The sequence below is a fragment of the Chenopodium quinoa genome, unplaced genomic scaffold (assembly GCF_001683475.1).
Source record: "Chenopodium quinoa cultivar QQ74 unplaced genomic scaffold, ASM168347v1, whole genome shotgun sequence".
Lineage (NCBI taxonomy): Eukaryota > Viridiplantae > Streptophyta > Magnoliopsida > Caryophyllales > Amaranthaceae > Chenopodium > Chenopodium quinoa.
This window is the reverse complement of record NW_018743510.1, coordinates 4,489,758-4,561,846: the sequence shown is the minus strand read 5'-3', so window position 1 is coordinate 4,561,846 and position 72,089 is coordinate 4,489,758. Positions and strand designations below refer to the sequence as shown.

General features: G+C 38.9%; 1 protein-coding gene across 1 annotated transcript; it reads left to right on the top strand.

The window, feature by feature from the left end:
- The first annotated feature begins 32,633 nt into the window (after window positions 1-32,633).
- Window positions 32,634-44,708, top strand: LOC110739772 (U1 small nuclear ribonucleoprotein C-like). Its single transcript, XM_021920246.1, has 7 exons — window positions 32,634-33,589; window positions 33,898-33,981; window positions 34,088-34,130; window positions 34,640-34,681; window positions 34,832-35,081; window positions 43,648-43,986; window positions 44,318-44,708. The coding sequence occupies exons 2-6, from the start codon at window positions 33,974-33,976 to the stop codon at window positions 43,980-43,982; spliced, it is 678 nt and encodes a 225-aa protein (XP_021775938.1). The 5' UTR covers window positions 32,634-33,589; window positions 33,898-33,973; the 3' UTR covers window positions 43,983-43,986; window positions 44,318-44,708.
- The last annotated feature ends 27,381 nt before the right edge of the window (window positions 44,709-72,089 follow it).

The window sequence follows — 72,089 nt, the reverse complement described above, 5'->3', positions numbered from 1 at the left end:
TCTTCAGTAAGGTCAAGTGATCGGAATGCCTAGGTGGAGGCCGCTTCCGATCAGTGACAGTGATGTCACAGCTTAATCTTGACTAAACCCTTCGGGTCGAACCCAATCGAACAACGGATCCGAGACGACGAATCAATCCGAAGGATTCGATGAGTCGTTGGAGTTTTACGAACAAAGACGTCGGATATCGAGCCTAGGGCGTCGAGACCGAGCGTCGCAAGTCGAGTCGAATTTAGAATTCGACGAAGACGGAAAAATCAATCAATAGCAAGTTAGACCGTAGCCACGAAATTGGCCGAGCCATTCGTGGGCTAGGCTAACTCAAGCCAATGCACCATCGCAAGCCTAGCACGCAACGCAAGGCTGGCCCTTGCTAGCGTGCTAGGCGCTGATGCCCATGCTGCCTAGCAGCCATCGCAAGGCTAGGCCTTGCTGGCTTGCTAGGCGCTGGCGCACAGCCAGCCCAGCAGCCATCGCAAGGCCAGGCCTTGCTGGCTAGCAGGGCGCTGGCGCTCAGCAGCCATCGCAAGCCTCGCAGCAATGCGGGCTTGCTGGGCATGCTGATGCCTAACATCGTAGCCATGCACCATCGCTGGTCAGGCCAGCATGCGTGTGCATGTGCGTGCCGGGCATCGCAACCATGCACCATCACTGGCCAGGCCAGCATGCGTGTGCATGTGCGTGTAGTGCAGCAAGGCACCACGCACCAAGCAACGCCTAGCTGGGCTGCGTGCGTGTGTGTGCTGGGCACCAAGGCACCACGCACCAAGCAGCGCCTAGCCGGGCTGCGTGCGTGTGCCGTGACTGGTGATAGCACAAGGCATGCGTGGCTCGCTAGTAACACGCATGCCATAGATGGGCATGTGCGCATGGTGGCTGGCATGCTAGCACAACCATGGTGCTAGGAGCCAGCAAGGCTGCCTAGGCCACCATGGCTGGCAGGCTGCCAGCTGTCCCGACCAGCTCACCATGGCCCTTTGAGGACCGGTCATGGTGGTTGGGACATGGGGGACATTTGCAAATGGTCCCCCCCCTTTTTGGTTGGTTGGTTAGGAAGGAAAAATGAGTTGGTCCCCTCCCTTGGGGTGGTCCTCTTTTTTCTCCTTTCTCCTCATGCCACTTGTTGCTTCATGATTGATTTGCACTCATTGAAACTCTCCCACATTGATCATGAATGGGAAGTTCAAGGATGATTTCCTTATAAATACCAAAGTTTTGGTATTTGGGAAACTTACTTGAGTTGAGAAAAAAGGGCATCTCCTTGGATAAGTGAGAAAACCCTAAGTTCGTAAAACTCTAGTTTTATTGGTCGGGTCTCGACTAACCTTCGAGACTTGGACCGATCGGGTCGGGTTCGTGGGTACGAGCCGTCGGAGACCTTGCATTTGCGGGGTTCAAGTAGGAGCTCGGTTTACGAGCGAAGCACGCGTCAAGGGTAAGAATGTCTTTTCTTTCTCTCTTTAATTTGTTGTTTAATTAGTGATTTCATGCTTAGTTGCCTAAATTAATGGGCGGGTCTTGCGCAGGTTTCTCTTCCGCGTAGAGTCGGACTCTACGAAACCCAACAGCGGTATCGAAACCGCGCTCACTTTAATTTTTGTAACTAATAATTAACTAAGGTGATTTAAAATGGATTTAAATTTCTGGTTGTGTCTTCTAATTAGATTAGAAGCTCGTATTAATTATTTAATTAATCTCGTATTTCATAATTTTGGCTGATGAACCCAGATTTTGACTCAAAAATAGTGATTTTTGGGTGGAAACAACGTTCTAAATCGTTTCTGATCCTATTAGGGTTGTTCAGAAGCCAAAATCCACCCGGAAATATGTTTTTCCAGGGGTTTTTCGTTTTTGACGAAAATTTTTAAATCTTTTAACCTTGATTAATTATTGCATGTTGAAGCTAGATTAAATGCATGGTTGCATCCCTAATCTACTGCAATTATAAACCTCATTAAGCATGTTTATGAAGTCATAATTGGTGCTTAACTTGGTATGTTCATTTTTCACATAAACTTGATTTTTCACATTGTAGCAAATAAATTGCTCTTAGTGTGAAAGTTTATGGTGAATTTGCATTTTTTTGAAGCCCCTTTTGTATTACAAAATCCAATCCTTAATTGTTTATTTGGTTGGAATTTTGAGTACTAAATTCCATGTTGAACTAATGTTGGATTTAATCATTTTGTGTTGATTAAAATCCTTTTAAAGTTCAAAGCTTGTGATTGTATTTTGATTAGTCTTCATATTGGAAGATATAATCTTTTCGATTTTACGCATGTTTTTAGTTGGAAAATTTTTCATTGGATGAAAGGGATCTTTTTCCAACCCTCCTAATTTTTTCAAATCTCATTATTATTTTACATTTGATTAAATTAATTATGAGAGAAGCCCTTTATTTTAGTAGCATCAAAATAGACCTAAATTGATTAAAGAATGGTTCTTGAAAGTTTAGGCTTGTGCACTACTTAAATTAAGTTAGACTTATTTTAATTTTTCATTTTGCTCTAAATTGATTCTAAAATAAATTTAGAATTAATTTTACAGTCACACAAAATCGGAATTATAATCCCGAAATATGAGCATGCATATCGAGGCAAAAACACCCCGACGCCACCAAGGCTAACCGGGCTGCTATCGCAGCTCACATGTGGCTGCCTTGATGCGCATGGTGGTGCTCCCACCTCGTTACGTTGCTGCTGTGTGAAGAGCAAGGATGTGCGCATGGGGCTGCTGGGTGCATGGTGCGTTGCTGCTGGGAGCGTGGCATTGCTGCTGGGCAGCAAGGCAGTGAGCTCCTAGCTAACCCAGCCATCCCACCCAACACGCATGCTAGCATGCGCAGCATGCGTGGTGCATGCTTGTGCTGGCAGGGGGCAGCACTGCCTAGCTAGGCATGCTGCCTGCGCCCCATGGCAGCCCAGCATAGGCACCCGGTTTGGTGTTTGCCTATTTTTGATGCATCGGCTATCGTTTTGCAAAAAAAATCCCTTTTTTTTTAACGAGGCCAAGCCTCGATTTTCGGGCTCTTGCAAAATTTTAATTTTGACAAAATTTGGGTTTACCGGCTTAATTAATTGGATTAATTAAGTTGGATGCGGAATTTAGTGGGAGCTTCGTTAATTGCATGAACAAATTGCGCTTTAAATCACTTAAAATATTAAACAACTTTGACTAGTTTTAATTAGGCGCGTTAATCGGATTAACCACCTATTTAGTTACTAGTTCGCGCGCGTAGTATGCATTATTACTTGTTTTTCGTTGCAAAATGCATGGGCCATTCACATATAGTGAATGTATGAATGGAAGTTATATGTTTCACAGGTTTCGTGAAAATGGCAACTAGTGGGACCCGACTAGGATAGTAAATACGGACTGCGATTCGTTATGTATTTTTGTAAATCTAAATACGGTCTGCGTACCGTTGAGTATTTTTTTACCTTAATATTTAGATTAATCCTAATCTTAGTAGCTAGTTATTTATTTTATTTTGGTAGAAATGTCTCAAGACGATGTTTTCTATGAAGACGGGCCAAAATGAAGACCCTTGAAGATTTCAAGGGGTCATGCTAGTTGCCAAATGCATCTTATTTCATGTTTTCAATATATATAATTGTTCCTATATATTTGCAAATGATAATGTTAGATGCATGATTAGGATTTCAAATGCTGCGATGATTAAATGAGTTCACTTAAATCAACCAACATAGAAACCCTAGGTCCCTAAAATATTGAGCTAAAATTTGCCATTCCAAGAACAACACTTACCGAACTAATGCGCGTATGTGATGGGCTACGCCAAAGCGAGGCATCACTACTTCCCTAGGAACGTAAGGTATACTAGGTATACGAGTTGTCTTGGTTAAGCTCAACGATATCAGTAAGGGGTCTTTAGATGTCGTGGAAATGGAGATTAAATGTCAAGAAAGCATTAGATGCGACATTTTATCGAACCGAGAGTAGCTTGGAGCTATTAGCAATTAGATTGCTTACCCTAAAATATTAAGTGTTAAGACAAGCCAAAGCATGCTTAATCACTTTTTGATTTTTGGGATCTCGGAATCATTTTATTCTCGCCTAAAAAGGGACAAATATTAATGCGTGGATAAAATGCTCAATAAGATTAAATTTTGCATGATCGCTTAAAATTTCAAACTTATTGGATTATGAATGGTTTTTCATTTCAAATTCTTTCAATTGTAGAAATCATGTCTGCAAGTAATTCAAACAACAACTCTATGTGCCCGGAACTCCCCGACAAGTTGGCTTTCAGCCTTAACTTAGTCAATTTTAAGGAATGGGAGATGGAACTCAGGAAGACTCTTCGGAGTTGTTCCTTGGAGTACACTCTCGATACTCCCATCCCAAGCTTCTTCTCTAAGGGAATCATGAGCGATGAGGCTCATGAAAAATGGTCTTCCGATTGCAAAAAGGTCTCACACCTCATGGCTAATTCCATCCCGGAATATTGGAAGGAAAAGCTCTCCTTCTATTTTTCGGACATTTTCCTCAAATCATTGGAGGATGTTGTCAATGTAAGAGTCACCAAGAATGACAATGGAAACTATGATGGACTCGTGTTTGACTTGGCTAGGTCACTCTCGAACATGAAGATAAAGCCACCGAATGTGGGTTGTCTTGCAAAGGAAAGGCGTCGGCTTTGGTCGAGGCTCTACAATACCAAATTGAGACCCGGCATGCCCCTCCGACCCCATGTGCTTGGAATGACTAGGCTCTTCAAACACATGCAACTTCTCGAAATCCCATTGGAGGATGAGATGGCGGGGCACATCTTGCTTGCTTCACTCCATTCCGGCTATGATGCACTTAGAGTACATATAGCTGCGGGGAAGGAGACACGCTCTTTACAAGAGGTGGTGCAGCTGCTTAGCCGAGCTACTGCCAATGGAATGACCAAGAGACCCTTGAGAGCTAAGAAGAAGGAGTTCAAAAACAAGGCAAGAATGCGATGCTTCCATTGTGGTGGGCAAGGTCACTACAAGAGGGAATGCAAGCTCTTCTGAAAGGAGGAGGAAGAGAAGAATGTGGCATCTGCCTCAGGTATCTTCATTAACACTTGTGTGTAAAAGCTTATCATTGGTATTGGATACCATGTGTAACTCACTTCATATTTCCTTTTCAGGAACCAAGTGAGAGGGCATCACAAGTGAAGGTATTGGATACCATGTGCATCAACAAGCGGACGACAAAGATAGTCTTTTGATCGTGCTTGCAGGCACATTTATTTTTTCTATAATTTGTATTTAAACAATGGTTGTTTCTTATGCTTTTGAACATATACTTTTGATCTAGGGTGTTAGACACCAAGCTATTTTGATCAACAAGACTTAATCAATGGTTGATTTGTTAAAAAGTCTTGTTTATATGTTCTATATAAATTGCATATGTTTAGACAAATTGATGATACCGCCAAAAGGGCTAAGACCATCAAGACAAATCAAACCTACTTGTGGCATTGTCGTCTTGGCCACATTAACGTCAAACGCATCAAGAAACTTCTTCAAGAAGGTGTTCTTAACTCATTCGACTTGGAGTCGTTTGAAAATTGCGAAGGATATTTATTAGGCAAGATGATAAAGCAGCCATTCTCAAAGCTGGGAGAAAGGGCAAGCGACTTATTTGGTCTAATACATACGGATGTATGTGGACCAATGAGTACGCCCGCAAGGAAAGGTTATCGATATTTCATTACCTTCACCGACGACTATAGTAGATATGGATATGTCTACCTTATGTCGCACAAATCTGAATCTTTTGACAAATTCAAAGAATTTCAGAGTGAAGTTGAAATTCAGCTTGGCAAGAAAATAAAAGCACTTCGATCGGATCGAGGTGGCGAATATTTGAGCCATGAATTCGACGATCACTTGAAAGAAAATGGTATTCTTTTAGAGTTGACACCTCCCGGAACTGAGGAATCGAACCTTGTTAGACATGGTTCGATCAATGATGGGTCTTAGTGAACTTCCTATCTCTTTCTGGGGACACGCACTTTTAACTGCGGCACTAACTCTGAACCGTGCTCCGTCAAAAGCTGTCGAAAAGACTCCATATGAATTGTGGACGAAGAAACCTCCTAGGTTGTCTTTTCTTAAGATTTGGGGTTGCGAAGCATATGTCAAGAGATTAATTTCTGACAAACTTCACCCAAAATCAGATAAATGTTTCTTTGTGGGCTACCCAAAAGAAACTAAAGGGTATTACTTCTACAATAAATCCGAGAACAAAGTGTTTGTTGCTCGTGATGGTGTCTTTTTGGAGAAGGAACACCTTTCCAAAATGACAAGTGGGAGGAAAATCGAACTCGACGAAGTTCGACAGGTCGAGCAACAAAGTCAACCTGACAAAACTAACAATCAAAGTGCTTTGGAAGCAACTACTGAGATTGGTCAGAGTCAAACCGACAATGTAAATGCTCAACCTATCACCCTACGTAGGTTGCAACAGCCAAGATCTCAACCAGACAGATACCTTGGTATTGTCTTAACCGAGGATCAAGACATCCTAGTCATGGATGGTGATGAGCCAGTGACATACAAGCAAGCTATGACGAGCCCTGACTCTGCTAAATGGCAAGAAGCCATGCAATCCGAGATGGACTCCATGTCTGAAAATCAAGTCTGGGACTTGGTCGATTTGCCCAAAGGTTACACACCTATCGGTTGCAAATGGATTTTCAAATTGAAAACAGACAAAGATGGAAATGTATCTGTATACAAAGCTAGACTGGTAGCAAAAGGTTACAGGTAAATTCACGGAGTTGATTATGATGAAACCTTTTCTTGCAATGCATAAGTCCGTCCGGATCATCCTAGCAATTGCTGCCTATTATGATTATGAAATATGGCAAATGGATCCAAAACCGCCTTCCTTAATGGGATTTTGGAAGAAACTGTGTACATGACACAACCGGAAGGTTTTATTGATCCAAGCAATGCTGGGAAGGTATGCAAGCTTAAGAAGTCCATTTATGGACTAAAGCAAGCGAGCAGAAGTTGGAATCTGCGATTCGATGAAGCTATCAGCAAGTTTAGCTTCGTCAAGAATCCAGATGAGTCTTGTGTTTACAAGAAGGTCAGTGGGAGTGACATCGCATTCCTAGTCCTATATGTCGATGACATATTACTCATTGGAAACATCACTAAATTGTTAGAGTCCGTAAAGGGCTGGTTGGGAAAGTGTTTTTCAAAGAAGGACTTGGGAGAGGCACAGTACATATTAGGGATCAAGATCTATAGAGATAGATCTAAGAAGATGATTGGATTGAGCCAAAGTACTTATATTGATAAGGTACTAGCACGATTCAACATGGAAGGAGCCAAAAGAGGGCACCTACCCATGTCCCACGGCATAACTCTCAGCAAGAAACAGTGTCCTCAGACACCTGATGAGCGAGAGAGAATGAGTCAGATTCCATATGCTTCGCTTATTGGATCGATCATGTATGCCATGATATTTACTAGGCCGGATGTATCGTATGCCTTGAGTGCTACGAGTCGATACCAATCAGACCCAGGAGAGGCGCATTGGACTGCGGCCAAGAATATCCTAAAGTACCGAAAAAGGAACAAGAATAAATTCCTGGTCTATGGTGGCTGTAATGAGTTGGTTGTTGAAGGTTACACTGACGCAAGCTTCCAGACCGACAGAGACGACTCCAAGTCGTAGTCAGGGTACATTTTCTGCCTTAATGGAGGAGCGTTTAGTTGGAAGAGTGCTAAGCAGAGCACCACTGCAGATTTTACAACTGAAGCCGAATACTTGGCAGCTTCGGAAGCGGCCAAGGAGGCAGTTTAAATTCATAAGTTCATTGGTGAACTTGGTGTTGTACCCTCAATTAAGGGTCCAATAGATCTCTATTGTGATAACAATGGAGCTATTGCTCAGGCCAAAGAGCCAAGGGAACATCAGAAGGTCAAACATGTCAAGCGACAATTTCACATGATAAGGGAATGGAAATCCGATGGTGAAATCAGAATTTGTAAGATTGGCACGGACGACAATGTAGCTGATCCTCTGAATAAACCTTTGCCTCAAGTGAAGCACAACAAGCACATTGAGGCAATGGGAATCAAGCACATTGGAAATTGGCCTTGATTTCCCTGTATAGATGTTTTAATTAAAGCTGGATGTCTTAATGTAAAACACTATGGTGAACCATTCATTTTTGGAGCAACTAAATTTTATGCAAATTTATGATTACTCCATATCTATTTAATTGTGGTTTAGAATTAAATAATGAGTTCATTCGATTTATGAGTATATTCAAAACAGGGTATCAAGACCATGTCTTGGATAAAGGAACACCTGTTAAGTGAACATTGAATATTTTAATCGAAAATAATCCCTAATCGAGGTCATTTAAACGATGGACGATTAATGACCGCTTGAGATTAGTGTGTAGTATGATTTATAGCACCGTTTCTTGTGCTACAAGGACATGATAGTCGTGAATCATTTGCACACGTACTAGTTTAGAACTGTACCGGATAGACCTATGAGAAAACTTTAAGAGATATCAAATTGTCATAAGTATATTTCTCATTATAGCTATCGGAACTTTTTTCCTCGACCATGAGTATTGCAAGTTCTCTTGTTTGAGTACTAGCCGTTTTGATGTTGTCAAACGTCTTCCGTAACTGGGGATTATAACGGCAACACTCAGGCGACTAGGTCCTCTTAGTGAGAGAAGCTTACAAATACAAGACTGGGAATGTCCCCCTATTAACAGTAGGGAACATGCCTTTGTTGTTTACAAGGCCTCTCGAAGAGCGAGACTGTGAAAATGCATGGCCATGCTCAGATGGATTTTAGAAATCATCTGTTTATTGACAGTCAACCTCGGGAATCGAGAAACACTTCTGGACGTAATAAGGATGACGAAGGATCTTACCTTATAGTTCATGAAGAGGCATTAAGCGACATAGGAAAAGGGCTATACACAAATTGCACACTTGTCCGGAAGGACAAGTGGGAGATTAAAAGGAATGGTGTCCTTTCAACAAGTGTATTATTCCGATAGAGGGTTCAGAATTATCAGAGATTTGAATCTTCAGTAAGGTCAAGTGATGGAATGCCTAGATGGAGGCCGCTTCCGATTAGTGACAGTGATGTCACAGCTTAATCTTGATTGAACCCTTCGGGTCGAACCCAATCGAACAACCGATCCGAGACGACAAATCAATCCGAAAGATTCGATGAGTCGTCGGAGTTTTAAGAACAAAGACGTCGGATATCGAGCCTACGGCGTCGAGACCGAGCGTCGCAAGTCGAGTCGAATTCAGAATTGGATGAAGACGGAAAAATCAATCAATAGCAAGTTAGACCATAGCCACGAAATTGGCCGAGCCATTCGTGGGCTAGGCTAACTCAAGCCAATGCACCATCGCAAGCCTAGAATGCAACGCAAGGCTGGCCCTTGCTAGCGTGCTAGGCGCTGATGCACATGCTGCCTAGCAGCCATCGCAAGGCCAAGCCTTGTTGGCTAGCAGGGCGCTGGCGCTCAGCAGCCATCGCAAGCCTCGCACCAATGCACCTTGTTGGGCATGCTGATGCCTAACATCGCAGCCATGCACCATCGCTGGCCAGGCCAGCATGCGTGTGCATGTGCGTGCCGGGCATCGCAGCCATGCACCATCGCTGGCCAGGCCAGCATGCTTGTGCATGTACGTGCAGAGCAGCAAGGCACCACGCACCAAGCAGCGCCTAGCTGGGCTGCGTGCGTGTGTGTGCTGGGCACCAAGGCACCACGAACCAAGCAGCGCCTAGCCGGGCTGCGTGCGTGTGTCGTGGCTGGTGATAGCACAAGGCATGCGTGGCTCGCTAGTAACACGCATGCCGTAGATAGGCTATGCGAGGCACCCTAAGCAGCCGCTCGCTATGCGTGCTAGGACCAGGCATAGCACCAGCGCCCAGCACTCGCATCATGGTGGCTGGCATGCTAGCACAGCCATGGTGCTAGGAGCCAGCAAGGCTGCCTAGGCCACCATGGCTGGCAGGCTGCCAGCTGTCCCGACCAGCTCACCATGGCCCTTTGAGGACCGGTCATGGTGGTTAGGACATGGGGGACATTTGCAAATGGTCCCCCCTTTTTTGGTTGGTTGGTTAGGAAGGAAAAATGAGTTGGTCCCCTCCCTTGGGGTGGTCCTCTTTTTTCTCCTTTCTCCTCATGCCACTTGTTGCTTCATGATTGATTTGCACTCATTGAAACTCTCCCACACTGATCATGAATGGGAAGTTCAAGGATGATTTCCTTATAAATACCAAAGTTTTGGTATTTGGGAAACTTACTTGAGTTGAGCAAAAAGGGCATCTCCTTGGATAAGTGAGAAAACCCTAAGTTCGTAAAACTCTAGTTTTCTTGGTCGGGTCTCGACTAACCTTCGAGACATGGACCGATCGGGTCGGGTTCGTGGGTACGAGCCGTCGGAGACCTTGCATTTGCGGGGTTCAAGTAAGAGCTCGGTTTACGAGCGAAGCACGCGTCAAGGGTAAGAATGTATTTTCTTTCTCTCTTTAATTTGTTGTTTAATTAGTGATTGCATGCTTAGTTGCCTAAATTAGTGGGCGGGTCTTGGGCAACTTTCTCTTCCGCGTAGAGCCGGACTCTACGAAACCCAACAGAGCTTCGGGTCGGCAATGGAGCAAGGATGTCTGCCGTATCCGTCGGAACTCTCAGTTTGTCATTTTTAGAACTTGACAATTGTTATCATGTTCCAAGGGTTACCAAAAACATTATTTCAATTTCGGCGTTGGATGCTAAGGGATTTGAATTTTGAATAAAAGATAATAGTTGTTCGTTTTATTTCAATAATGTTTTATATGGTAAGACATATTCAGAAAATGGTCTTTATGTGCTTTCTCTAGACAAACAAATTTTTAACATTAACGGTACCGCCAAAAGAGCTAAAACCATCGAGTCGAATCAAACCTACTTGCTAGCATGCGAGTGCTAGGCTAGCCTAAGCTACCAATCACATCGCAAAGCATGCCGCAAGCCTAGCATGCATTGCGTGCTAGGCCAAGCATGCTAGCATGGTTGGTGCTGCTGACCGCAAGCATGCTAGCATGCTAATGTGCTAGGCTACGCACCCAGCCGCAACCTATGCAAGCAGCGCACTCGCACAGCACAAGCATCGCAGTAGCGTGATGTGCGTGCTGGTTTGTGCGTGTGTGCTAGCGTAGCAGCACCAAGCAGCACGCGCGCATCCTATCAGCGTGATGTGTATGCGTGTGTGTGTTATGCGTGCTTGCTAGCAAAGCAGCACCAAGCAGCAGCGCCTGGCCACGCCACTCGTACAGCAGCACGCACCAAGCAGCAGCATCGCAGCAGCGCATGCTTGTGCTGGCTGGCTATGTGATGGTTGGTTGGGCTGCCTAGCCTTGGTGCTAGGCGCCAACTGGCAGCCTTGGCAGCCAAGGCAGGCTGCTAGCCAGCCATGTCTCGTGGTCAACCCGGTTATGGGAGGGGACCATATGCTTGGTGTTTGGCTTAAGGAGCAAGGTGTTTTGGTCCCCCCCTTTGGTGGTCCTCACCAACCTTCTCCCTCCATGTGACACTTGGAGCTTGTTGATTGCCTTGCATTTTATTTTGTTTTTGATTAAAATAAAATTGAGGAAAAATGCAAATCTCCCACATTGATGGGAGAAGGGAGATCAAGTCTCCATTCCCTATAAATACCCAAGTTTTGGGTTTGGGAAAAATCACTTGAGTTGAACTCAATAAGGCATCTCATCATTAGTGAGAATACCTTTAAGTTCGTAATACTCTAGTTTTATTTGGTCAAGTCCTAACTAACCTTCGGGATCAAGACCGCTCGGGTCGGGTCGAGGGTGCGAGCCGTAGGAGGCCGTCGCACTTGCGAGGTTAAGCCTTCAAGTAAGAGCTCGTGATCAAGCGAAGGACGCGTCGAGGGTAAGAATGTCTTTTCTCCTTCTCTATCTTATGTTGTTAATTATGTGATTGTATGTTTAGTTGCTTTAATTGGTGGGCTGGTCTTAGGCAGGTTTCTCTTCCGCGTATTGTCGGACACTACAAACCTAACATTTTATTTAAATTGTTGTGATTATTTGATGACCTTATATGAAATAAGGTTATATTTCATTATAAGGTGTTTTGGACAAGAGTTCTTGAGGTTCTTTGTGTGTTTTTCTAAGCGAGGATCAAGGTATGTTTAGGTGGCTAGATACCTTTGAAAGTTATTGATTTGAATAAGCATGTTTTGTAGGATTTTTATGATGATTTGAATTATGATTTATGAATAAATTATGTTTAGAAGAATTGATTTTAATATATGTTTTAATAAATGAATATGAAGAATTGATTTGAAGTATCATGTTTTGAATGGTTTGAATTATTTATCATATTTAAAAGGTTTAATTTTGAAAGCATGTTGAATCATATAAAGAATATTTTTAAGTTGATTTATAATAAAGGATTGAATTATTGATTTAAAAAGGAATTATTGAATTGTTGAATTATTTAAGCTATATAAGTATGATTATATTAATCCCACTATGCGGATTTGGTTGATAAGACTATGGACTTTGTATGACCTAGTCTTCCTCAAGGATAGCCTTCTACATAAAGACACTAAATTGGGGGGTGTGCACACTTGGGTGAGTGTAGACACTTGATTGTGTCTCCCCAAAAACCAAACCTAATGCTGAGTACCTTCACGTCTTTAATTCACGAGTTCGCTAAAGAGTTGAGAGTCTCGAGAAGTTCCCTTAAGCCTTGACTATAACCCTAACCATTCATAAATTTTTAATCCAAAATCATTTATTTCGTGTCTTTAAACTAAAAAATCATTTATTTCGTGTCCTTAAATCATTCATTGCGAGTCCAAGTTAAATACGTCCCAATAAGATTATCTTGGTCCATAATTCCGTTCCAATTTGCTTAGTTTGATGGGGCTTGAAAAGAGCTTTCCAACGATATATTATAAGCCCAAATCTAACTAAAAACGAATAAGTTATGGCCAAAATATTAAACCGAACCTAGGTCCACCTTACCTACGACCCAATGATCATGTAAGGGTCCAAATACTTTAACCCCAATCCTAAACCAATAAGGATTCCTTAGGAGCTTCTAAAAGTCTCAATAAGGTTCTAATTTATCCTTTTCGAAAAGATAAAAATCAAAAGAGTTTGAAGCCGAATAAAACTTCTCGTTTGATAGTCCTTATCCTGTTCAAATTTAAAGACGTCTGGATAAAGTTCATTAACCCAATTTTATTAGAAATCAAATTCCATACAAATTATATCATCCTTTAAAACCTGCGCACAACGCCAGGACAAATGCACCGCGTTGGTCTCAACGCACCGCGCACCGTGATGGTCCCAACGCACCGCGATGGTCCCAATGCACCGCGATGGTCCCAATGCACCGCGATGGTCCCAACGCGGCGCGATATAGCCAGTGCGGTGCGTCAGAGTCAATTTTACTTCCATTCAAATTTTGATCTTTTTCTGATTGTCCAGACTCTCTTTTTTCCTTATAAATAGAGGTCGTTTTCCCCGTTTTCAATCAACTAGAACCATCAATGATAAGCTACAGTTAGCTATTACCACCTAGCTCCAATCATCATCAAACCATATCAATCGTCCATGTTCTTATCCTAAACACATCCTTAATACAATACCTCATTCACGAGATTCGAATACTCCAAACCATACTCGACGTTGCTTTCGACCGCAATGTTAAAGGTTGATAGTTCAGAGGGTTTGGTCCCAAATCTATATTTCAATTCATATTTGATTTATTTACTTTATTGATTTCACTTTCTTGAAGGTACTAACGTGTGTATTGTTTTAATAGCAAGAAGGTTAAGGCAACAAAGTGAGTAATTCAATTATTTCTTTAATTATTCTTTTGATTTTAAAGTAGAAATCATGTTTACAATGTTATTTTAACCTCGTATCATGTTTAGGATGTTTTTATGATTTCTAGTATCATGTTTAGGATAACACTTTGATTTTATTATTAGTGATATGCTAGGACTTGTTATTAATCCGTTCAGTATCATGCTACGATCTTACTAACGATGTTTTGATGATGTTGTTATGATGATGATTGTTATATTGATCATATGTTGCTTGATTATTCATGATTTATTGTTATTGCTTGATCACACCTCTTCTTGCAGGTTTAAAGGGAATTTGTACTTAAAATCACACCTAATAATTTAATATGATTTTTAATTCAAGTGATCACCAATATTAGATTTGATTGTGCATTAATAATCAACCAACATAGATTAAAAAGGTTTAAAATTAATTTGATGTATGTATGGTGATCGAAGAGCGCACATGAATATCATAAGAATTGATTAGAGGCCTATTTAGGGCGGGTTCAATCTCTTTTAGGTTGGATTCGTACCATCATCCTCCATCCAGTCATGGTTCCGGACCACTATGGAGTTAGCGATCTTCGTGATCGTGAATGGGGTGAACCTTCACACCTGTGAACGGTTTTCAAGTTCCTAAAACTTGTTGGCAACTCTTTTATCTCTAGCTTATTTTCCTTAAAACGCCGCCAAGCCTAAAAGCATGAACCACAGTAGGGCTCAATGATGTGAGTTGAAAAATTCCCTACAGTTTTAAGCGACTTCACTGGGGAGGATTTCTAAATTAATTCCTAATTTATTTTAGCAATTAATTTAGAATGAGTGGATGAGACTTGAAAGATTCTAGATAATCATGTGTGTAATTTTGATTAACATTGTGGCAAAAGCATAAAAAGGTTCGCATTGGAAAGACCATCCGTAATGCGTCAAAAACATAGGACATACACGTAGGAAAGGCGGGGAATATTTTTCACAACTAAAATCAAAACGACGCTGCGAAAAATCTAAAATTAAAACTGTCGTAGAACGTCAGAACTATCGCAGGACATTGGAAACCAACGCCGAACGATAGTCTTATCGCGTTGCAATAAAGCTATCGCCAGACGATAGTCTTATCACGTCGCTATAAAGCTATCGCCGGACGATGGTTCCTACCTTCCAGCGATGGATCTGGCGATTTTGTGCCAGCTTTCTGTCTTCCTGTTTGGCCTTATTCTAGTACTGTCTCGACGATATTACTTCCTGATTAAGTTTTTCCGACCTTTCTTGGAAATTTTTTCCACAAATGGATTTTCACAAGTCATCTCCTTTGGCAATTTTTCCGAGCTTGGATTGTCATACATCCTTTGGCAAATTCTTCCAAGATTGGATTGTCATTCACCAAGTTCACTATGGAAATATTCCCAAAAGGATTGTCATGGGTCATTATTCAATATTTCGGCAAAGGTTCCCCGGCGTGGATTGTCATTCATTTCAATAGTGGCAATTTTTCCTAAGCAGATTGTCATTTGGCTTGTCCGGCAAATGTTACAAGACGCGGATTGTCACATAGTATTAACAAATTTCCGAAGTGGATTGTCTTTTGAGAGTTATGTTCCAAGGCGTGGATTGTGGATCGTAGCAATATTTTCTATGACGGGTTGTTATGCAGCGTTGACAACTTTTCCTAAGTTGGACTTTGGCAATTTTTCCGAGATGCGGATTGTCGTTTCATTGTAGCAACATTTTCCTATGATGGATTGTTACGTGGCATTGACAACTTTCCCAAAACCGGATTGTCGCTCATCATTCAAGATTTATGTTGGCAACTATTCCTAAAGTGGATTGTCATCACCCCCTGATATGTGTTTCTTTCCCCTTAACTCCTTATCTATAGAACTGACCTTTTATGCAGGTATCGGCGTTTAAATAGGACGATTTAGGATCGCAGAACGTTCTGAATCATTCTCCGTCCCTATCGGTCTACTTTGACTTTTGTTTTCAAAACTTACGTTTCTCCAAACTTAGTCAAAGTGGGGCCTTCGGTAGACACCTGATTGTGTCTCCCCAAAAATCAAACCAAGTGGTAAGTAACTTTCACGTATTTGATTTACAAGTTCGGTAAAGAGTTAAAGAGTCTCGTGAAGTTCCCTTAAGCCTTGACCATATCCCCCACCTTTCCTAAAATGCTTTAATCCAAAATCATTTATTTCGTGTCATAAAACTCAAAATCATTTATTTCGTATCCTTAAAATCATTCGTTGCTTGTCCAAGTCATAAATACGTCCCAATAAGATTATTTTGGTCCATAATTCCGTTTCAATTATTGCTTAGTTGGATGGAGTTTGAAAAGAGCTTTTTAACGATATATTATAAGCCCAAATCCGACTTAAAACGAATAAGTTATGGCCAAAATACTAAACCGAGTCCAAACCTGACCTAGGTCCACCTTACCTACGACCCAATGATCATGTGAGGGTCCAAATACTTTAATCCCAATCCTAAACCAATTAGGATTCCTTAGGAGCTTCTAGAAGTCTCAAAAAGGTTTTAATTTATCCTTTTCACAAAAAGATAAAGATCAAAAGAGTTTGAAGCCAAATAAAACTTCTCGTTTGATAGTCCTTATCTCGTTGAAATTAAAAGACGTTCGGATAAATTTCGTAAACCCAATTCTATCGGAAATAAAATACTGTACAAATTATATCATCCTTTAAAACTAGCACACAACGCCAGGACCAACGCACTACGATAGTCCCAACGCATCGCGATAGTCCCAACGCGACGCGATATAGCCAGCGTGGCGCGTCATAGTCAATTTTACTTCCATTCAAATTCTGATCTTTTTTTGATCGTCTAGACTCTCTTTTTTCCTTATGAATAGAGGTCGTTTTCCCCGTTTTCAAATCAGCTAGAACCATCAATGATAAGCTACAGTTAGCTATTACCACCTAGCTCCAATCATCATCAAACCATATCAATCATCTATGTTCTTAGCCTAAACACATCCTTGATACAATATCTCATTCACGAGATTCGAATACTCCAAACCATACTCGACGTTGCCTTTGACCTCAACGTGAAAGGTTGATAATTCAGAGGGTTTGGTCCCAATTCTATATTTCAATTCATATTTGATTTATTTACTTTATTGATTTAACTTTCTTAAAGTTACTAACATGTGTATTGTTTTAATAGCAAGAAGGTTGAGGCAACAAAGTGAGTAATTCAATTATTTCTTTAATTATTGTTTTGATTTTGAAGTAGAAATCATGTTTACAATGTTATTTTAATTCCTAGTATCATGTTTAGGATGTTTCTATGATTTTTAGTGTCATGTTTAGGATAACGCTTTGATTTTATTATTAGTGACATGCTAGGATTTGTTATTAATCTGTTTAGTATCATGCCTAGGATCTTATTATCGATGTTTTGATGATGATTGTTATATTAATCATATGTTGCTTGATTATTCATGATTTATTGTTATTGCTTGATCACACCCTTCTTGCAGGTTTAAAGGGGATTTGTACTTGAAATCACGCCTAATAAGATAATTAATAACTTGATTTTAGGTTTAATATGATTTTTAATTCAAGTGATCACTAATATTAGATTTGATTGTGCTTTAATAATCAACCGACGTAGATTAAACAGGTTTAGGATTAATATGATGTATGTATGTTGATCGAAGAGCGCACAAGAATATCCTAAGAATTGAGTAGTAGGTTGGATTCATACCATCATCCCCGAACATCCAGTCATGGTTCCAGACCACTATGGAGTTGGCGACCTCCGTAATTGTAAATGGGGTGTAACCTTCACACCCGTGAATGGTTTATAAGTTCCTAAAACTTGTTGGCGACTCTTTTATCTTGATTTTTTTCCTTGGAACGTCGCCATAGCTAAAAGCATGAATCACAGTAGGGCTCAATGATTTGAGTTGAAAAATTCCCTACAGTGAGGAATTGAGTTTTTGAAAAGAGGAATTGATTTTAAATAATCATTATTGTTAAATTATTGTGTTATATGAAATTGTTTTGAGAATCTTAAGAATTGGTTTTGAATTATAAGTTTGGAATTATTGGATTAATTATTGGAATTTGGTTTTAAAAGCATGTTTGCTAATAAATTGAGTTTACTTATCTTAGCTTGCACTTGAATGTACTTAACATATTTTGCTAATTCATATTTGTTTTGGTTTTGTTCGCCCTGTTTACCTTAATGGTAAGAAGTGTTGACTATTTTGGTGGAGTCAATAATTGAGCATTTGGGAGTCTCGGGATATGCTTCACCTAGTTTTTAGGAATGTTGGTTTTGTTCTATTTTTTAGTACTCATAACAATGGTTACTATTTCTATTAAGTATTAGTTTGAGTTTCCGCTGCAAAGTTTTGGTTTGGTTTAGTGGTTTTGAGTAGTCCTTGCGTAATCACACGGCGGTAATACTAGTAAGTCTATCTCTATAGTATAATTATAAATATTATACTAGTACATATTTCCATAAAGGGAGATTTGGGGGTGTTATGAAGTGGTATCAGTTTTCTAGTCTTGAAAAGATTAAAATGGGAAAAAAAAAAATTGTGGGTAGACTTAAGAGGGCATATAGGATAGAGTTCCGCATTTGTGTATGAAGGTCAAAAGCATTATTTTTTTAAATAAAAGCTATTTTCTTATTTGGACAGATGATTGAGAAAAGGATTCTCGAGTTCTCTACGGAGCCCTATAATGGGTACGACTCACTATCTAGGTAAGGCTTGCCTCGACGTTGTAGGTAACTTACCTGGGAGACGCGGGTTCGACCGTCTAATATCATGAATCAAGTACATTATTATTATTTTCGAAAACAAAAAGAATTTAAAATATTTGAAAGCTTGAGTTTGTGTGATTTCTTGTGCATTAAAGTTGGTATTACAACACCTTTGTCTATGGTCAAGTGGTCCGAAATTTTTGAGTTATTACCCATATATAGTTGGGTGATCTTGAGTTATACTTGGTTGATTGAGTTATGAATTGCTTATGCAAATGAATTTTTGAATTAAATTGCTTATGTGAATTGGCATTGAATTAATTATTTTGCATGTGTATGTGAAACAAATGGAAAGGATGGATGAAATGAGAAAGAACTACTTTAATTTGCATTATTTGAAAGGTGATGGAGTCAGTGTTAGTGAGTTTGTGACTGGCATAGTCACTTTGGCTTTAACCCTCTATGAGCAGTTGGAATCGGGAATGTTACCGAACCACGTTGGATGATTCTTTTAGCCTTAGCCCATTTGCCTAGATTCTACAAATACAAACCTCTCTTTGACAAGTATGGGGATGTGATCAAAGAGAATGGAATGTGGAATGAAAGACATCATCATGAAGGGAAGTGGTTAGCAACCGTGTCTGGCTTCAAGAGAGACTTGCACTATGTTGAACGTGACTAAGAGCCTAGGAGGAGAATTGTGAGAACACCCAAACTTTCAAAGAATGCTACCTTGAAAGAACTTGACCAAATGTACCACTTGAATGCTCAACTACCCTTTGTCTATCAAAAGCGCCACAATGAGTTTGAGTCCTCCATTAATGAGTCCATACCACCTCTTGGGAAGAGAAATAATTACCCTTTTCCTTCACCTAATCCAAGCTTTGTCACCTTTGAACGTCCAAAGCGTCCCAAGTCCAAAATCCCATTTTCCTATTTCCAAAAGACCTAGAAATCTTAATTGAGAAATTGATCCAAAATCACCAAGTTCAGAATACCATCAATCTTCACTAAAAGTTCAACAAAAGCCCAATGCTTCTTCAAAGCCAACTTGTGGTTGTGCTAGTCCACACAAAAGCCTAACTATAGTCCAAATTCAAGTTCAGGCCATACTCCAAGTTACAGTGGATATATTCCAACTTTCATGACTGACCCAAATTATAAGGGGAAGGCTAAGCAAGATGATCCAAACTATGATCCCAATAAGGATGAATATTCTGAGAGTGTTGCATGAATGATTGAACTATGCTATGTTTATTGCTTTTAATAATTGCCTAAGATGGCAAAGTTGTACTTTCAATTTGATTATTAATGAAATGAAGTTATTTTTATTGAATTTTTCTTATGTTATTGAGTGAATTGAATGCTTATATGAGTAGAACTTGTTTTTATTTTCAAAGTATGGTACATATACCCGGAAATTATGTCTGCAAGAATGAGAAACCAAATGGGAAATAAGCGCACTGGTTCCAAAGGAGGGAAGGTCCTTAGAAAGTTAACCAATATCACTGAAAATATCACGAAAGTGATGAACCAAGGAAACCGTAATTCAGACCTTGACTCTTATAGTGAAGTTTTTAAGAGTGTTGTTGTAGCCAAACCACCTGTTTACTTGGGAAAAGAGGACCCATCCAGTCTTGAAAACTAGATTAGGGAGTTTGACAAGTTATTTGAGGCTACCAACTACCTAAGTGAGTTGAGGGTGAACAATGGAGTTTATTATCTGAGGGAGGAAGCTGATTTATAGTGGGCCCAAAGAAAAGATGAGTTGTTGAAGAAACTAAACTTTGGGTGGGATAAGTTCAATGAAGCTTTGAGAGAGAAGTTTTACCCTTCGAACCTGAGAAAGTAGAAATGTATGGAGTATACTAACATGAGAATGGGGAACATGTCTATCAATGAATACTACAACAAGTTCATTGAGTTGATAAAATTTTCCCCAGAAGTAGTTCCCACTGAAACCATCAAAGCTTAGAGATTTGAGCAAGGCCTGACGACCCTGACCCTCCAAGGGAAGCTAAGGGGTTACTTTTGAGACCCTAGATGAAGCTTATGGGCATGCATTCCACTTGTATGGGATTAAGGGGAGAGAGATGGAGCATCCCGGAGAGAAAAGGAAAAACCCTGACTCTTTTCACGGGGGTGAAAAGAGGCATAAGCCTAACGGTAACCACAAAGGGAATTCTGGAGATAGGAGGGACAATAAATGGAACTTTGGGAAAGGGAATGGAGGCCAATCGGCCAATGCTAGAGGGAATGGAAACCAAAGGAGTGAGAAGCCCAAGAGAAAGTATCTATGTAAGCGATGTGAGAGAGACCACCCTGGGAAGGACTGTGAGGGGAACCTAGTGACTTGTCGTTATTACCAGAAGTTGGGACAACGTGAGTATGAGTGTTTCAAGAAAGAGGTTGATGTCAAGTCAAGAAAAGTGAAAGAGTCTAGTACTCTTAGTAAACCATCCCAGCCTAGTGGATTTACACCCAAGGTTGGAAACAGTAGCGGTGCGGGAGGTGCCCCAAAGGGTCATGTGTTCGTGATGAACAGCCGTGAGGCTGAAACTTCTAATGATGTGGTAATTGGTGTTTTCCTCACAAGTTCTTTTTCTGTGAAAGTTTTGTTTGATTCGAGTGCATCCCATTCTTTTATTCTAAGACAGTAGTTGAAAGTCTTGGGTTAGTGAGTCCTGAGTCAGTTTCTCTAGATGTGTCTATTCCATCCGGGGAAGTGAGGAATTGTTCCAAGTTGTTTAGGAGTGTACCTCTTTCCATTTCTGGGGTAGAATTTCCATCATATTTGATCGAGTTCGGTTTGAAGGATCTCGATGTGATTCTAGGTATGGATTGGTTGGGAAAGTATGAAGCCAATATTGACTATGTAGCTGAAAGGTTACTTTGAATAGCCCAAGTAAGACTAGAGTGACATACAGAAAGGATGGGAAGAGTTTGGGATTGAGAATTATTTCTGCAATGCAACTACAGAAGTTTGTTAAGAAGGTTTATCCTCTGTTTATGTGTAGTGTTCAAGAAGTTGGAAGTAAGGAATAAAAGAGTAATGAAAGTATTCCTGTTATAGAAAAGTTTCCTGATGTATTTCTAGATGAGATTCCTGGTATGCCACCAGTGAGGGATGTGTAGTTCACTATCAACCTAGTACCTGGTACTGGACCTATTTCTAAGGCTCCATATAGGATGGCTCCTGTTGAGATGAAAGAGTTAAAGACTCGGTTAGATGATTTGTTGGAGAAAGTTTACATTCGACATAGTTCTTCACGTTGGGAACTCCAGTGTTGTTTGCAAAGAAAAAGGATGGAAGTATGAGATTGTGTATTGATTATAGAGAGTTAAATAAGGTTACGGTGAAGAACAAGTATCCATTACCAAGGATCAATGATTTGTTTTACTAGCTGAAAGGGGCTGGAGTGTTTTCAAAGATAGATTTATTATCACCTATTGAGGATTGTAGAGTAAGATATTTTAAAGATCGCTTTCAGGACCCATTATGGTCATTATGAGTTCACTGTTATGCTGTTTTGTTTGATCAATGCACCAGCAGTGTTCATGGATTTGATGCATAGGATTTCCATGCCATACTTAGATAAGTTTGTAGTGGTGTTTATTGATGATATTTTGATTTATTCAAAGGATAAAGAGGAGCATGAGGAGCATTTGAGACAAGTGTTGTTACTTTTGAGGGAGCATCAGTTGTATGCTTAGTTGTCCAAGTGTAATTTTGGTTGGAAAAATTGGCATTCTTGGGCCATGTGATTTCTAAGGAAGGAGTTTCAGTCGATCCAACAAAGATTCGAGCTGTCAATGAATGGCCAACCCCAAAGAATGTGTCAAATGTGAGGAGTTTCTTGGGTTTTGAAGGCTATTACTGAAGGTTTGTGAAAGACTTTTCAAGGATTTCGAGGCCCATGATAAGTTTGATGAAAAAGGAGCATAAGTTTTCATGGACTCAGGAATGTGAAAAGGCATTTCAGACCTTGACAGAAAGGTTAACCACAGCACATGTGCTGGCTTTGCCTGATGGAAGCAATCTATATGAAGTGTATAGTGATACATCAAAGTTTGGATTGGGTTGTGTTTTAATGCAAAGTTGAAGAGTGATTGTGTATGCTTCAAGGCAACTGAAACCACACGAGGTGAATTACCCAACCCATGATTTGGAATTAGCTGCAATTGTGTTTGCTTTGAAGATTTGGAGGCATTATTTGTATGGGGTGACTTGTAAGATTTTCACGGATCATAAGAGTTTGAAGTATATTTTTACCCAAAGGCATCTGAATGGAAAGCAGAGGAGATGTTTGGAATTTCTTAAAAAATAATGATTATGAATTGGACATTTAATATCATGAAGGAAAAGCTAATGTTGTGGCAGATGCTTTGAGTAGGAAGTCAAAACATTCAATAAATGTAATGGTACTACCAGATCAGTTGTGTGTGGAGTTTCAAAAAATGAATTTAGAGGTGATGGAACATGGAGAAGTGACTAGGATGTTGAATGCATTTGTGATTTAACCATCCATTTATGATGAGATAAGGGAAAGTCAATTGGAGGATGAGAAGTTGAAGGTAATAAAGAAAAAGATCGATTAAGGACAGGTGTTGGATTTCACCATTGGTGTTGAAGGGCGTATTCGTTTCAAGGGAAGATGGTGTGTGCCATAGAGTCGTGGAGATTTGAAGCAAAGGCTAATGGAAGAAGCCCATAATTCTCCTTATTCAATGCATCGTGGAGGGGATAAATTGTATAAGGACATAAAGAAGACGTTTTGGTGGCCCAATATGAAGAGAGACGTAGCTGAATTTGTGGCAAAGTGTTTGACATGCCGGAAAGTGAAGATTGAGCATCATAGGCCCCAAGGAAAGGTTCAATCCTTGGAAGTGCCGAGTTGGGAGTGGATTCAATTTCTATGGTTTTTGTTAGAGCATTGCCTAAGACAAAGGCGAGAAATGACACTATTTGGGTAATAGTGGCCAGGTTGACGAAGTCAGCATCATTTATACCCATGAGAAGTACTTGGATTATGGATCAATTGGGGAAAGGTCATGTGAAGTTTATGGTGATGTACCATGGGGTACCCACGGATATCATTTCGAATAGAGATTCAAGATTCCTGTCTAACTTTTGGCAAAGTTTGCAAAAGGAGATGAGAATAACAAAGTTGCTAATGAGCACAGCATTTCATCCTGCCACGGATGGGCAGACTGAGAGAATAATTCAGATATTGGAAGATATGTTGAGAGCATGTGTGATGGAGTATGAAGGGTGTAACACCCCCAAATCTCCCTCTACGGAAATACTAGTATAATACGTATAATTATTTTGTAGAGATAGACTTAGGCGTATTACCGCCGTGTGATTATGCAAGGCTACTCAAAATAGTTAACTCAATAACAAAACTTGCAGCGAAAAACTCAACTTTCTTTTATTAATACTTATAAAATAGTAATAACCATTGTCATGAGTGCTCAAAAATAGAAACAAAGACCAACATTCCTAACTAGGTGAAGAATATCCCAGGACTCCCAAATACTCATTTATTGATTCCACTTGAAAATAGTCAACACTGCTTACCAGTAAGGTAAACAGAGCGAATCAAAACAAATAGGAAATACAGATTAGCAAAATATGCTAAGTACAATAAGTGCAGGATAAGTAAACTCAATTTATTTGCAAACATGCTTTTAAAACCAGTTCCAACTTCAATAATTCCAAACTCGTGATTCAAAACCAATTCTCAAGATTCTCAAAAATAATTCCAATAACTCAATAATTCAATAATAGTGATTATTAAAATCAATTCTTTTCAAAAACCCAATTCCTCTCTAAGTGTGCACACCCCCCAGGCTAGTATCTTTATGTTGAAAGGCTATCCTTGAGGAAAGACTAGGTTATACAAAGTCCATAGTCTTCACAGAATCCGTATAGTGGGATTAATATAATCATCATGCTTGTAAAGCTTTTAATAAATTATTCAATAATTCTCAAGAAATTCTTCTTTTGAATAAAATCAAACTTTATAATAGAATAACTCACAAACTCCTTGTGTATTTAATTCAACAAACTTTTAAAATCAAACCTTTTTAAAAACTCTTTAAATCAATCCAACATGCTTTTAAAAACCAAATTCCTTTAAACATAATAAATAATTTCAAACCATTCAGAACAAGATAGAAATCCATTCTCAAACATATTTATTAAAACATGAATTCTCATGGTTAATTTATAAATCATAATTCAAAACGATTTAATTAAAATCACACAAACATGCTTATTCATTCAACAATTTCAAAGATATCTAGCCACCTAAACGTACCTTGATTCCGAATCTCAATCAACACTTCTTACTTTCAAAGTTCATTCACGAATACACCTTGCAATTAACATAACCATAAGGTTATCACAACATCTTTAGACATAAACCCAAATCTAATATGCATGAACTATAAAACTCTTTTAAAAATAATACTTTAATATAAAATTATAGCTTTGAAATATGTATTTATATTTTAGAAAACTAACTATGAAGAAAATAAAGGAATAAGATTAAAGAGAATTGAATTTGCGTTGGAAAGAATAGGCAGAACTTGTAGAGGCTATAACTTCTTCAATATAACTTCGAATTGGGTGATTCTTGAGCCTAACCTCAAGGATTTTTTGAGAGAAACAATTTTCCATGAATATCAAAACCCCAAAACTGACAAGAAGTGCCCGAAAATTGGCTCCAAAGATATACGCGTTGATTCTTTTTTTTAGAAAAGAGGAAAAGAAAAGTACGAAAAGGTTGAGGGAAAAGAAGAGTAAGAGAGAAGAAGAGAATTGAGTTTTGGTGTGAATAATATGAGAGGTATGAGGGGGTATTTATAGGTTCATGAATGAAAGAATTAAGGTAAAATTTTGTAGGAAGAATTATGGTAAATTTAGTTTAAGGAATTGCTTGGAAAAGAGAGTTTAAGAATTTAAGAAAGTCTAGTTTATGGTGAATAAGAAATATAGTATTAAGGTAAATAGCTTGATCATGAAATGGAAGCTGGCAAGTGAGCTTGCTTGGAGAATAATCAAGAAGGATTTAAGGTAATTAAATTATATGATTAAACCTTTGTGAGATGGAAAATAGGAAATAAGGAAATAAGGAAATTTAAAGAAGATAATTAAAATACAAAACTACCAAAATAATTGAACCAAAATTAGCATAAGGTGGCCGAAAATATTAAGCCTATTCATGCTCATATTTTCAGACCTCATTACTTAGTTTTAGGAAATATTTTGCTAGATTTTAAGGATTAAAAATGATTGTGTAAATAATATATTTTGTAGAAATAATTAATTAGAAAATATTGACTTAAAACTAACTTAATTAACTAATAAAAATCAGATTTTCTACACTTAGAAAATTCAAAAATCTCATTAATTAATTTAGGAATTTTGGACCTTTAATTTATAATTAAGAAATATATATTTTGTTAATTAAAATATCCGAAAAATATATATATATAATTCGGTTTTTATTAAAATAAATGGATAATAAATCTTATCCAAAATCCAAAATAATCATTTAGTTTTGAAAATGTTGTTGGCTCCAAAATTCAAATAGTAAAATGAATTACTAATATACCCTTTCTAGAAAATATTAATTAATTAATTAATTGGAAAATACGTCTCAAAAATACGGGGTATTACAAAGGGTCTTGGTAAGACCACTTGGATTTGATCGAGTTTTCCTACAACAATAGTTATCATGCAAGCATTGGAATGGCACCGTTTGAAGCTTTATATGGTCGGATGTGTAGAAGCCCAGTTTGTTGGAATGATATAAGTGAGACAATGGTACTTGGGCCTGAGATGATTGAGGATATGGTGAAACAAGTGAAGTTGATCCAAGAAAAGATAAAGGCAGCCTAAGACTGACAGAAAAGTTATGCTGATTTGAAAAGAAGGGAAAATGAAGCATATGAAGTGGGAGAGAAAGTGTTGTTGAAGATTTCACCCATGAAAGGGGTGATAAGGTTCGGGAAGAAAGGGAAACTAAGCCCAAAGTACATAGGGCCATATGAGATCATCCAAAAAGTAGGGAAAGTGGCATATAAGTTGTATTTGCCCCATGAGCTAGAAAGGGTTCACAATGTGTTCCATGTGAGTCAAATTCGAAAGTATGTACCTGATGTGACACATGTGTTACAACCTGAAACCATTGAGATGGATGAAAATTTGACCTATGAGGAAAGACCAGAGAAGATTTTGGATACTAAAGTGAAAAGCACAAGGAACAAGGATGTAAGAATTGTAAGTGTTATGGTCGAACCATAAAACGGAGGCTACATGGGAAGCTGAGGCTAATATGAGGAAACGTTACCCAGAACTGTTTGCCTAAGATTAGTGATCGAGATACGGGGAGTAATTCCTTTTAAGGAGGGATAGAGGCGATAGAGTTTCGCGCGTCTGCGTTTCGAGTCATTTTAAAGTGATTTTTGAGTCTTTCTTGAGTTAGTTGTAGTCTTGAGTTGGATTAGGATGTGCATGAACCAATAACTTATAACGATTTTTGTGTTTCTTTTTGCTAAGTTCCGGGACGAAACTTCATTTAACGGGGGTAGACTGTAATACCCCCGTATTTTTGAAATGTATTTTCTAATTAATTAATGAATTCATATTTTCTAAAAAGGGTATTTTTGTAATTTATTTTACTATTTGAATTTTAGAGCCAAAATGATATTTGAATTTTGGCGACAAAAACATTTTAAAACTTAATTATTATTTTTGGGTTTTGGATAAGATTTATTATCCATTTATTTTATTTTAAAAATCGGATTTATATATATACATATTTCAGATATTTTAATTAAGCAAAAATTATATTTTCTTATTTATTAAATATGGCCGAATTTTCCTAATTATTTAGCTAGGATTTTCGGATTTTCTAAAAGTAGAAAATCTGATTTTCTAAGTGTAGAAAATCTGATTTTCTTAGTTAAATAAATTAATGATTAATTGGTATTTTTCTAATTAATTATTTTATAAAAAATATATTATTTACACAATCATTTTTATTCCTTAAAATCTAGCAAAATAATGCTTAAGAACCAATAGGGAGGTCCGAAAATATGAGCACATAAGTCTCAATATTTTCGGCCACTTTATGGTATTTTTGAGCCAATTATTTTGGTAATTCTTGTATTTTAATTATCTACCTTAAATCCAATTATTTCCTTAATTCCTATTTTCTACCTTACAAATATTTGATCATCTTATTTATTTACCTTAAACCATTCTTGATTATTCCCCAAGCAAAGCCACTTACCATTTAATATTTCATAACTACATACTTACCTTATTTCTTAATTGCTTAATCACCATAAAACTAAACTTTCAATAATTCTTTAGCTCTCTTTTCAAAGTAATTCCTTAAACCAAATTTGCCATAATTATTCCTACATTTTCTTACCTTAATTATTGCATGACCTAGCCTATAAATACCCCTTGAACCAATGCTAAAACTGACACCAAAATTCTCTTCTTTCTCTCTAATTTCTCTCTAATTATCTTCTCTCTTTATCTTATTTCCTTACGCCAACTACCACCTCAAACTACCTCAACCACTGGCTGCCACCAGTCCCCGACACCAGCCACCCCTTCCGCCGGCAGCAACCACTTTCCGGCGAGCTGCTGCCACCTTGTCGTGCCTCTTCTTCCTTCTTCTTCTTCGGTTTTCTACTTCTTCTTCTCTTCTCCTAATTAATTCTACTAGGGTTTTATAAAAATTATTATGAGTGTTTTTGATTAAATAAAATCAGTTTATTATTTCAAGTTTATGAAAAGAATTCTTATAAGGTTCATGTACATACAGTTGGGGGGTTTTATTTAAATTGTTGTTATTATTTGATGACCTTATATTAATTAAGGTTATATTTAATTGTAGGGTGTTTTTGACAAGAGTTCTTGAGGTTCTTTATGTGTTTTTCTAAGCAAGGATCAAGGTATGTTTAGGTGGCTAGATACCTTTGAAAGTGATTGATTTGAATAAGCATGTTTTGTATGATTTTTATGATGATTTGAATTATGATTTATGAATAAATTATGTTTGGAAGAATTGATTTTAATATATTTTTCATTAAATGAATTTGAAGAATTGATTTTAAATATCATGTTTTGAATGGTTTGAATTATTTATCATATTTAAAAGGTTTAACTTTGAAAGCATGTTGAATTATATAAAGAGGAGTTTTGAGTTGATTTATTATAAAGGATTGAACTATTGATTTAAAGAGGAATTATTGAATTATTTAAGCTACATAAGTATGATTGTATTAATCCCACTATGCGGATTTGGTTGATAAGATTATGGACTTTGTATAACCTAGTCTTTCCACAAGGATAGCCTTCTACATAAGGACACTAACTTGGGGGGTGTGCACACTTGGGTGAGGAATTAAGTTTTTGAAAAGAGGAATTGATTTTAAATAATCATTATTGTTGAATTATTGAGTTATTTGAAATTATTTTGAGAATCTTGAGAATTGGTTTTTAATTATGAGTTTGGAATGATTGGATTAATTATTGAAATTTGGTTTTAAAAGCATGTTTGCTAATAAATTGAGTTTACTTATCTTGCCCTTGAATGTACTTGGCATATTTTGCTAATTCATATTTGTTTTGGTTTTGGTTCACCTTTTTACCTTAATGGTAAGCAGTGTTGACTAGTTTCAGGTGGAGTCAATAATTGAGCATTTGGGAGTCCCGAGATATGATTCACCTAGCTTTTAGGAATGTTGGTTTTGTTCTATATTTTAGTACTCATAACAATGGTTACTATTTCTATTAAGTATTAATAAAAGAAGAGTTTGAGTTTCCGTTGCAAAGTTTTGGTTTGGTTTATTAGTTTTAAGTAGCCTTGCGTAATCACGCGGTGGTAGTACGCCTAATCTATCTCTACGGTATAATTATATTATACATATTATACTAGTATTTCTGTAAAGGGAGATTTTGGGGTGTTACTCACTTACCATCTAATTCAATCCATAGTTGGCAGGATATGCAAACACAATTCCTTAGCCATTTTACTAGGGTTGAAGTTGGGGTTACCATAGGTGATTTGGCAAAGATTGTACAAGAAAAGGGAGAAACAATAGGAGATTATATTCTTAGTTTCAAAAATGCTAAAATCAGATGTCACTTAAACATATCTGAATTAGAGTTTGTGTCTATCGTCCAAAAGGGTTTATCCTTTCCTTTTAGAAAGAAGAAAGAAGTTTGAAGGGAAATTCTTTCCTGATTTTGTTGCATTATCTAGTGCTGTTATGGCTTATGAAAGGTGTTTAGAAGAAGAGTATAGGTCTAAACATAAATATTATGCTAGTATGGCAGAGGAATGTGACCGGAAGAGATGTGTATGATGCAACGATAGTTGAGTTTGTACAAGGTCCTTTATTTAAGTGTCCACCCTTAATTAACAAGAAGTTTTCTTAGAAGAAAGACTTAAAGTTTAACCAGAATAGAGAGTATACCTTTGATATTAGGAGGTGTGATGAAATTTTTGATTGGCTGCTGAGTCATAAGAAAATTAAGTTAGCAGGGAGGCACAAGACTAGGAATCCTGAAGAGATTAAAGGAAAGAACTACTGTAAATGGCATGATGCTTTTACTCATAAGACTAGCGATTGCATAATATTCAGAATTAAGATTCAAGATGAAACAGAGAAAAAAAAAACATAAATATAAACTTCCCTGATGAGAAAGTCAGCTCTTGTGAATTAGAGTCAAAGTCTCAATTTGAGTATGAAGTTTATGAAATGAATTTCTTCATGGTAAGCACTGACATGGATGTTGTGCAGGATAATGTACAGGAACTGAAGAAGGTTACTACTGCGGTTAGATTATATGTAAAGCTAGTCAAAGAAGGGGTAATTGTGTCACCACAATGCCAGGATGATGATTATGAAGATGTGTTGATGTGCAGATGGCACTCTAGTTCTGCCCATGCCACTAATGAATGTTTGGCCTTCAAGGGGTTTCTGAACAAGAAGATCAGAACAAATGCAGTAAGGATTTCAAAACAGGAATATCAGGTGATGAACCTTGCTGAGTATAATCCCAAAGGAAAGAAGGATAAAGAAAAACCATTAGACACTGACCAGAAGGTTCAAAAGTCACTTGATAAGGTGAGCGACCAGAAACAACAAAAGGTATAGTCTTACAAAGAGGCAGTTCAAAAGTTTCCTTTGCAAGCCAAAGATGTTGAAGGACTTAAGAATCTACGACACAATCTTTGTCATTCATGTGCACTCTTGTTGCATTTTGAATCACTACTAGAAAACAGGTGATTTTCGACGGAATTTTTTCGTCAGAAACACCTCGTTTTCCGTCGGAAAACCCGTTTCCGACGGAAATTCCATTGAAAGCGGTTTTCAGAAGAGGTTTTGTAGGAAAAAGGACCTTTTCCGATGAAAATCCGTCAAAACCTGTTTTTCGACGGAATTTTTCTGTCGGAAGACATTTTCCGGCCTAGAAAAGTCCGTCAGAAATTTCCGACGAATATTTTTCCGCCGGGAAATTCCGACGGAAATTCCATCGAAAAATCCTATTAAAAAATAATAAAAAAAGACTACACCACCATCGCCCACACCACTAGCCCCCACCCCAGAACCACCAGCCCACCCAACCAGACCCCACTGCACACCGACCCCAACCACACCACCAACGACACCAACGACACCAGCCCCTATCTTACCTTCACACACCACCAAAAATTAACCCCACCTTCACACACCACCACTGACACCACCAAAAGATAACCCCAACTTCACACACCACCACCAAAAATTAACCCCACCTTCACACACCACCACTGACACCACCAAAAGATAACCCCAACTTCACACACCACCACCGACACCAACCACACCAGCCCTTATCCCACCTTCACACACCACCACCGACACCACCACACCAAAAATTAACCCCAAAAAAAACGAAACTTAGCAAAAAAAACACACAAATAACCGAATACCCCAAAAAATCGAAAATTAGCCCAACAATATGAAAATTAACACAACAAAATACCACAAAAAAAAATCAAAACCAGTAGATCAACATATTTAATCAGAATTTCATAAAAAAAATTAAAAAAAACGATAATTAAACAATAAAAATTAAAGGAAATATATAAATATACAATCATCTAATAAAATTTATAAATTAACATTACAATTACATAAAAAATTAACTAGATCTACAATCTAACCTAAATTAAAACTAGATCTACAAAACAAAAACCTTGAGAGTGGGTGGCTCGCAACGGTGGTTGTCAGCGCGCCGTTGTTGTTGTGGTTGATGTTGGTGGTGGACGGAGAGAGAATAGGAGGACGTTGTAGCGTTGTTGTTGTTGACGGTGCTTGATGTTGGTGGTGGACAAAGAGAGAAGAGGAGGACGCAGAGAAGAGGAGAGAAAGAAGACAAGAGAAAGAGGAGGGAGAAGGAGAAGAAGACCGAGAGAGAGGAGGAGGAGGAGTGAAGGATAGATCGAAAAGAAGAGGAAAGAGAAGAGAAGAGGAGAGGAGAGGAGAGGAGAGAGAAAGAGAAGGAGAAAGGGGAAAGAAGAGGCGGAAATGAAGGGGGGGGGGGGAGTTGGCTGTTTTGGGTTTGTTTTTTTTTTTTTTTTTTTTTTTTTTTAAATTAGACTCCGATGGAAATTCTGTCAGAAAATTCTGACGGATATTAATTCCGTCGGAACACTAAATTTCCGACGGAAAAATCCGTTGGAAAGTACATATTTTCCAACGGATTTTCGACGGAATTTTTGAGTTCGTCAGAAATATCCGACGAAAAATAAATCCGTCAGAAATTCCGATTTTTCCAGCGGAATTACGATTTCGTCGAAACCTGTCTGTCGGAATTCAACATGATTCTTGTAGTGAATTGGTCAAGACTAAAACCATTCCAAATGACCCAAATTGGATACCTAGACATTAGAGGTTCCACCAAAGGGGAAGACGAGACAGAGATTTCGTGAATCACCTCGTAACATTTGTTCTAAACAGACTTGGGAAATACAAGGTGAATGAAGGGAAAGAAAATCCCAGTAAAGCATTGGCTAAGGTCAAACAAGAAGAACAGGTGAGAATGAAAAGGACAGAAGGAGTGCTGAAAGAAAGGGTGACTACGAGTGATAATGTGAAGCTTAAGGAGAAAAGGAAATCCATGAAAAAGGCGAAATCAGTCAGATGAAGTTTGAGCAGCCAAATTCAAGCGATGGCGGTTCAGTTAGATGATGATGCCTTTGCAAAGGGAATCTTAAAAACCATTCATTCACAAGTTGTTCAAATAGGAGTTGGCACTGTAACTGAACAATTGGTGGGTGGTGAAAAGTTTACTGAAATGCCTAGCGATGATATCCAGAATTGATGGAAGGCATTCCAGAAAAGGACCAGGGACCAGAATTTCATAAGGAAAGAAGCTTGGGCGATGATCTGATGGCCACGGATCAACATGTACTTGAGTTAGTAGACTTTGATATTGAGGGTTTTGATTTGGAAGTCTCAAAGTCAGATTTGGAGTTTCTGGCAAAGTATTCAGAGGAGGATTGCAAGGCAGATTGCAATACCGTGAATTTACCATAGGTTTAGAGCTCAAGTGGTGAAGTCTGACATCAGTTTATGGGCAAATGGAGTGGATCAGGCACAAGCAAGATGTAATTAACCATAGGTTTAAAGCTCAAGTGGTGAAGTCTGGCACCAGTTTACGGGCAAATGGAGTGGATCAGGCACAAGCAAGATGTAAATATAAATTCTCTAGTCTTTACTATGTGACTCCGTGTAAATTCAATAAACCCCTCTTACGTCTAATTTTCCCCCCTTCGAAACTTTTTCACCAGTAAGTTGCGTCGCTGCACGCCTGCACCCCTCTCCCTCTCTCTCACCTCCATTGAAACGTACTCTGAATCCTCCGTTGAAGCGGCTTGAGAGCTCTCTTCTCCATTGAGGCAGCTTCTGAGGTAATAGGTTTTATTAACCATCGAATTGTTCGAATATCAATTCCTAAATCTAAGGGTTTAGTTCCACACTTTTGTTAATTTAATTGTCAGTTTACTCAATTTAGGGTTCTTTAAAGTGGATTATTGGACTATTGGTTATAATTTATTTACTGAAAGATCGTTTGTTGTTCGAATTTTGCTAATCACATTCTTAGGCTACAAGAATTGAAGGTGATTTTTCGAGCCTAGAGTGACTCGCTCGCTCTAGAATCACTGGTTCCCTCAATTGCTTTCATTGCTAACTCTATCGAATTCAAAATTTTCTATAGGGTTTTTGCCAACAATTGGACTCCCTTGAGCAGAAGCTGGTGGTATAAATTCAATAAAACAACATAACTCAACCCAATGCCTAGGTAGTGTATATGTTGTTCTTCAAAATATGGATTGAATTTTTTTTCGAAAAGTTATTATTTAGGTTTTTTTACTTTTAACCTAAATGTGTTGTTGAACTTTTGACAGGTATTATTGTGATTACTGCGACACTTACTTGACACATGATTCTGTAAGTATTTGTTTTACTCCGTATCAAATTTATTGCGCTTCAAAGTTTAATTATGTGTTTATTTTTTTGTTGCTTTGATATATGTAATTAACATCTATAATCCTAGTTTTTTTTTTTTTTTTTTTTTTTTTTTTTTTTTTTTTTTTTGTCTTGCTTTTCTCGAATATTGATTTATGCTGATTGTTTGTATTTATAATTCTGATAATGAATTCCAATGTAAGCGTGGTAAAAAAAACATATAGGAGTTGGCTAGAATATTTACTTGGCATTTCACTTGTATAATTTGATTCCTTTGTTTGTTCCACGTGAAAGATTAGAGTGATGATTTTATTTCAGTTTTTGGGAGAAGAAATGTGAGAGACATATTCATTTGTTGGCGTAGAATATGAGAAAATATATGTATCAACCTTATGTTTGTAGCTGATTCATTTGCCCATACAAGACTTTATTAATTATTTTGGATTTCATTTGCCTTGTTTGTTTGACTGACATACTGTGTTTGCTCTCAGCCATCTGTCAGGAAGCAACATAATGCAGGTTATAAGCATAAGGTAAGCGGTAAGCTAGCTTTGCCTCAGTAGGCATTGGAAATAATTTATTTCAAAATTTGATTCAGTGTGTACGAAATTCTTAAATGACTAACCTATGTTTTGATCATTTTCGGCAAATTATTTGTGATGGTTATTTGTATTCGATTTCAGGCAAATGTACGGATATACTGTCAACAATTTGAGGAGCAACAAACGCAAAGTTTGATCGATCAGAGAATCAAGGAGCATCTTAGTGGCCAAGGTGCTTTTCAAATTGGTGCTGCCTATGCAGCATGGAGACCTGGTGTTAGACCACCTATTCTTCCTGCACCATTGCCGATTCCAGGTTCCCTTCCCCCTAATGCTCAAATGGCTCCAGGGATCAGGCTACCTGTTTTTCCTAGACCTCCTGGTTTTCCGGGTAAGTTGATGCTTTCAATCTTTATTGTTTTCTTATGTGATCAATTATTTTATCTTATGGAAAATTACAGAATATTCAGTTGAATTGCATGTTTCCTAATAAATTCTGACTGTAAGATAATCACAGGAGCTTAGTGAAAACATAACTAAATAACCAATTAACTAATTACCATATGATGCTTAAGGATTCAAATGGAATCATACCACTGATGAGATGTCAGGGTATGTAGGTCAGTAGCTGGGCAATCAAACAATGAAAACAAAACGACATGAAAGTTGCACCTGTTTAGTAAGCAAGGATCCGATTAAGTAAAGAACTATATATACACATGAAAATAGGGAAAGGATCCTGTGTGCTTTCCTAGATTAGGAATAGGCTTTCTTTCCTCTTGATTATTGTCCCTATGAGAGGCATATTTTTACCAGAAAATGTTCCGTTTATTTATAGGCTTTACAACATACTATTTCCTTCAGCTAGGGCTCTACGGTAATTAGAATATTTTTTTGAAGGTTATCTTATTGCTATCTTGTGGTCAATATGACCTTTTTTTGATTGATTAGACTAGAGAATAATTTGACCATGGATCTCAGATTGGTTTCAGCTTTCAAGTTGAATGCTAAATGTTGTAGCACTTCTAGTTAACTAGATTGTGTCGAAATTTAGTAAGTACATTTAACATATGTGCATGGATTCATTGGTAGTGACTCACTAAGTCCCTTATTGTAGGTCAGTTTTACACAAACATAAACTTAATAATGCACTGACCTTGGTCTTTAAGAAAGAAACAATCCGAAGTGATTGGGAGAGGAAAGGTTTCTTTTCTTTGAGGACATTTGTTGGAACCAATTTTATCTCGGTGTGGCTTAGGACTCAGTGGATTAGTGGTGGCTTCAAATCGCAGTGTTAGGGTTTGAATCCCTTCTCAATAGCAACCTATGGCATGAGTTTATATGCAACTCAAGATATGTGTATCAAATGATCTAGTTTGAGTGTGTCATGATTCATAAACTGTACAATGTTTAAACCCTAGAAACTTAGATTGAATAGGGTATCGTTAAAGGAGGTGATAAAGAGAGGAAGAGGGGGGGTGTCTGTGTTGCTTTTTCACAGAGATGGAAGGTTTTTTTTTTCTCCTTTTGTGTTCTTCAAGTGCATGGAAAATAATTCAGTAATTTTATCCAACAAAATGCTTCCTTTAAGTTGGATAGAGGGAATGCTATGAGGAGATAGATTGAGAGAACTGGATAGAGGGACCGATGTGATGAGGTGATTGATAGAGTGAGATACATAGAGGGACCCATGTGATGAGTGGATTGATAGAGTGAAATACATAGAGGGACCCATGTGATGAGGAGAGAGAAAGGGAAACCCATTATCAATAGAGGGTAATGTTGGCATTTTTTTTGCCACCTCCTAAAAACTGAAGTGTTGCAATAATTTAAGAAAAAAGGAAATAATTGTGAACATTCAATGTACAATGGCACTTCTGACTCAAGTGTTGTTAAATAGACGTCAATGGACTTTTAAATCAATGGTATTGTTTTGAGCCTTTGCTAATCAGGGTTTGGAAGGATAACTTTATGCCGATAGTCAATCCCTGTGTTACCTAATTATCTTTCTCCCCCCATAAAGTACATTTTAAGTTGTTTGTTCCAAATCGCAGTTTGTAGGTGCCAATTTAGTCAGGTGCATGAGCTAGTTTGTCCAAATTGACAGTACTAAACATGTAGTCGTTACCTTCTGTTTGTAGACGGTAGATTAAATGCAATGAAGGGAACACAAATCAAGGGAAATTTGAGATCTAGAGTTTGAGAAATGAGCCCTACTTATGTTTATTGAAAGTGAAATATGTCAAATATATTGTTCAAAAATGTCGGGTCTTTTTTAAAGATGTTCATTTGAATAGAATATCTGGGTTTTTTTGTCATTAGTGTGGTCGGTCATGAGTGATAAGTTGTCTGCTTTGGTGATGGTGGAGTGGCTTTGATTTATCATTGGGGAAAATTATAAATGTGCCTGTTTATGTATTACTGTATCATTAGAATTATTAATTTTGTGAAATGAGTGCATACCTATGACCAATAATGATCCAAAAAAGGATACCCAATAGATCACCCACAAATTATAAAATCACCCACCTGAAATTGCAATCCTGTTCCTGACTTCCTGTTCTAAGTGCTGAAGCGATCTGCAAATGAGGTAACACTGGTCAATTCTTGTCATTTTGAACAAATGATCATTTACGATGGTTTGTGTAAATTGTATTGGGATTAGAGGACAAAGAGACCTTGTGCCAGTTCAGACTGAAACTATACAAGATTAGCACAGATGTTGTAACTTTTTGGTGATATACTGATATGCTTTACTTGTTGACTAATACTATAGAATTGGCTTTGTGTTCTCAAGTATGTTGTTTCTGCAGCCAGGGGTGGAATCAAGGGGGAGCTGGGGTAGGCCATGGCCACCCCCTTGATTCAGTATAAGAACTTATTTTTCATATGTTAAGTGTCTTTGCTTCACAGCTTAATTGGTTTAGTAAATGAGTTACGAAATCCGCGCGTCTAGAGTTCGATTCTTGGTGCTGCATTGCTTTTTATTTTTATCCCTCTATTCTTTTGACACGAGCACACACCATCTAATACCTATGCTCACATTATTTTCTAGTGGGGCTTGCTCTATTTTGGGAATCTAATTATTACATACAGTACATACAATATAGAAGTAAAATTCAACACAATTACTAGTTTTTTTTTTCTTTTTTTTTTTTTTCATTTTTTTTAATTTTTTTTTTCCATATCATTATATATATTTTAATTCTTAAGCTATATGACTACACGGTAGAATTGTAGTATGAAGAAGTTATACATATATATTATATTTAGAATAATTTTTATTCCATAAAGTCTTAGCTCTAATTCTCAAAAAGGGTTGTATATGATCCAACAAGAAATGGAAAATTATATTGTGGAATAAAAAAAATATATATCATATTTGATCTTGGCCACCCTAATATAAGAATTCTGGTTCCGCCAATGTCTGCAACAAATCTTACATGCTTACTTGAAGTATTTTTTATTTTTTTAGAAAAACCGAACGGTGTATTAATTAAGGGACAAAGTGTCCGAGAGTACGTAAGGTGAAATTTTCGCAAGACAATGATTCACCCAAATTTGTTCTACACCGAAAGGTAAGAGCTTAGCTAGATGATGAGCAACTATATTGCCATCCCTTTTTACATGAGCCCTAAAACAAGAATTAAAAAAGGAACTTAAAAACAAGATATCCTCTAGCACACCATCAAGGTTAGAGAAGAACACCATAGCTTTCAACAGACGATCAATAAGCACTTGTCAATCGAACTTAATGATCACATCTTTAAGCCCAAATTTCTTGGCCAAGACAAACTGCCATGCAAATAGCTTTGCCTTCTGCTATCTTAGGAGGCCACCAAGCCTTTGTTCGACGTGTTGCAGCAAAAATAACCCCTCCCACACAGTCACGAGCCATAACTCCTTACCCAACCCACCCCGCGAGAGAAGTGTCAACATTGATCTTGATAGGGGAGCTTTCGGCGAGGCCGCTTCTCTCCAAAGCTCATATGCACCTTCTTGCTATACAAACCGTACTCCTCACTTAATCTATTAGCTCGTGCCAAAAGAATAGGATTTGGGGTAGTTTTATCATTGAAAACCTTTTGATTTCTCTCCCCCCAAATACACCAAGCAAGGAAGGCCGCACGTTGCTGCAACTTCGCATTCCCTTTCTTCCAACTAGCCAGGAAATCACAAGGATCATTCATCAAATTCACATCAATCACAGGCACCCACTCGAACACAAGTAAACAAGGCATGGAAGCTTGATTCCTCTTCTACACCACACCAAGGACAAACATCATTATCAATAAGATGGTGGTGAAGGAGGAGGGCTTTAGTAGGCAGCGAACTCGTACGAGAAAGTGCCTGACCTTAGGTGAAACCTTCAAGCGCCAAATATATATCCACACTTGATGAAAATCATCAAAATTCCACCCCTTCCCAAGCATGTAAGTTGTCTTAGTATAATACAATCCATCTTTTGAAAAAGCCCAAGTGAGAGTATCCGTGGGTTCCTTCAAACTTAAGGGAATCGATAGAATACATTTTTTATCTCTCTCATTGAAGTGTCTAGAGATCAAATCAGTATTCCATTCCATACAATCAAAATTAACTCAGACCTGTCATGTTCATCCGCTGGCCAAGCATCCTTCCATATATTAACATTGGAACCCGTCCCAATCCTCCAAATCACCCCTTCTTTCACCAAAGCTTTTGCCTCCATACACTTTGCCAAGAATAGCTGCCCCCATACCCAAGAGCCGCATCAAGAAAAGAACAATTTGGGTAGTAATTTGCCTTCATAACCTTACTAAGCAGGGACTCCTCTTTGTGCACAAGCAGCCAAGCCTGCCTTCCAAGAAGCGCATCATTAAAGACACTGTGATCTTTAAATCCCATCCCCCCCAAACACTTAGGCGTGTAAAGAGAAGACCACCTCTTCCAACAAACCTTGCGTTTGAGTACCTTGCTGACCCAAAAGAATCTTGCCATAGCACTCGCAATCTTATCAATAACCGGACATGGAAATTTATAAACCCCCATGAAGGGCATATTTTAGGAGTATTTCTTTCCCAGCCCGAGAAAGAAGCTTCTCCTTCCAACCTTGCAATTTCTTCCAAATCCTATACAACTGAGCCCCAAAAATTGCCTTCTTTGATTGTCCTACAACAGTATTTGCTGTGTCTGGGCTAAAAGAGACCTCCGATTTTTCATAATTAATTTTCTGTCCGGATGCTACTTTGTATTGGTTAAGAATATCAACGATGACTTCGCATTCCTGTCGGTTGGCTCTAGCAAAAAGAAGACTATCATCTGCAAAAAGAAGATGAGAAATGTAGGACCTCTGCGACTACCTCTGGCACCATGAAGATCTCCACTCTAAACCTTACTCTGTAACATAAAGGAGAGAGCATCTGCTACTAGAATAAAAAGATAAGGGGAGTGAGGGTCCCCCCGACGAAGTCCCCAAGAAAGAACCGCGTAGGAGAGAGCATCTGCTACTAGAATAAAAAGATGAGGGGAGTGAGGGTCCCCCCACGAAGTCCCCAAGAAAGAACCGCGTCCCCGCACACCCTTCCATTAATAATGAAAGTACTTCACCTTAGACACACACTGCATAATTAAGTTCACCCATCGACCATCAAATCCCGTAGTAACCAGCAACCCCTATCGTACGCCTACTCATATCTAAGTTTAAGAGCAATCGTACCCCTCTTATCCTTACTCTTCTTCATCGTGTGAAATAGTTCCAAGGCTATAAGGGCATTATCAGTAATAAGGCGGGCGCCACTGAACAAATGCACTTTGGTTCTCCGAAACCACACCATGCAAAATCAACTTAAGTCTCATAGCAAGCACTTTTGAGATAAGTTTATAAAGCACATTACAGATGCTAATAGGTCTAAATTCAGAAGTCACGAAGAATTAACTTTCGGAATTAAAGCAATGTTAGTGATTAACATGTTCTAAAGAGGCAGAACCATGAAGAACAACACTAACAAAATTAGTAACATCATCTCTAACAATATGCCAAAATTTTTGATAAAAAATAGCATGCGTACCATCAGGGGCTCGGGGCCTTATAAGGATGCATTTGTTAAAGAGCAGTGAAGATTTCATCCTTAGTATAAGGCTTCATCAAGTTCGAATTTTTGCTCCGGCGAAATAGAACTTCACTCAACTCTTCATCGTAAGGCATACTAGACGCAAAGATCTTTGTAAAATAGTCAGAAACAATGCCTTCAACTCGATGCTCATCTTCCTGCCATACCCCATTAGAATTGTAGAGCCCTTTAATTCGATTTTTCTTATTTCGTTGTGAAGCTTTGTGGTAGAAATAACTGGTATTTCTATCTCCATCACGCATTTCAGCGATTCTTGACCTCATATACTAGTGAGCTTCATGCTTGTCATGTAAATCATCCAATTCTTTTTCTAGCCTCGAACATTCATCGGAAGGCATACTAGACGCAAAGATCTTTGTAAAATAGTCATAAACAATGCCTTCAACTCGATGCTCATCACAGCTTGCGGGGGTCACGATTTTTTGCTGCGCACATTTAAGTCTACTTACTCCAATCTAAGAGCTTACCAAGATAATCAAATTTCTCCTTACTCCAATCTAAGAGCTTACGGCGCACAACCATAAGTTTAATCACGACATTCTCTTCATCAGCCGCACTCCAAGCATTGCTTACAGTAGCTTCGCAAGCCTCGTCCAACAGCACGCAATTTCAAATTTAAATCTCTTGCTCTTTTTCTTCTTTTTATTTTGCTCAAAACGGGTGAGAATAGGGGTATGATCAGAGCACCTCTTCAAAAATCCCAGGATACAAGCAAAACCAAGAGGGAGAGGCAACGAACCTATCCAACCTTTCGTGAACTTTGGTAGCTTCGGATACCCCCCTTTCCCAGGTCCACCATTGACCTCTAAACCCAAGATTTCCGAGTTCACAATTACAATTATTCAAGGCTTGTCTAAAGTTTGGCATTTCTCTACGGTCACGATCCGAGCCACCGTCCTTCTCACTAAGCGAGAGAATTTCGTTTAAATCGCCGCCGAAATAACAGGCATATTAATCTCTTCACACAAAGTTTGAATGAGTCTCCAAGTGCAATGTTTATGTGAAGAATCCGGCCAGCCTTAAATTCCAACGAATCTCCATTTTACCCCTTCTCGCACAACATCACCGCAAATATGATTTTGAGAAAAAGAAACAAGAGAGAAATCCACCTTGTTATCATTCCAAAACAGGCACAACCCTCCAGACGTACCACGGCTTGACATACCAAAAGAATTCGAAAAACCAATTCTATCTTTTATACCTTCCACCTCCACTTTACTGATCATGGTCTCAGAAATAAAAACCAGATCAGGGGTATAAAGAGAGCTCCACTTACGGAGTCTAAGAACTGTTGGCAGCCAGCAAAGTAGATTCATTGGACTTGGCGGGGTTGGTTCAAGCCAACCTCCGCCATTTCTTCATCAACATAATCAAGAGCATTCATTCTTGGTTTCTTTCCCTCACCTTCAGCACCTTTCTCAACCAACGCCTCCACTAGAGAGCTAGCATCCCTCTTACGAAGCAAAGGAGCAGAATCCCCAATCTCCTTACCTCCCTTCTTCTCAAGCCTCTACCAAGTTTTTACACCTTGGGGTTTACTAGGAGAATTTTTAGCAGCAGCAAAAGTAAAAATAGCAGTCTTATTAACTTCAGTACTTCCAAGCAAAGCATTCTCTCCATCAACATCTGCCACCACACCACCCACCCCTGCTATCTGTAAAATGTCAGTGCTCAAAATCGGCTCTGAATCGCCGCAAGTAATCCGCCCCTGCTGTGCTGCAATCTCTTCAACCTGTTGCTTCTCCCCTTCTTTAGTCACGAACAACTGGCGTTTCCCTTTAGAGATCTGGGCAAACTCCTCCACCTCCTTAGCATGGCCCTTCCTAGGTGAGGCTTGAAGGAATAAGCCTTTTCTCCTTCTCTTCCTGTCACCGCAAGGCAGTCTTTCTCTGAGTGCCTGATCGCTCCACAAGCAAAACAAAAATAGGGCAGCCTCTCATATTTAAATTCCACCTTGAATTCGTTCCCTCCCCTGGCTTTAATGCGTTGAAAGCGTGGCAAGGGTTTGGTAACATCAATCAAAATTCGCACCTTCCTATAATGGTTCAAGCCAAGGGCATCCTCCTCTATCTCAATCACCTCCCCTAGCCCCACAACAAGGGCTTCAACATACTCATTCGATCTACAGTTAAAAGGCAATTTGCAAATTCTAACCCAAAAAGGCGAATGATTAAGGATCACCTGGTCAGGCTGCTCATCTCCTTGCACTTCGTTCAATATCAGAAGATGGTTGTCCCAACACCAAGGTCTTCCCTTCATAATTTTCTCCTTATCTCGCCAATGAAAAAACTGAAAGGCATACAAGTTAGGGCTTAAAACCCTAATAATCATCCCTTCCGATGGCACCCAAACCTTCATCATCGTGCCCTTAAAGGCTTCCACATTATAAGGCCTAGAAGTGCACAATCGTCCAACCAAAAGCAATGCTGGATTTTCATCCGATTTTGTGCTTTCTATGCTACCTAGATCAATCACGCTTCCTTCATCCTCCTCTATTTTCAAAGAGGAGTACTTATCCACCAAATCGTCCGCCATTACACCGGAGATCAGTCGTTCAAAACGGAGGCACAATCCTTGTTCGCAAGGGAGCAAAACCCTATCTTTCGAGGGAGATCATTAGTAAATTGATGCTCTTATGTCGCTTACCTGAAGTATTGTATATTCTTGGTTTTGCATCTTCTTTGTTGCATCAGTTATTGAAGATGAGCATAAGTTTGATTGCATTACAGGAGGGTAATTATTTTTTGTTTTGCTATTTTCTCTCTCATCACACTGTACTTTTTTTTTTTTTTTTTTTTTTGGGGTTAAATTCTTTTAGTTAATTAACAGCTCCAAATGTGTTTACAGTTTATGGGGCACCTCCAGGACAAGTTGCGGGACAACCAGGTGCTCCTGGTGCACCAGTGCAAGCAAATGGTCCACCTGGGCCACCTCCTTTGAATACCTCAACATCAGTACCAGGAGCAACGCCTCCTGTTACTAATGGTGGTGCTCCAACTGCATCACAGGCTTCACAGCCTGGGTTCCAGGGTGCTCCTGCTGGCGGGAGCTTTGGAGGGACAAATATGCCTGCTGTCTCTAGCTTTCCTTCTGCTGGTGGAAATGTTTCTTATCCGGCAACTTCAGGTGCTGACGGATTTACTTATGGTCAAGCCCCGAACAACAGTCTTCAATCTAACTGAAATGGTATGTCTGGAACATATTGCTAACTTGCATAATATACTTTGTATTGGTTAGTTGTTTTTTTTTTTTTTTTTTCACATGAAGCTTGCTATTTTCTTATATTGTCTCATTGAATAATAGAGTATTCTGTATTAAACAAGTGACAAAGCTCTGATAGTTGATTTCAAATCCTGTACAAACTGCTTGGAGGCCACACTCTAGTCCAAAGTGTGATGATTTGAGAAAACATTTTTGTTTATGCGTAGTTTTATTTCATTTCAGTCTCTATATTTGAATAAGTACATCTCAAAGACATTTCAGAACCATTACAATTTTAAATGCCTTGGTGATGCAGGACATTGGATTCAGCATGAGATGCATTTATACCTCAAGGTTGTAGATGCCGGGCTCCTGTGTGTTTTTTGTTTTGAACTCTTTTAACAATATGGAGATTAGGGAGCATCGATATATTACTCGTACTTGTTAACATGAGGAGGTGTGGAGGAATTGGCTGGATATTGTAGTATAGCTTTGCGCCCTTGTCTTCTAATCAATTTGCTGTGACATTAAAACATATGGAGTAGCTAGAGCAATTAATATGTTTTGGTCCTTTCTACCATATTGATGTGCTAGTGTGCTTTGAAATATGCGAATTGTCTAGGCGTGATCAGCTGAATTTTACCAGTTTCACCTTTGTAGCTTGTGGCATCACAATTAATGAAAGTATTAGATGATTATATTTTACATCTATTGCCTTTAAATTTCATCAATTAACTGTTTTTTGCTACAAAACAATAAAAAAGACTACTTTTCTTGTTATAGTAAATTTAACTAGGTTAGAACTTGTGCGACGCATGGTTTGTATAAAATATATTTTTATTTGTACATTTAAAAAAATGGATTATGCACCTTATACAAAAATATTTGTAATTTTATAGTTTTAGATTTTCATCAAAATTATGATATAACACATGTTCAACATCGTCTAATACATATTTCAATGTAGGAGTCCATTTATTATTGTGTTATTTACAATTGTTTCATTTTTAAAGATAAATTGATAGGTTGTAGTTGTAATGTAGAAACTTCTAATATTCAAATTTCAAAATTGTTAAATATGGTAGCTTTACATCAACAAATAAAAAAAAAAATGTAAATGACATCATCTCTGTATTTAGGCGGGAAAAAATTTATTATGTGAATGACATGTAGACAATGATAACGCCAACAACGTTTTGTTTTAGTAATATTAATAGATTCTTTAATAAAAAGCCATATGAAATCTATACCTGCAAGAGACGGCCTAACAATATATATATTATAACCGTGAGGACGAGTTTCATCTTATTTATGTATTTCATTGAAAATTTGATAATTATTGCAATCCTACATAACTCTTTTACCAACAAATTAAACTCACAATACTCCACATACACTAAAATTAAAACCAAATACTCAACTAATCCCAATATCCCATCACAATGGAAGTCACTACACTAAAATGATGTCAGTTAGTTTATTGAGATTTTAAAAGACAACTTCGAAAAAATATAACAAAAGGGTAGAAAATAGCCATATTTTTTTTGAAGAACTTTGATTAATTTTTGCCTAGTAGATAGAAATGTTTCTTTCTTGCCTACTATCTTCATCATGATTGGCGTAATTTGTGTGCATAAATCATGATATGAACCTAGCCTTCTACAAATGAACAAAAACAACTTATTTAAAATGAACATACAGAGTGTTGATATGAACATCAAATTGATAATAAGTTATCTCTATTCAAATTTAAATAATCTACATAATGTAAATATATAAACCGGACACAACACATTCTTGATAAGAACATTGAATTTTAAAATTTTGTTTTATATAAACTAATTCGGAAATTTTCTTTGGTAACACTGTACTTTTTAGTTTTCTCAGTGATAAATTGTAAAAATTCTTATTATTCATGGTAAACTTTAATTAACTATAATTATCCAATGATATAAAGAATTTATAACGTTTTTTTAATCAATTAATTTAATTTTTTGTAATTGAAATGACATATTTTATTAATAAAAACGGATTTGAAATTGATTGCTATTGTTAGAGGACATACTACACATACTCTTTTCAAAAGAGTATTTTTTGATCTAAAGAAGGAAGGTTAAAAATGTAGTGATTGTGATGAGTATGAACATTCGTCTTCTTAAGAAATAGTAGTAGTAGCAATAGTTGTAGTAGCAGTAATTAATATTAATAATGATAACTAATATTAATTAATAACATATATAATAAAAATAAAAATAATTAATGATGATAACAATAATTAATATAACAATATTTATTAATATAATAAAACTAATATTTCATTTCTACTTTTTGCTTAAGTTTTACTCACTTTTCATTTTCATCCGTTTTTTTAATTATATTTTACTCAATTTTACTTTGTTTCGTTTATGAAAAAATTTGTGTAGAACGGACTCACCGTGAGTCCGCCTACACAAATACACACCTCTTCCGCTACCTTCTTCCACCACCCACTTCCGCTTTCTCAGCCACTGCTCCATCGCCATAGCCACCCACCTTGCTGCCATTATTTCCCGAACACACTTCCCTTAATTTTGCACAGGAGCAGCAAGCTGAAATCAGCCCACAAACGACCCCAATTCAACCACAATATTTGAAGATTCAAGATGAGTTGTTGATGGAGTTCTGGTTTTTCGTTATCGTTGATTGATAAAGTGTCTAGAATGTCGTCGGAGAAAATAGGTTGCGGCGGCGGAGGGGAGGGAGAAGAGGGTTTGGGTTTTTTTGGAGGGGGGGGGGTTGAGAAAGAGAGAGGCGTTTATTGGAGGAAGAGAGGAGGAGGTGGTGGTGGTCAGACATGGTTGGTTGAGGAGAGAGAAAATGAGAGGAGAGTGTGGGAAAGTGGAGAGTATTGGATTATAAATGAATAAGCCCCTACAAATATTAATGTGAGATATTAGATTACTAATGTCAGATATTGTAATATTATTGTCATTTATTAGAATATTAGATTATTAATGTCAGATATTAGATTATTAATGTCATAATTAGAATATTATTGCCAGACATTAGAATATTAATGTCATATATTAGAATATTATTGTCAAACATATTGGACTCATGGTGAATCCAGTCTCACGTAAAACCTTCTCATTCTTTTATAGCAATATTTTATTCATTATTTATTTATCAAAAACAACCCAAATGTGAGGAGCCCAATTACATTAAATAAATCTCTTAAATTACTCTCCCTTTTAAAGCAAAAAATACTCACATATTTGACCTCAAATCAGACCTTTTGAACAAAAATAACCCCAAAATAGCATATTTTTGGCATGAAGATCAAAGAAATTTTTAAAAACGTTAAATTTAACTATTATGGTGGCGAAATCTAACTTTTTTTTTTCTTTTCTAGATGGTATTTTAAAATAAAATCTTTTATGGTTGGTAATTTCAAAAAGTAGGTTATTTGTCCCTCCATCTTATATTACAAAGCCTATTTTGGTTTTTTTTTCATAAGAATTCAGGAGGTTGTAGATGCCTTAAAACTAATGATTGAAATTACAAATGTGCATATGGTATAAGAGAGAGATAGAGAGAAACAAAAAATATTTAGGAATTATTAAAGAGAGGGAGAGAAAAAGTGTTGGGAATTGATGTCAAAAGACATCATTAGTACAAAAATGAAAAAGATGACAACTCATCAAAAAAGAGGGTAATATTGTCAAAAAATACAACCTTTAAATCGAAATAGGTTTTTAATTTTGGTTTACCTAAAAAGGAACATTGGCTTTGTAATATGAGAGTATGAGACGAATGGAGTACTATATCTAAGGTCAAAAAATTGCATTGACATGTATGCTAAGTTGATTGTACAATTATTCTGACAAACTATGTCATTAAAATTAAATCAAAAATTAAATACGTTTATCATCCTCCCCTTTTGCAATTGTTTCCCGTGTATAAGTTGCGCCCAAACAGTGGCGTAAGAAGTGTGGGTTCGAAGTTTAAAAATGGAGTAAGATATAGGTCTTTTGTTTTTTCTAATTGCAACGTTGGTGATTTCACACTTGCTAATGCACATTCTTTAACTAAAATATCTTAAATTATTTTCTTACAAAAATTAGAAATAGTTGATATCATATAAAAATATTTCGAGCCGAATCTAACAATATCCCATTTGACTATAGGCTTAAAACTGATGCACTTGGAATCGAACTCTTAAGTCGGTAGCCTAATTGCCTAAGGCGCACAAACGTGCGGGGTTCCCAGGCTCTAGCTAATCGAGGCCACAAAAACTCTAGTAGGGGCACAATGGGAATTTTGCGTGTATAATTTTTTAAAAAAGGGAAAATATGGAAAAGAAAAGGGGTCACATGCTGAAAAAATAATAAGGAAAAAGAATAACGGAAAACGGGATTGTCCTCATTGATGTTGTTGAGTTTTAGCGCCAAGAAAAGGAGTGAGAAAGTAGCTGAAAAGAGCTTGCACAATGCAGAATTCCGGCGAGAAAGTTCTCAAAAGGGCTTGCAGTACTCCGGCTGGTGGAGAATAGCTGACAATATAGTAGGGTGATGTTCAAGATGTCAAGCGTCCACTTGATCTTGTAAGTCGTTGTGTTTAAAAGAATTATAGTTCAGGATTTATTTTATGGAATTTGTAGTTGCTTTAGATCTGCAAAAATGTGAGTGAATGTGCTGTAATTGTGAGTGAATGTGCTGTAATTTGTAAATGCTATTTGTGTGAGTGAATGTGCTGTAATTTGTAAATGCTATTTGTGTGAGTGAATTTGTTTTGCAGTGTTTGTTGTTGGTAAATGTTAATTGTTAAGAATGATTGAAGAATTTTTAAGGTCTATGTAATTGCGTTACTTAAAGATGTGTGGATAACTCCATTGGAGATGTGACTGGAAACCCGATTGACATTGCTCAGTATGTATTTGTTATTGGCTAAATTTTGCAATTTGTTGTTATTTTGTTTTTTGGTACAAATTATATGGTATATTATTAAGGTCTGTTGTTATAATTTATTTGTTATATGAGAAGAGAAGAGGTGAATAAGTGAAATGTAATGTCTACAGAACATTGATTTGGTAAAAAAAGTAAATTTGGATAATGATATGAGTTTAATAGAGGGTGATTGTTGTTTGGATGATGATGAGTTGGCTGATGATGATGTGGATTTTGAGGTGGATTTAGAGGATGAGAATGTTAACTGTGAGGTGTTAATTAGAGAAAATGATCAGCAATAAAGTGGTGAAGAGGATGACTGTATGGTTACTGGTTTTAATGAAGGTGGTGAAGAGGGTAACTGTATGATTACAGGTGTTACCTGCTTTAAATGATCAGCAACTAGGTGGTGAAGGGGAAAATGTTGTGGATGACGATGGTGGCTGCCATTCTCTTAAGTGGATGCACCTGCAGTTGGAATGGTGTTTTCCTCTTGGGAAGAAGTGTATATTTAATATAAGGAGTATGGGAAGCAGGAAGGTTTTGGTGTGGTGTTTGCTGGTGTCAGGAAGCCTAACAAGGATGGGTTGTCATAAAAAACTATCCGCAATTATGTGTGAAAATGTGAGACCTATGGCATAAGAAAGTATAGGAAGGTAGTAAATGGGAAGAAGGTGGTTGTCACGCACGACCCTTTGGTGAAAAGAAAGTCTAAGAAGCGTGAGTGTCCTGTTAGTTTGTATGCGTCAATGCATGAGCTTGGAGAATGGACGGCGATTAATGTAAATAACGATCATAATCACATTGTGAAACCACAAGATTCTAATCACATTTCAATGTACAAAAAAGAAAAAATTACCAAGGTAGTGGAGAAGAGAATTGACAATGATTATGGGGGGTTGGATCTTCTATTCCTCATATTAACAATAATCTAGCACATCAAAGAAATGGTTATGAAAACATAAGGATTTCCAAATAAGATATGTACAATATTGTGAATAGGAAGACACGATTGAAGTTGAAGTACGGAGATGTGATGACTATGCTTGATTATTTCCAGAAAATGACTGAAGATACCCAAATTTTTTACCATATGCATCGGGTTGACGAAACGGGCAGGTTAAAGGATGTCATGTGGGTTGATACGCGTAGGAGAGTTACGTATAAGTATTTTGGAGATGTGGTTTTCTTTGATTCAACGTACATGACCAATAAATATCACATGCCCTTTTCTAAAAGTGTGCTATTAGGTTGTGGGTTGGTGTCTCATGAGGATGCAGAGACATTTGTGTGGTTGTTTAAGACTTGGCTAGCTTGTATTGGGGGGGGGACCCTCGGCTGCCATCATGAGTGACCAAGATCCAGCGATGAGGAAGGCAATCGTTGAGGTATTTCCCATGCCTACTACGTATCACTGGTGATGCATGTGGCATATAATGCAAAAATTGGCACACAAGCTTGGTTCTTTGTCCAAATATCAAGAACTTTAGGAGGATCTTAAGCATGTTATATACAACAGTTTGACGCCGCAGGAGTTTGAGGAATCTTGGATGGGTGCCATGGAGGAGTACAAGTTGAAGGAAAAAGAATGTTACCTTGGTTGGAAGGTTAGTTTTGTAGTTGTTTTTGTTGTGTTCAATTTCATCTTCGATGTTCACTTTTGTAATTGTTTACTATTTGAAAAAAAATGTTATCAGGTTTATTTAAGGAGCGTGAGATCTGGGTCCCGGCATATCTAAAACATGTTTTTTGGGCCGGAATGCAAATAACCCAGAGAATGGAAAACATGAACAGCTTCTTTGATGGGTATGTTAGGAAGAGCACGAGGTTGTTCCAGTTTGCTCCCAGATATTGCAAGGCTATGGAGAGTAGAGCGAAGGGTGGGCATGAGGCTAATGCAAACAATAGACGGTTTGTTCGTCCTTTAATATCCAAGTTAAAGAACACGGATGCAAAGTTTCAGGAAGTGCAGGTTCAATGCCTGACACTGATGTATTTGACTCCTCTTTCCAGAAGGAACATATCGGAGATTTTAGTTGAACATGTTATGGAGGACCGAGTTTGAATGTGGTCGAAGTTCCTAAAGAGAGAGAATCCTGTTCTAGATAAGAAATGCACTGTGGTGGCTACTTTCTATTTGGAAATGTCGTTTGCGGAGTGTGATTGCAAGCACTTTGAATGCCACAGGGTACCTTGTAGTCATATTGTTAAGATGTTGGATCTACATTCGGTGAAAAAGGTACCAAAAAAATATTTTCTTGACAGGTGGTGGAAAGATATTCACCAGAAGCATACCATGGTAAAGGTTGCGTACCATGATCCCTCTAAAACAGAAGAGGTTCAGCGGTATGATAAGGCTATGATTGAAAGGAATGGTGTCCTTCCAACAAGTGTATTATTCTGATACAGGGTTCCGAATTATTAGAAAGCTAATTTTTCAGTGAGGTCAAGTGATCGGAATGTCTAGTTGGATGCCGCTTCCGATCAGTAATATTAATATATAATTAATATTACAGCTTAATCTTGACTGAACCCTTCGGGTCACACCCCAATCGAGTAACCGATCCGAGGCGACGAATTATTCCGAAGGATTATGATTAGGGGATTTTTATCCACCAATCACCGTCTGACAAGTGGACCAACCAGGTTCCGCCACGTGTCCTTCACGAAGGCCAATAGGAGCCTGCCACGTGTCAATCACAGATACGTCCTCTACGGACCAATCGAGGCACGCCACGTGTCCACCCATGCCAAATGGGAAAACCGGCCAACAAGGCCCAATCCTGTCTAGAGGCCCGGTCAGCCCTAGGTTTACCCTAAACCTAGAGAGTGGCACGCTTCTCAAGACTATAAATACTTAATTAATCCTCATTAATCCGGGGATCAAGAAATCAAGAGAACATCAAGCAATTGAGAGAGCAATTGATCAAGCAATTAATCTCACCTGAAGAACAGAACAGAAACATTACGGAACACTAATAACCGGCTAATCTCGCTAACAAAGCAGATTACCAACATTAAACACTCTCACCTAGAGAGGTCTTATTACTTTAATTTCCGTATTAATTACTCCTTAATCAGGTACTAACTTGACCGTTGGAGGCGGAGCTCTCAGGAGTCTCCGTTATTTTGCAGGTACAGGCGTCCGGTTCCAGTCTCGGAATTGTAACTCTCCCGCAGGACATCAGAAAACCCCGAAACAGATTAGATGAGTCATTAGAGTATTACGAACAAAGACATTGGATATCGAGCTTAGAGCGTCGAAACCGAGCGTCGTTAGTTGAGTCGAATTTAGAGTTCGACGAGACGAGAAATCAAGCAAACGACAAGTTCAACCTAAGTCGTAGCTTCGCATTGGCCTAGCCATGCGAAGGCTAGGCTAGCATAGAGCACCAACTGCATTGCATGGCTATGCTGCAAGCCAATGCAAGCATGCATGTGCGTTCTAGGCTTGCTTGCTGAGCATGCTTGCGGGGTTGGTGCACCTGGTCACACGCATGCTAGCAGCTGGCGCGCCATGCGTGCTAGTGTGCTAGTGTGTTGTTCCTCGCACTCAATCGCAAGCATAGCAGCAGCTAGGCTGCGCCTAGCACGAGCATCGCATCAGCAGCAACAATGTGCTATGCGTGCGAGTGTTGTAGCTCGCATAGCGTGCGTGGCCTGCTTGCTGTGCGTAGGCATATGCAGGCTGGCTGGCAGGCCCAGTCATGGTGCTAGGCGCCGGCGAGGCAGCCTTGGCAGCCAAGGCAGGCTGCCAGCCAGCTCATGCATGTGTAGGAGACCGGTTTTGGTGGGTTGCTTGGGGAGCAAGGGGAGGTTGGTCCCCTGTTGTGGTCCTCACCTAATCCCCTTGTTCACCTCTTGACACTTGGTGTTTGTTGATTCATTTGCATTTCAATTTGATTTTTGATTTCAAATAAATTGAATAAAGTGCATTTTACCAACTCTCCCACATTGATGGGAGATTGGAATTCAAGAGCTCCCTTCCCTATAAATACCAATCATTTGGGATTGGGAAGGGACACTTGAGTTGTGAATTTTAAGGGATCTCCAAGAAGAGAAAACCTTAATTCTAATACTCTAAGTTTTCTTGGTCTAGCCCCGACTAAGCTTCAGGGTAGGGACCGTTTGGGTCGGCTCTCGAGGGTGAGAGCCGTTGGAGGCTTACGCATTTGCGGAGCTTAACACTTTCAAGTACGAGCTCTTAGAAAGAGCGAAGCACGCGTCAAGGGTATGATCGTCTTTCTTTCTCTTAGTTAATTAATTATGTGATTGTTAATTAATATGCATGTTTAGTTACTTTAAATTATGTGCGGATTTTAGGAGGGTTTCATTCCGCGTAGTGTCGGACACTATGAAACCCAATAGCGGTGTCGGAGCCACGCTCATTTAATTATTGTAACTAATAATTAATTAACGCGATTAAAATGGATTTAAATTTCTGGTTTTGTTTTCTAATTAGATTAGAAGCTAATTAGTTTTAATCTCGTATTTATACTAATTTTGGCTCAAGAACCCAGATTTTGACCCAAAAATAGTGAATTTTGGGTGGAATTGATGTTCTAAATCTTTTTTGACCCTTTCAAAGGCCTGACCAGAAGCCAAAATCCATCCATAAACATGTTTTTCGAGGGGTTTTTCATTTTTGACGAAAATTTTTAAATCCTTAAACCTTGATTAATTATGGCATGTTAATGTTAGATTATGTGTATAGTTACATCATTAATCTACTGCAATAATAACCCTTATTAAACATGTTTATAAAGTCATATTTGATGCTTAATTTGGTGAGTTCATTTTTTACATAAACTTGCAATGTTACATTTTTGCAAATTAATCGCTTCAAGTGTGAATGTTTATGGTGAATTTGTAATTTTGAAGTCCCTAAAAGTGTTAAAGATCCATTCTTTAATTGTTTATTTGGTTGGAACTTAACTTTCTAAATTCCATGTTGAACTAATTTTGGATTTAATCATTTTTTAGTTTATTACAGTCTTAAAAGTTCAAAACTTGTAATTGAAATTTAATTAATCTTCATATTGGAAGATGTAATTTTTAAAGTTTACACAAGTTAGTGTTGGAACATTTTCATTGGATGATTGTGTTTATTTTCGAACTCCTTTAATTTTGTCAAATCTCATTATTAATTTATGTTTGGTTAAATTAATTGTGAGTATAGCCCTTCAATTTTGTAGCATCAAAATGAACCAAAAATAATTTAAAGAATGGTTCTTGAATTAATTTTGGTTTGTGCACTAAAATTGAATTTATTTAAGTTGGACTTGTTTTATTTTCATTTTGCTCAATATTGGTTCTAAAATAAATTTATAATTAATTTTTATATCACACATAAATCGGGATTAAATCCCAAAGTAAGAGCACGTAAATCGAGGCAAAAAATGCCCAAGCACACCCTCGGCTAGCTGTGCTGCTCACGCAGCCCACATGTGCCTGGCAAGGTGTATGTGGGCTACTTATGCTTCGATGGTGTGCTAGTGTGTGGTGTGTGCGAGCTTGGTGCTGCGATGTGGGTGCGCAGAGTGCTGCGGTGTGCAGCAGTGGGCAGCACCACCCCACACACTCTAGGGCCTTTGAGGCTCTGTCTTGCTTGCACTCAAGCACACTATTGTAGACAGCATAACGCGCAAGCGATGCTGTCAGCCACTCCCACGTGCTTGGCACAATAAGGGGTGTGCGATGGGCAGCAACTACACATGGCAGCCGCGCCATGGTGCCTAGCATACCGAGCCTCGGGCTTGGTGCTAAGCACTTGGCCATCGATGGGCTATGTGTTTTTCGATTTTTGTCGTTTTAATTATTTCATAATTCTAACGAGGCTAGGCCTCGGTTTTGTCGGCACTTGCAAAATAATTTGGCATAATTTAGGTTAACCGGCTTAATTAATTGAATTAATTAAGTTGGATGCGAAATTTAGTGGGAGCTTCGTTAATTACTTGAGCTAATTTTATTGCGTTTTAATCATATAATCGGTTAACAACTTTGACTAGTTTTAATTAGGCGCGTTAATCGGATTAACCACCTAAATTAGTTACTAGTTTGTGCGTGTTATGCATTGTTACTTGTTTTCGTCGTGAAATGCATGGGCCATTCACATATAGTGAATGGATGAATGGAATGTATATTCTATCACAGGTTTTGTGAAAATGGCAACTAGTGGGGCCCAATTAGGATATAGTATATACGGAATGCGATTCGTTATGTATATTTGTAAATCTAAATACGGTCCGCGTATCGTTGTGTATTTTTATACCTTACTATTTAGATTAGTCCTAGTCATAATTACTAGTAGTTTCATAATTGGTGGAGATATCTCGAAGACAGCGTTGCTAAGAAGACAAGCCAAGCGGATGCAACGAAGACCCTTGAAGACTTGAAGACTCAAAGGGTCATGCTTGTTGCCAAATGCATCTCTCACTTATGTTTTATATATATATATATATATATATATATATATATATATATATATATATATAATTATGTTTATATATGAATGAATGGTATGTTAGATGCGTGTTTAGGATTTCGAATGTTGCGATGATTAATTAAGTTCCCTTAAATCAAGCAACATAGAAACCCTAGGTCCATATAAAATTGAGCCAAATTTTCCATTCCATGAACAACACTTACCGAACTAATGTGCATAGTGATGGGCTATGCTAAAGCAAGGCATCACTATTTCCCTAGGAACGTAAGGTACACTAGGTATACAAGTTGATCTTGGTTAAGCTCAACGATATCAATAAGGAGTCCTTAGATGTCGTGGCAGTGTAGATAAAACGTCAAGGAAGCATTAGATGCGATGTTTTATCGAACCAAGAGTAGCTTAGAGCTATTAGCAATTGGATTGCTTACCTTAAAATTTTAAGTGTTAAGACAAGCCAAACCATGCTTAATCACATTTTGATTTTTGGGATCTTGGAATCGATTTATTCTCGTCTAAAAGGGACAAATATTAATGCGTTGATAAAACGCATAATAAGATTGAAAAATTTGCATGTATGCTTTAAATTTTCAAACTTATTGGTTTTATGAATAGTTTTTCATTTCAAATTCTTTCAATTGTAGAATCATGTCTGCAAATAACTCAAACAACCAATTTTCATTACGCTCAATTCTCAACAAGGAGAAGTTGAGTGGGCCAAATTTTCTTGATTGGCAAAGGACTTGCGTATTGTTCTCATGCAAGAGCAAAAGGAATACGTCCTTGATGAGGTAATGCCCGACACTTTCAATGAGGAGGTCACTCAGGCTTCCCTAAACCGATGCTAAACTGCCAATCGGGATATTAAATGCATCATGATGGCCACAATGTCTCCGGACCTCTAAAAGACTTTCTTCGAAAGGGAGACGACATTTGTGATCATTTCTGAACTTCATAACATGTTCCTAGAGCAGGCCCGAACTGAGAGGTTTGAAACCCACAGGCAGATCCTTGAGAGAAAGCTCAAGAAAGGAGAGCCAGTCAGCCCACACCTTAAAATGATCGGATTATTTGAGAACATGGAAAGGCTTGACGCTGGGCATTTGACCGAGATGACAATTGACATTATTCTCCATTCGCTGCACAAAGGCTATGATCAGGTCAAGATGAACTATGATATGCATAGCATGGAGAAAACCCTCACCGAGCTTCATGGGATGTTAAAGCAGGCCGAGAATATGCTCAAGGATGAAGGGGAGCATGACATGCTTATGATAAGAAAAGGCAAGCCATTTAAGCGCCCGGGTAAGAAGAGAGGCTTTCAGGGTAAAAGAAAGAAGACTTTTCCACATAAGTCAAGCGCTACCAAGAGCGACAAGGCCAAGAAGGTAGCCTCTTCTAAATCCGGTTCTGAATGTTTCTATTGCAAGAAGAAAGGACATTGGAAGCAAGATTGCCTCAAATTCAAGGAAGATAAGAAGAACGGCATCGTTGCTTCTATATCAGATATTTTTGTTATAGACTTAAACTTTTCTAGAAAAATATCATGGGTATTAGATACTGGATGTGGCTCACATCTTTGTTCCAATTCTTAGGGACTAAGGATAAATAGGAGGCTAGATAAGGGAGAGGTCAAAGTACGGGTCGACAATGGAGCCAGGTTGTCAGCTGTATCCGTTGAAACTCTTAGTTTGTCTTTGCCCTCTGGGCTTGTTCTATAACCTGACAATTGTTATCATGTTCCAAGAGTTACCAAAAACATTATTTCAATTTCGGCGTTGGACGCCAAGGGATTTGAATTTCGGATAAAAGACAATAGTTGTTTGTTTTATTTCGATAATGTTTTATATGGTAAGGCATATTTAGAAAATGGTATTTTTGTGCTTTCTCTAGACAAACAAGTTTATAATGTTGATGATACCACCAAAAGAGCTAACACCATTAAGTTGAATCAAACCTACTTGTGGCATTGTCGTCTCGGCCACATTGACTCATTCGACTTAGAGTCGTTTGAAAATTGCGAAGGATGTTTATTAGGCAAGATGAAAGCAACCATTCTCTAAGTTAGGAGAAAGGGCTAGTGACTTATTAGGCCTTATACATACGGATGTATGTGGACCAACGAGTACACCCGCAAGGCATAGTTATCGATATTTCATCACCTTCACGGACGACTATAGTACATATGGATATGTTTACCTTATGTCGAACAAATCTGAATCTTTTGAGAAATTCAAAGAGTTTCAGATTGAAGTGAAAATCAGCTTGGCAAGAAAATCAAAGCACTTCGACCGGATCAAGCTGGCAAATATTTGAGCCACGAATTCGACGATCATCTGAAAGAAAATGGTATTCTCTTAGAGTTGACACCTCTGGGAACTCCACAATGGAACGGAGTGTCCGAGAGAAGGAATCGAACCTTGTTAGACATGGTGCGATCAATGATGGGTCTTAGTGACCTTCCTATCTCTTTCTGGGGCCACACACTTTTAACCGCAACAGTAACCTTGATCCAAGCTCTGTCAAAAGCTGTCGAAAAGACTCCAGATGAATTATGGACGAAGAAACCTCCACGGTTGTCTTTTCTTGAGATTTGGGGTTGCGAAGCATATGTCAAGAGATTAATCTCTGAGAAATTTCACCCAAAATTAGACAAGTGTTTCTTTGTGGGATACCTAAAAGAAACTAAGGGGTATTACTTCTACAACAAATCCGAGAACATAGTGCTTATTGCTCTTGATGGTGTCTTTTTGAAGAAGGAGCACCTTTTCAAAATGACGATTGGGAGGAAAATCGAACTCAATGAAGTTCGAGAGGACGAGCAACAAAGTCAACCAGACAAAACTGACAATCAAAGTGCTTTAGAAGTAGCTGTTGACATTAGTCAGAGTCAAACCGACAATGTGCAAAGTCAAACCGATAATGAAAATGCTCAACCTATTACCCTGCGTAGGTTGCAACGGCCAAGATCTCAACCAGACAGATACCTCGGTATTGTCTTAATTGAAGATCAAGACATCCTAATTATGGATGGAGATGAGCTAGCGACGTACAAACAAACTATGAAGAGCCCCGACTTTGCAAAATGGCAAGAGGCCATGAAATACGAGATGGACTCTATGTTTGGAATCAAGTTTGGGATTTGGCTGATTTGCCCGAAGGTTACACACCTATCGGTTGCAAGTGTTGGGTTTCTTAGAGTCCGACTCTATGCGGAAGAGAAACCCGCCCAAGACCCGCCCACTAATTAAGGCATTTAAGCATGTAATCACAAATTAAACAACAAACTAAAAAGAGAGAAAGAAAAGACATTCTTACCCTTTGCGCGTGCTTTGCTCAAATTCCGAGCTCTTACTTCAAAACTCGAACCCCGGAAATGTGAAGGTCTCCGACGGCTCGTACCCACGAACCGGACCAGAACGGTCCAAGTCCCGAAGGTTAGTCGGGACCCAACCAATAAAAACTAGAGTTTTACGAACTTAAGATTTTCTCACTTTTATAAGGAGATGCCTTTTTAGTTCCACTCAAGTGTTCTTCCCAAATCCCAAAACTTGGTATTTATAGGGAAATTAACCTTGAACTCTTATTCTCAATTAATGTGGGAGATTTGCAATTTTCCCATTTTATTTTAATTAAAACAAAAATAAAATTGCAATTCAATCATCAAGTTACAAGTGGCAAGAGGAGGGGAAGGAGAAGGTGAGGACCACCAAGGGAGGGGACCAACCCACCTTGTTCCCCAAGTAAATTAATGTGCCTTGGTCCCCACAAAGCAAAACCGTGCCACCATGCCAAGTGGCTGGCTGGCAGCCTGCCTTGGCTGCCAAGGCTGCCAGTTGGCGCCTAGCACAAAGGTTGGCAGCCTAGCCAGCCATCAAGCACGCAGGCATAGCCAGCCGCAAGGACACATAGCAATCCAGTGCATTCGTGCTGTTAGCGAGCCACACATGCTTGGCGCTGCTACTATGCGAGGCACAACGAGCTTGCTAGACGCTGCTACGCCTAGCACACGTACACACACGCACATCCCAGCACGCTGCTAGCTGGTGCGTGATGCGGTGTGACGCTATGCGAGGCACACACATGGTGCGCAACGATGCCTAGCATTGCTAGCACGCATGGTGCGCAGCTATGCCTAGCATTGCTAGAACGCATGGTGCGAGGCTGCGATGGCTAGGCGCCAGCACGCTAGCGAGCACGCGAGGCTGCGATGCTTGCGACGGGTGCCGGGCCTTGTTGTGCGCCAGCGCGTAGCATGCTAGCAAGGCCTAGCCTTGCGATGCTTGCTAGGATAGCCGTGCGCCAGCGCGTAGCATGCTGGCAAGGCCTAGCCTTGCGATGCTTGCCGGGATAGCTGTGCGCCAGCGCGTAGCATGCTGGCAAGGCCTAGCCTTGCGATGCTTGCTGGGATAGCTGTGCGCCAGCGCGTAGCATGCTGGCAAGGCCTAGCCTTGCGATGCTTGCTGGGATAGCTGTGCGCCAGCGCCTAGCATGCTAGCAAGGCCTAGCCTAGCGATGCTTGTTGGGCTGGCTATGCGCCAGCGCCTAGCATGCTAGCAAGGCTAGCCTTGCGATGCATGCTAGGCTTGCGATGGCTGGGCGCATGCCTAGTGCGCCTAGCATTGTAATGCAAATGCTAGCTCGAGATAGCCTAGCCTTCGCATGGCTAGACCAAATGCGAGGCTACAGCCTAACTCGAACTTGTAACTTGATTGATTTCACGTCTCGTCGAATTCTAAATTCGACTCGACTTGCGACACTCGGCCTTGACGCTCTAAGCTCGATATCCGACGTCTTTGTTCGTAAAACTCTGACGACTCATCAAATCCTTCGGATTGATTCGTTGTCTTGGATCGGTTGTTCGATTGGGTTTGACCCGAAGGGTTCAATCAAGATTAAGCTGTAATATTAATTGTACATTAATATTACTGATCGGAAGCGGCCTCCACCTAGGCATTCCGATCACTTGACCTTACTGAAGAATTAGCTTTCTAATAATTATGAACCCTCTACCGGAATAATACACTTGTTGGAAGGACACCATTCCTTTCAATCTCCCACTTTCCTTCCGGACAAGTGTGCAATTTGTGTACAACCCTTTACCTATGTCGTTTATTGTCTCTTCATGAACTATAAGGTAAGATCCTTCGTCATCCTTATTACGTCCAGAAGTGTTTCTGAATTCCGAGTATGACTATCAATAAACAGATGATTTCTAAAATTCATCTAAGCACAGCCATGCATTTTCACAGTCTCGCTCTTCGAGAGGTCTTATAAACAACAAAGACAGCTTCCTAGTCGCCTGAGTGTTGCCGTTATAATCTCCATTTACGGCAGACGTTTGACAACATCAAGAGGACTTGCAATACTCATGATTGAGGAAAAAGGTTCCGATAGCTATAATGAGAAATATACTTATGACGATTTGATATCTCTTAAAGTATTCTCATAGGTCTATCCGGTACATTTCTAAACTAGTACCTGTGCAAATGATTTATGACTATCATGTCCTTGTAGCACAAGAAACGGTGCTATAAATCATACTACACTCTAATCTCAAGTGTTCATTAATCGTCCATCGTTTAAACAACCTTGATTAGGGATAATTTTCGATTAAAATATTCAATGTTCACTTAACAGGTGTTCCTTTATCCAAGACATGGTCTTGATACCCTGTTTTGAATATTCTCAGAAAACGAATGGACTCATTATTTAATTCTACACCACAATTAATAGATATGGAGTAATCATAAATTTTTAGAAAATTTAATTGCTCCAAAATTGAATGGTTCAACATAGTGTTTTACATTAAGACATCGAGTTTTAATCAAAACATCTATACAGGAAATCAAAGCCAATCTTCAATGTGCTTGATTCCCATTGCCTCAACGTGCTTGTTGTGCTTCACTTGAGACAAAGGTTTAGTCAGAGGATCGGCTACATTGTCGTCCGTTCCAATCTTACAAATTCTGATTTCACCCTTGGATTTCCATTCTCTTATCATGTGAAATTGACGCTTGACATGTTTGACGTTCTGATGTTCCCTTGGCTCCCTGGCCTGAGCAATAGCTCTATTTTTATCACAATAGAGATCTATAAAGGACCCTTAATTGAGGGTACAACACCAAGTTCACCAATGAACTTACAAATCCAAACTGCTTCCTTAGCTGCTTCCGAAGCTGCCAAGTATTTGGCTTCAGTTGTAGAATCTGCAGTGGTGCTTTGCTTAGCACTCTTCCAACTAAACGCTCCTCCATTAAGGCAGAATATGTACTCCAACTGCGACTTGGATTCGTCTCTGTCAGTCTGGAAGCTTGCATCAGTATAACCTTCAACAACCAACACATTACATCCACCATAGACCAAGAATTTATCCTTGTTCCTTTTCAGGTACTTTAGGATATTCATTGCCGCAGTCCAATGCGCCTCTCTTGGGTCTGATTGGTATCGGCTCGTAGCACTTAAGGCATACGATACATCTGGCCTAGTACATATCATGGCATACATGATCGATCCAATAAGCGAATCATATGGAATCTGACTCATTTTCACTCGCTCATCAGGTGTCTGTGGACACTGTTTCTTCCTGAGAGTTATGCCATGGGAAATGGGTAGGTGCCCTCTCTTGGCCCCTTCAATGTTGAATCGTGCAAGTACCTTATCTATATAAGTACTTTGGCTCAATCCAATCATCCTCTTAGATCTATCCCTATAGATCTTGATGCCTAATATGTATTGTGCCTCTCCCAAGTCCTTCATTGAAAAGCACTTTCCCAACCAGCCCTTTACGGACTCTAATAGTTTGGAGCTGTTTCCAATGGGTAATATGACATCGACATATAAGACTAGGAATGCGATGTCACTCCCACTGACCTTCTTCTAGACACAAGACTCATCTGGATTCTTGATAAAACCAAACTTACTAATGGCTTCGTCGAATCGCAAATTCCACCTTCTGCTTGCCTGCTTTAGTCCATAAATGGACCTTTTAAGCTTGCATACCTTCCCGGCATTGCTTGGATCAACAAAACCTTCCGGCTGTGTCATATACACAGTTTCTTCCAAAATCCCATTAAGGAAGGCGGTTTTGACATCCATTTGCCATATTTCATAATCTTGATATGCATTGCATTGCAACTGGCGGAAAGGTTTCAGTCTAGCTTTGTATATAGATACATTTCTATCTTTGTCTGTTTTCAATTTGAAAATCCATTTGCAACCAATAGATATGTAACCTTCGGGCAAATTAACCAAGTCCCAGACTTGATTTTTAGACATGGAATCCATCTCGGATTTCATGGCCTCTTGCCATTTAGCAGAGTCGGGGCTCGTCATAGCTTGTTTGTATGTCGCTGGCTCATCTCTATCCATAACTAGGATGTCTTGATCTTCGGTTAAGACAATACCAAGGTATCTGTCTGGTTGAGATCTTGGCCGTTGCGACCTACGCAGGGTAATAGGTTGAGCATTTGCATTGTCGGTTTGACTCTGACCAATGTCAACAGCTGCTTCTAAAGCACTTTGATTGTCAGTTTTTTCATGTTGACTTTGTTGCTCTACCTCTCGAACTTCATCGAGTTCAATTTTCCTCTTACTTGTCATTTTGGAAAGGTGTTCCTTCTCCAAAAAGACACCATCACGATAAACAAACACTTTGTTCTCGGATTTATTGTAGAAGTAATACCCTTAGGTTTCTTTTGTGTAGCCCACAAAGAAACATTTGTCTGATTTTGGGTGAAGTTTGTCAGAAATTAATCTCTTGACATATGCTTCGCAACCCCAAATCTTAAGAAAAGACAACCTTGGAGGTTTCTTCGTCCATAATTCATATGGAGTCTTTTCGACAGCTTTTGACGGAGCACGATTCAGAGTTAGTACCGTAGTTAGAAGTGCGTGTCCCCAGAAAGAGATAGGAAGTTCACTAAGACCCATCATTGATCGAACCATGTCTAACAAGGTTCGATTTCTCTGGTTGGATACTCCGTTCCATTGTGGAGTTCCGGGAGGTGTCAACTTTGAAAGAATACCATTTTCTTTCAAGTGATCGTCGAATTCATGGCTTAAATATTCGCCACCTCGATCCGATCGAAGTGCTTTTATTTTCTTGCCAAGCTGATTTTCAACTTCACTCTGAAATTCTTTGAATTTCTCAAAATATTCAGATTTGTGTGACATAAGGTAGACATAACCATATCTACTATAGTCGTCGGTGAAGGTAATGAAATATCGATAACTTTGTCTTACGGGTGTACTCATTGGTCCACATACATCCGTATGTATTAGACCCAATAAGTCACTTGCCCTTTCTCCCAACTTGGAGAATGACTGCTTTATCATCTTGCCTAATAGACATCCTTCGCAATTTTCAAACGACTCCAAGTCGAATGAGTCAAGAACACCTTCTTGAAGAAATTTCTTGATGCGTTTGACGTTAATGTGGCCAAGACGACAATGCCACAAGTAGGTTGGATTCGACTCGATGGTCTTAGCTCTTTTGGCGGTATCATCAATTTGTCCAAACATATGAAATTTTATAGAACATATAGACACGACATTTTAATAAACCAACCATTAATTAAGTCTTGTTCTTAAAATAGTTTGGTGTCTAACACCATAGATCAAAAGTATGTTCAAAAGCATAAGAAACATCCATTGTTTAATTACAAGTTATAGACAAAATAAATGTGCCTACAAGCACGATCAAAAGACCATCGTTGTCGTCCGCTTGTTGATGCACATGGTATCCAATACCTTCTCACTCGTGATGCCCTCCCACTTTGTTCCTCAAAAGGAAACATAAAGCGAGTTACACATGGTATCCAATACCTATGAATGGCTTTAAACACTAGTGTTAATGAAGATACCTGAGGCAGATGCCACATTCTTCTCTTCTTCCTCCTTTCGGAAGAGCTTGCATTCCCTCTTGTAGTGGCCTTGCCACCACAATAGAAGCATCGCATCCTTGCCTTGTTCTTAAAGTCCTTCTTTGCTCTTAAGGGCCTCTCGGTCACTCCATAGGCGATGGCTCGGCTAAGCAGTTGCACCGCCTCTTTTAAAGAGCGTACTCCTTTCCCGCAGCTATATGCACTCTAAGTGCATCATAGCCCGAGTGGAGCGAAGCAAGCAAGATGTGCCCCGCCATCTCATCCTCCAATGAGATTCCGAGAAGCTGCATGTGTTTGAAGAGCCTAGTCATTCCAAGCACATGAGATTGGAGGGGCATGCCAGGTCTCAATTTGGTATTGTAGAGCCTTGACCAAAGCCAACGCCTTTCCTTAGCAAGACAACCCACATCCGGTGGCTTTATCTTCATGTTTGAGAGTGACCTAGTCAAATCAAACACGAGTCCATCATAGTTGCCATTGTCACTCTTGGTGACTCTTATATTGACAACATCCTCCAATGATTTGAGGAAGATATCCGGAAAATAGAAGGAGAGCTTTTCCTTCCAATCTTCCGGGATGGAATTAGCCATAAGATGTGAGACTTTCTTGCAATTGGAAGACCATTTATTATGAGCCTCATCGCTTATGATTCCGTTAGAGAAGAAGCTTGGAATGGGAGTATCAAGAGTGTACTCCAAGGAACAATTCCGAAGAGTTTTTCTGAGTTCCTCCTCCCACTCCTTGAAGTTGACCAAGTTAAGGCTGAAAGCCAACTTGTCGGGGAGTTCCGAGCACATAGAGTTGTTGTTTGAGTTATTTGCAGACATGTTTCTACAATTGAAAGAATTTGAAATGAAAAAACCATTCATAAACCAATAAGTTTGAAATTTAAAGTGTTCATGCAAATTTTCAATTTTATTGAGCATTTTATCCACGCATTAACATTAGTCCCTTTTAGGCGAGAATAAAATGATTCCAAGATCCAAAAATCAAAAAGTGATTAAGCATGCTTTGGCTTGTCTTAACACTTAATATTTTAGGGTAAGCATTCCAATTGCTAATAGCTCCAAGCTACTCTTGATTCGATAAAACGTCGCATCTAATGCTTCCTTGACATTTTATCTCTATTGCCACGACATCTAAGGACACCTTACTGATATCGTTGAGCTTAACCAAGACAACTTGTATACCTAGTATACCTTATGTTCCTAGGGAAGTAGTGATGCCTTGCTTTGGCGTAGCCCATCACATATAGTAAATGGATGAATGGAAGATATATTGTTTCACAGGTTTCGTGTAAATGGCAACTAGTGGGGCCCGATTAGGATAGTAAATACGGACTGCGATCCGTTATGTATTTCTTGTAAATCTAAATACGGTATGCGTACCGTTGCGTATTTTTGTACCTTAATATTTAGATTAATCCTAGTCGTAGTAGCTAGTTATTTTATTTTGGCGGAGATGTCTCAAGACGACGTTTCTATGAAGACGAGCCAAGGTGAAGACTCTAGGTATAAAAGTTTCAAATATATGTAATTGGCCATCATTATTACTTATACCGTTGCAAGACGCGCCAATCACATATGGTAATAATGCATGCGTTTTTGATCGGAAGCGGCCTCCACCTAGGCATTCCAATCACTTGACCTTACTGAAGAATTAGCTTTCTAATAATTCTGAACCCTCTACTGGAATAATACCCTTGTTGGAAGGACACCATCCCTTTCAGCAAGTGGATTTCAAGTTAAAAATCGACAAAGATGGAAATGTATCCATATACAAAGCCAGATTGGTGGCAAAAGATTACAGGCAAATCATGGCGTTGATTATGATGAAACCTTTTCACCAGTCGCCATGCTTAAGTCCGTCTGGATTATCTTAGCAATTGCCGCATATTATGATTAAGAAATATGGCAAATGGATGCCAAAACCGCCTTACGTAATGGGCTTTTGGAAGAAACTATGTGCATGACGCCGGGAGGTTTTTTTGATACAAGCAATGCTGGGAAGGTATGCAAGCTTAAGAAGTCCATTTATGGATTAAAGCAGGCAAGCATAAGTTGGTATCTACGATTCGATGAAGCCATTAGTAAGTTTGGTTTTATCCAGAGTCCAAATGAGTCTTGTGTTTACAAGGTTAGTGGGAGTGACATCGCATTCCTCGTCTTATATGTCGATGACATATTGCTTATTGGAAACAGCATTCTAATGTTAAAGTCCATAAAGGCCTGGCCTGGAAAGTGCTTTACAATGAAGGACTTGGGAGAGGCACAATACATTTTGGGCATCAAGATCTATCGGGATAGATCTAAAAGGATGATTGGATTGAGCCAAAGTAGTTATATTGATAAGGTACTGGCACGATTCAACATGGAAAGGGCCAAGAGAGGGCACCTACCCATGTCACCTGGTATAACTCTCAGTAAGAAGAACTGTCCACAGACACCTGATGAGCGAGAGGATGAATAAGATTCCATATGCTTCGCTTATTGGATCGATCATGTATTCCATGATATGTACTAGGCCGGATGTATCGTATGCCTTGAGTGCTACGAGCCGATACCAATCAAACCCAGGAGAGGCGCATTGGACTGCAACAAAAAATATCCTAAAGTACCTGAAAAGGACTCAAGGATAAATTCCAGGTCTATGGTGGAAGTAATGATTTGGTTGTTGAAGGTTATACCAACGCAAGCTTCCAGACTGACAAAGACGACTCCAAGTCACAGTCAGGGTACATATTCTGTCTAAATGGAGGAGCGTTTAGTTGGAAGAGTGCTAAAAAAGCACTATTGCAGATTCTACAACTTAGGCCGAATACTTGGCAGCTTCAGAAGCAGCTAAGGAGGAAGTTTGGATTCGTAAGTTCATTGGTGAACTTGATATTGTACCGTCAATCAAGGGTTTGATAGACCTCTATTGTGATAACAATAGAGCTATTGCTTAGGCCAGGGAGCCAAGGGAACATCATAAGGTCAAACATGTCAAGAGGCGATTTCACATGATAAGGAAATGGAAGTCCGAGGGTGAAATCAGAATTTGTAAGATTGAAACAGACGATAATGTAGCCGATCCACTCACTAAACCTTTGCCTCAAGTGAAACATAACAAGCACGTTGAGGCAATGGGAATTAGGCACGTTGGAGATTGGCTTTGATTTCCCTATTCATGTGTTTTAATTAAATTTGAGGATTTTAATGTAAAACTACACTATGTTGAACCATTCATTTTGTGGAGTAATTTAATTTTCTGCAAAATTATTATCACTCCATTTCTATTTAATTATGGTTTAGAATTAAGTAATCAGTCTATTCGATTTTTGAGAATATTCAAATCAGGGTATCAAGACAATGTCTTGGATAAAGAAATACCTGTTCAGTGAACATTGAATATTTTAATCGAAAATTATCCCTAATCGAGATCATTTAAATGATGGACGATTAATGAACACTTGAGATTAGTGTGTAGTATAGTTTATAGCACCGTTTTTTGTGCTACAAGGACATGATTGTCATAAATCATTTGCACAGGTGTTTGTTAGGAACTATATCAGATGACCTATGAGAATACTTTGAGAGATTTAAAATCGTCATAAGTATATTTCTCATTATAGCTATCGGAACCTTTTTCCTCGACCATGAGTATTGTATGTTCTCTTGTTTGAGTACTAGTCCGTTTTCTTGATGTCCAACGTCTGCTGTAAATAGGGATTATAACGGTAACACTCGGGCAGCTAGGTCCTCTTAGTAAGAGATGCAAACAATACAAGATTGGGAATGTCCCCCTATTGACAATAGGGAATATGTCTTTGTTGTTTACAAGGCCTCTTGAAGAGCGAGACTGTGAAAATGCATGGCCGTGCTCAAGTGGATTTTAGTAATCTGCTCATTGACAGTCGAACTCGGAAATAGAGAAACACTTCTTAACGTAATTAGGATGACGAAGAATCTTACCTTATAGTTCATGAAGAGACATCAAGTGACATACGAAATGGGCTATACACTATATGCACACTTGTCCGGAAGGACAAGTGGGAGATTAAAAGGAATGGTGTCCTTCCAAAAAGTGTATTATTCTGATAGAGGGTTCGGAATTATTAGAAAGTCATTTATTCAATGAGGTCAAGTGATCGGAATGTCCTGCTGGAGGCTTCTTTCGATCAGTAATATTAATGTTACAGCTTAATCTTGATTGAACCCTTCGGGTCACACCCCAATCGAGTAACCGATCCGAGGCGATGAATTAATCCGAAGGACTAGATGAGTTATTAGAGTATTACGAACAAAGACGTCGGATATCGATCTTAGAGCGTCGAAACCGAGCGTCGTAAGTCGAGTCGAAGTTAGAATTCGACGAGACGAGAAATCAAGCAAACGACAAGTTCAAGCTAAGCTATAGCTTCGCATTGGCCTAGCCATGCAAAGGCTAGGCTAGTATAAAGCACCAACCGCATCGCATGGCTATGCCGCAAGCTAAGCATGCATGTGCATGCTAGGCTTGCTGGCCGAGCATGCTTGCGGGGCTGGTGCACCTGGTTGCACGCATATTAGCAGCTGGTGCGCCATGCATGCTAGTGTGCTGGGCCTCGCACTTAGCCCCAAGCATAGCAGCAGCTAGGTTGTGCCTAGCATGAGCATCGCATTAGCAGCAGCGACGTGCTATGCGTGCGAGTGTTGTGGGTTGTGCGTGCTTGCATGCTGAGCAGCACCCAACATAAGCAACGCGGAAGTAATAGTAGTCCGCATGGCGTCATGGCCTGCTTGTTGTGCATAGGCATATGCGGGCTTGCTGGCAGGCCCAGCCATGGTGCTAGGCGCTAGCGAGGCAGCCTTGGCAGCCAGGCAGCTCATGCGTCTGCCAGCTCATGCATGTAGGGAGACCGGTTTTGGTGGGTTGTTTGGGGAGCAAGGGGAGGTCGGTCCCCCATTGTGGTCCTCACCTAACCCCCTTGCTCACCTCTTAACACTTGGCGTTTGTTGATTCATTTGCATTTCAATTTTGAATTAATATAAATTGAATAAAGTGCATTTTACCAACTCTCCCACATTGATGGGAGATTGGAATTCAAGAGCTCCCTTCCCTATAAATACCAATCAGGGGGCAATAACACTCAGCAAGGTCAACAGCAGAATTAAATACCAAACACCCTTTGTTCTGTTAACAAGGCTGGGGCAGCAAATGACAAATGCACTCCAGTTCGATCTAACACCCCTGTGACCCCATCATCAACTCCATTTCAAGCCCCATCATCAACTCCACTTCAAACCCCATAACCAAAATCAAACTGCCACCACTCCCATCCCACCTTAAAGTAACACTTGTACCTTTACCCCCTCAACAGATTATATAGTAAAAGACCTAGTGATTCGAGCAAAGAAGAATGCACCTACTAAAAACCAAAACATGTCAGCCAAGAATAAGAAGAAGAAGAACCTGAGCAAAGGATAGTGCAAGGGAAAAAGGAAAGAAAGTTCAAGCACATCAGTGATTAATCTGACAGCAGCGATAAGAAGAAGTCAGCCAAGTATAAGAAGAAGAGCCCGAGCAAAGGAAAGGGCAAGGTAGGGGAAAAAGGAAAGTTCATGCTCAATCAGTGATAACTTTGACAACAGCGCAAGTGGACAACCCAAAGAAAAACCCCCTTATGTGTTTGTTATGGTAATTCTGTTACTGCTTGAGATGGTTTTGCAGTGTTGGCATTGTTGTTGGACCTTGGAATATCTCCTTCTTATTAATTATTTTTTATTTTGTTGTTATTTTCAATAGCCTCCTAATGTTGCAGCAACAGCACAGGGAATGCAGTGGGGTGGATTAACTGGCCAACCGTTGTCTATGGATCTTGCTTAGAATAAGAATTCGATGGCAGTCACGCGTTCAATGATCTATGCCCAACAACAGAACCAATAATTCTTTATCCAACAACAGAACCAACAGCTCTTTGCTCTCCAACAGAATCAGCAGCTCTTTGCCCAACAACAGAACCACCAGCAGCAGGTATTAGCCCAACAGAAGAACCACCAACATAAGATATTAGCCCAACAGTAGAACCAGCAGCAGCAGGTGTTAGCCTAACAACAGAACCAGCAGCAGCAGGTCTTAGCCCAACAGCAGAACCAGTAGCAGTTATGTGGTGGAGTAACTAGCCACAATGTAGAGGCTCCCAACCAACGCATACCTATGGCTCCTAGTAACCGTAACCAACGTATGTCGGGTCCCCCCGTATTCTAAAATTCAAAATTTTATGGCTGGCCAATATCACCAACTGTCGGCAAGTACATTGAATATGGTATACTTCCTTGGAAGCTTTTGTTGTTTGTGATTATTTTACTAGGTTGTAGTGTTGATGACTGGAAAATTTTATTTTATAGGGAACTTTAACTCAACACAATGTTGAAGGACCCTCTCAAAACAATGTTCAAGGCCCCCCTATGAATTATTCTTCCGTGGGAGGAATCCAACTGTTAAACATAGCCACACTTCAATATTTTACGAATAATTTTAGGAGATGAACAGTGTATTTGATTGAATTATTAATTGTAGTTTTATAATGTAAATGTATATTTAATGAGAAAATAAACACAAAAATGGCAAAGCTATAAGTCGTGTAAAGTTTTTCGGGATAAATCACAATGATGGCTTGACCATATACCGTAGAGGGGAAACCATTATGAAGCCATTATTATTTCCAATATTAAAGTAGTAGTAATAGTTCAATACAACCAGCAGAGTTTCCAACATTAAAATACATCAATAAACAAAGATCATGTTCAAACGGATCAGTTTCCTTGTCAAACAATCCATTGTTCTCAATAAATGATTACATTGGGTCGTATCCACTCCGTTCATCTAATTCTCGCATAATCTCCCTTGCATCATCTTGCTCTGGATCATAGTCCCTAGTGCCATCAGTCCGATATGTCTGCAATTAAGGAAGAGCAAAAATAGTATGAAATCAAACCAGTGTAAAGAAGTATGAAATCAAACCAACGACCTTATATTATGATCTCTGAGTAGGACATTACACCAACGTATTTGTGTGATGAACCAAAATAAGACAAGTACGAAATAAATACCAAAAAAGAGATCTAAATATGCTAACATATCAAATTAGTGCATCTTTATGTTTACATACCAACTATTTACTGAATTAAACCAAACACTTCATATATAAGAAATTTAAGGGAACATAATACTATTCTTTAGTTAGTTAACAACATGTTATTAACTTATCATCATGTAACGCTCCATCTAAGTGTAATTAAGTGTAATCTAGTATCTTCCCCAGTTTATTTATGAATAAAAAGTTAGAAGATAATGGTCGTACTTAACAAATTTGATTCAAAGTATAAACTAACAAATATGTTAATTAACAAATACCTTAAGCTCTACCTCCAGCAGACCAAATGTGATTCCAACACCTCGATGCAAGTACCAGGGCTTGAAACCAGTTGCATTCCTTCCCATAACAACACCTTCAGGTCCATCATCATCTCCGAACGCTTGAAAATCATAACTAGGAGGTAGTTGTTTCCACAACCAGTTGAGTAATGAAGCTAGAAAGCAGCTCTATGTAATTATAATGACTGCTGGGTTGAAATATTCATCGATTTTCAAAGAATTGTCTATGAAAGACGCCTAGTTAAGCCTATGGAATTCCAGAACACAATGTGGTCTTCAATTTCAAAAGGGTCTCTATTCTCTGCAACCACTGAACTAGAACTCACCTCAATGGCAAAATACCTTCACTTTGTCTTGCTCAATTCAAGTGATTCCACCTTGATGTACAGGTTATAAACCTTGGTGTCCAACACCATTACGTGCAGCATATCTGTGACT

Coding starts and splice junctions, on each gene's coding strand:
- LOC110739772 (XM_021920246.1), top strand. Junction 34,131..34,639: donor CTTACTTGACACATGATTCT/GTAAGTATTTGT, acceptor GTTTGCTCTCAG/CCATCTGTCAGGAAGCAACA. Junction 34,682..34,831: donor ATGCAGGTTATAAGCATAAG/GTAAGCGGTAAG, acceptor ATTCGATTTCAG/GCAAATGTACGGATATACTG.